The sequence below is a fragment of the Cajanus cajan genome, chromosome 2, assembly GCF_000230855.2.
Source record: "Cajanus cajan strain Asha chromosome 2, NIPB_CcT2T_4, whole genome shotgun sequence".
Classification (NCBI taxonomy): domain Eukaryota; kingdom Viridiplantae; phylum Streptophyta; class Magnoliopsida; order Fabales; family Fabaceae; genus Cajanus; species Cajanus cajan.
Window position 1 is genome coordinate 16,466,119 of NC_138518.1, and position 72,089 is coordinate 16,538,207.

General features: G+C 33.3%; 3 protein-coding genes, 1 non-coding gene and 1 pseudogene across 9 annotated transcripts in view; 4 read left to right on the forward strand and 1 right to left on the reverse strand.

Annotated features, from left to right (window-relative positions):
• The first annotated feature begins 18,910 nt into the window (after positions 1–18,910).
• Positions 18,911–36,376, forward strand: LOC109816732 (Pentatricopeptide repeat (PPR) superfamily protein). The gene is made up of 14 exons (XM_020381821.3): positions 18,911–19,068; positions 19,153–19,306; positions 19,427–19,589; positions 24,883–24,948; positions 25,058–25,155; positions 25,576–25,693; positions 25,784–25,993; positions 27,747–27,823; positions 30,661–30,754; positions 30,851–30,916; positions 31,004–31,081; positions 31,183–31,284; positions 31,911–34,554; positions 35,761–36,376. Exons 1-13 carry the CDS (start codon positions 19,044–19,046, stop codon positions 32,004–32,006), a joined length of 1,347 nt encoding a protein of 448 aa, XP_020237410.2. The 5' UTR covers positions 18,911–19,043; the 3' UTR covers positions 32,007–34,554; positions 35,761–36,376.
• LOC114917087 (U1 spliceosomal RNA) lies at positions 35,285–35,445 on the forward strand. The gene has a single exon (XR_003805825.2). It is a non-coding gene; the product is annotated as a U1 spliceosomal RNA (small nuclear RNA).
• On the forward strand, positions 36,154–43,122 carry LOC109816730 (pre-rRNA-processing protein ESF2-like; annotated as a pseudogene). The gene is made up of 9 exons (XR_014431352.1): positions 36,154–36,293; positions 37,694–37,843; positions 39,128–39,367; positions 40,189–40,252; positions 40,377–40,444; positions 40,838–40,927; positions 41,004–41,134; positions 42,789–42,914; positions 43,053–43,122. The product of XR_014431352.1 is annotated as a pre-rRNA-processing protein ESF2-like (transcript).
• Positions 43,123–47,735: 4,613 nt separating this feature from the next.
• Positions 47,736–51,526, reverse strand: GB2 (GTP-binding 2). Its single transcript, XM_020352428.3, has 6 exons — positions 51,332–51,526; positions 51,100–51,239; positions 49,632–49,714; positions 48,759–48,963; positions 48,588–48,656; positions 47,736–48,041 (listed from the first exon to the last, which is right to left on the reverse strand). The coding sequence occupies exons 1-6, from the start codon at positions 51,375–51,377 to the stop codon at positions 47,949–47,951; spliced, it is 636 nt and encodes a 211-aa protein (XP_020208017.2). The 5' UTR covers positions 51,378–51,526; the 3' UTR covers positions 47,736–47,948.
• Positions 51,527–69,399: 17,873 nt separating this feature from the next.
• LOC109792967 (pre-rRNA-processing protein ESF2) overlaps positions 69,400–72,089 on the forward strand; it is a 7,675-nt gene continuing 4,985 nt past the window's right edge. For 2 of the 5 annotated variants that reach the window (XM_083067976.1, XM_083067978.1), the window contains exons 1-3: positions 69,452–69,547; positions 69,646–69,703; positions 71,312–71,399. The gene's annotated coding sequence lies outside the window, so the exon portion shown is untranslated. Of the gene's footprint in view, positions 69,548–69,645; positions 69,704–71,311; positions 71,400–72,089 lie in introns of all 5 variants that reach the window. The other 3 variants (XM_020352423.3, XM_020352424.3, XM_020352425.3) reach the window with 2 other exon arrangements.

Below are 72,089 nucleotides of genomic sequence, written 5' to 3' on the forward strand. Positions count from 1 at the left end.
AAAAAGAGTGAGTACATGAACTTGAGATATAACAAGCTATGGGCATAGGGACCTGAGATATAAAAAGAGGACAATAACTCAAGATATAACAAGTAATGAATATAGGGACCTAAGATGTAAAAAGAGTTAACATAGGGACTCGTGATATAACAAGTAATGGGTTTAAAGACCCAATATGTGAAAAGAGTGAGCATAAGGACTCAAGAAATAACAAGCAATGAACATAGAGTTATATCTTCTTTATTTATCCTTTTTTAATCATAATATTTTTGACTACTTTAGAGTTTATAGGAAGTGAAAAATCTTCACCACCCATATTTGTAAAAATCAAAGCTCCTCTTGGAAATAAATGTGATTCTTTTGGGTTGGTAAGATCTTCTTGAGTACCAAATCTCCTTCTTGAAACTCTCAAGGTCAAACCCTTTTATCATAGGCATTCTTCACCTTTTTCTGATATAGTTGAATATGACCTAAGGCATTTATTTTTTTTTTCAATGAGGTTTAATTGATCATAATGAGTTTGAACTCATTCATTCGGCTTCCTCAAGTTTGGTTTCAACCAACACTTTTAATGAGGGTATTTCTACCTTAATTAGGAGCACAATTTCCATGCCATACACTAAAAAATATGGAGTTGCCCTAGTAGAGGTGCAAACGGAGGTGTGATAGCCATGTAGGGTAAAAGAAAGCATATCATGTCAATCCTTGGAGTCACCACCATCTTTTGCACAATTTTCTAGCTATTCTCGTTTGTTGCTTCTATTACCCCATTCATCTTAGTGCCATATAGTGAAGAATTATGATGTTGAATCTTAAAATTATCAAACAATTCTTTTATCATCTTGTTGTTTAAATTGGTCTCATTGCTAGTAATGATATGACTCGGCATATCGTATCAACAAATTAAATCTTTTTTTGATGAACTTGACTACAACATTTCTTGTGAAGTTGGCATAAGAAGTTGCTTTGACCCATTTAGTGAAGTAATCAATAGCAATGAGGAAGAAATGATGTCCATTTGATGCTTTTGGTTCAATATTGGACCAATCACATCCTTCCCCCACATCAAAAATGACCATGGTACAACCCAAACATTCATGGGTGTTAGGGTGCATGGATATTATCATCATATGTTTGACATTCATGGCATTTCCTCACATGACTAAAATAATCAGATTCCATGGTCAACCAATAATAGTTAGACCTTAAAATTTTTCTTGTGATTACATGTTCAATTACTTGTGTTCTGAATGAGCCTTCATGAACTTCTTCCACTATTTTCTTGGCTCCAGTAGCATCAACACATCTAAACAATACCATGTCATGGTTTCTTTTATAAAGTACATCACCATTTAAGAAATATCTCATTGTCAATCTCCTCAAGGTCCTTTTATTATTTTTTAAAGCACCTGGGGAATACTCTCTATCTTTTATGTAGTGCTTGATATCATAGAACCATGGTGTCCCATCTGGTCTCTCTTCCACTACTTGGTAGTATGCTGGTTGGTCTCCATTTTGTATTCTTATCAACAACGTTTCATTTTCTTATCTTAAACATTGAAGATAAACTATCCAAAGCATTTACCAATTAGTTATCCTCATAGGGGATGTGTTGGAAAGTTATTTCATCAAACTATTTCATCATACCTTGATCTACGAGTGATATGGGATTACTTTTGTATCTTGAGTCTCTCATTCACCTCTAAGCTCATGAACAACCAATGTTGAGTCTCCATATACCTCCAACACTTTAGCCTTAAACTCTAAGGTTGCTAGAATCCCCATTGCACACGCTTCATATTTTGCCACATTATTGGTGCAACCAAAACCCAACCTTGTAGTAAAAGGGATGAACTAATTCTTTAGAGAAATTTTCACTACCCCAATGCATTAGATGCTCCATCAAAAAATAATGTTCATTTCTCTTCATTTACGGATTTTTCTTCCTCAAATAATGTCACTATGTCTTCATTTTGAAATTCACACTACATTAATTGGTAATCTTCTATGGGTTGATGAACCAAATAATTTGCTAGTGTACTACCTTTAAGCAACGTTTTGAGTGACATAAATAATATCATATTCTAATAATAGCATTTGCCAATGAGCAATTCTACCAATGAGAATAGGCTTCTCAAATCTTTTGATTGGATCTAATTTGGATGCTAACCATGAATAATGACTTAACATGTATTGCCTTAATTCCTGAGCAACCCAAGCTAATGCACAACATGTTTGCTCAAATATGGAGTACCTTATTTCACAAATCTCTTGCTCAAATAATAAATTGTTTGCTCTTTCCTTCCAAAAATATCATGTTATCCCAATACACAACCCATAAATTCATCAAGGACAAACATATATAGTATGAGAGGTCTCTCCGGTACTAGTGGTACTAAGATCAATGAATCTCACAAGTGTTAGTTGATCTTTTTGAAAGCCTTTTAATAATCTTCATTCCACACCATTGGTTGAATCTTGCGCAACAATTTGAAAATTGAGTTACAAGTAGCAATTAATTGAGATATAAATCTGGTAATGTAATTTAACCTCTCCAAAAGCCCATGAGTTTTTTTTCTATACTAGGAGCTAGCATTTATAGGATTGCTCACACTTGTCAGAACCTGAAAAATTCGATCTCGCCCACAGATGGTTTATACTTCCTTTTTGAAAGTGTCATCAATTAGGAAATGCTTAAACACCAAACTAATCCCTAACTAATGGTTTTAGAAAGAAAGAAAAAAGGTTCGAAGGAGTCATCACCGATGTTTTACTCAAAACATCAAAAAAAGGAAAAATATTTTTGAAAATACCAAAATTGGCCTTCATAGCCATAATTGGGCTCGGGGTCGGTTACATGTAGGGAAGGTATTAGGCATCCTACAATGCCATAAACCAGTACCTTATGATGAAATTAGTACGATACATATAATAATAATTTAAATACTTGGTCCCTTTTTATTAAATGTTATTTACATACTTCAATTTAAATTTACACGATTTTCTCTTAAACATCTACATGATTGCTTTTAACTATAGTAACATTTATAACAAAAATAGTAGGCAATGAAGAAAAGATTTGATGAAAATACCTTTTAGAACGAGTCTTTATAAATGCTTCGAATATTGGGATCTTAAGGTGTTTTTTGGCTGCCTTTCACACTACAATGGGACTCACAACTCTCAAGAAATACAAAAGGGGAGAGAAGGGTTTTAGAATTTAAAGGGACTATTCAAAGACTAAAATTTTTGACCTCAGGAGCAATGCCTAACTTCTGTATTTATAGACATCATACTGACCAGAATGGCCCATTCTGGATCAGTTTGTTAAGGGTAAAATTTGAATATGGAATGATCTATTCTAGAATCGAAATGGCCTATTCCAGATTTGAATTTTATTCAAAACAACCTATGTTGAAACGGTCCATTTTGGTCTGAGAATAGCTTGTTTCGACATAGGGTTTTTAGGCTTTCTTAACAGTTTGGAATGGCCCATTCTAGAGTGGGAACGACCTTTTTTGGATTGGGAAAGACCCGTTCTAGATTGGGAACGACCCGTTCTAGGCTCCTAATTCACCCTATTTAGGATTTGGCCCTTCTGATGTCATGTTTGACTGCTTTGATGTCATTTTCAGGCTTTCGAGAACTCCTTTTCTTCATGCTAAAAGTCAACTTCTTTGTTTGCGTGTCCTAGATGAAATCAGGTGTCTACAGATGCCCCTCTTTACTTTCCCTTTGGATAGCTATGTGTTGCTTTTCCAAAGAAAGTAAAGACAGACATTTCGTCTAATTCTTTTCTTTGTCTCTTCATGTAGGTGCTTCCATGTTGTTTCTTTCAAATAAATGGGTTTGCCTGTATCCCTATTCTTTTAGAGTAGTTGAGTGTTAGGTTGCGTACTCTATTAGGTAACAAGAATGGCAAACTATACCACCTAATCTTTTGTCTTCATGTAGATATTCCACGTCATTTCCTTTAGTTGTTTCTCTATGGTGGTGAGGTGAAGACCCAACTCGTCTCTTTTGCTTTGATAGTAAGTGCCTCCACATTTTTTCCTTCAGGTAGATGGGTTAACTTGTATCCTTGCCCTTTGGAGTAGCTAAATATTGAGTTGCATGTTCCATTGAATGACAAGGATGGTGAACTACACCATCTAGATGTTCAGTTTGGTGTAAAAACTCCATGCTACTTTTGCTTATTTTGTAATAGTGTGATTTTATTTATTGCTCATTGAAGAGGGAGTATATTCTGAGCTCAGCCTCTCTAAGCTAGACTGATATTAAGGTTTCAGTCAGCCCAAAGTGGGGAACTCGATGATGATCCTGGTGTAGTTTCCTAATTTGAGCAAGTAGGTTGTGTCTTCAAATCGAGATGAATGTTGACACCCTTTGTGAAGGTGGACGTCAGAACCTTTGGGTGAATACTCGGCGGTGAACCTGGTTTTGACTTGAGGAACTCGAAGGTGTCTTCAAATCAAGGTGAGTGTTGACATCCTTTGTGTAGGTTGACGTCAGAACCTTTGGCGAATACTCGACGGTGATCCTTGGTTTTGACTTGAGGTACTCGATGGTGCCCTTGATGTCGCTCAATGATTTGAGGAACTCAATAGTGTCTTCAAATCAAGATGATTGTTAACGCCTTTTGTGAAGGTGGACGTTAGAACCATTGGTGAATACTCCATGGTAATATTTAGTTTTGACTTGAGTTACTTGGTGGTGCCCTCGATGTCACTCACTGATTTGAGGAACTCGACGGTGTCTTCAAATCAAGATGGGTGTTGATGCCCTTTGTGAAGGTGGATGTTGGAACCTTTGGCGGATACTCGACGGTGATCCTTAGTTTTGACTTAAGGTACTCAGTAGTGCCCTCAATGTCACTCACTGATTTGAGGAACTCGACGGTGTCTTCAAATCAAGATGGGTGTTGACGTCCTTTGTGAAGGTGGACATCAGAACCTTTAGCGAATACTCAGCAGTGGTCCTTGAACTAATGTCTATAGGTCCTGAGGTTGACTGGCAAGAGATGCCTGAAATGCCCCTATTTTAGTCTGAGATTAGCAGGATGTTGGTGATACCCTACTACACTCAAGAGAAGGTAAGAGAAAATGAAGCAACTCAAAGAGAGAAAACAAACTTTGAGAAAGAGAATTAGAGAGAAATGGTTCATCCAATTCAATATAAGTCTCAAAGTGTGTATGAAATGGGTAAAAACTCCTATATATAAAGCTAGGTAGCTTGGAGAGGAAGCTAAATACCTAGGAGACAAGGAGGAGAGACTTAGATCTAGTTCCACCGATCACAAACAAGCCAAGTGAACATGTTTGAGACATGTAGGAAACAATTAGATCTATAAGAGATAATAAGCAAGTGCCAAGTGTCCTTTCTTGTCTCTAGGTGGTTTAAAAGGGTGGATCCAAGGTTAAGAAGTAGCCAAAATGGGTGGCCATGGTGGCCTTGGCTTGTCATGGCGTAACAAAAAACTAGGGAATTGGTTTGCTTTAGTTAATCAAATGAAGGTTGAACCAATCCAAATCAATTCTTTAGGCCAAGAGAAGAAAAACAAGCTTAATATCATTTTTGACTATTTCCACATCTTTGCTACTTCTACACCACCTAGAATGATTATTGTCACACCACTAGAATGACTATTTCCACTCCAACTACTAAAATTAAAAAAACTAAAATTTGGTGACCATCTATACAAGGTCAAATGGAATACATTTCAGAAAGAAACATGCCTCTAAATCCTAGAAGCATGACCTAAAAACAAAGAAACATATACCCTTAAATAGAAGGGCAAAGACAACATATACACTTAACTACTATATACAGAGAAATAGAAAGCAAACTATACAAAGTATATACTATAAAAGACTGAGAAACTATGAGGAGAACACATACTTTATGCTTATGATAAACAAAGGTCTAAGAAGCACATCCTTTATAATAGTTTCCTTAGCCTCCTAACTATAGACTTTGTCAAAGGTCTTATGGTCTTTAAGGATTGTCTTCCATCACTTATATACCTTACCCATTATTGGTCTAACCTCAACTTAAACAACTCTAAACAACCAAACTTCTAATGATTCCATAACCCCTTATAATTCTATAAAACAACCAAAAAACACAACATAGCAACTTAAAACACTACAAATCAACATAACAATATATAATAACCATATATGAAAAACTACACTGTTGCAATTTCTTTTTGGAAATTAATTTCCATAATTTTTAATAAAAATATATTTGAATATAAATTAAAAACTTAAAATAATTAATTAATTAATTAAAACAATTTTTTCATTTACTATATTTTTTAAAAATAAATTAAATTTAAAATATAATTTTTATTCATGATGTGCATTATTTAAGACTTCAAATTTAATTTTAGGTTTAGATTTTATGATTTAAAGTTTAGGAAAAACATAATGAACAATAAAAATAAAAGTGAAGGTTTAACGATGGATGGAAAAAACTCTCCTAGGGTTTCTGAAGAGGAAAATTCGGTTCAACGATGCACTAAGAAAGTTAAAGCGAAGCTTGAAAATGGGGATCCAGGTAGCACCATGGAAGAAAATTTAAAGGTAAATCATGAGATCGGTGGGGCCAAATGCTCATATGTTGTAACTGTTTTATCATCTAGAGGAGGAAGAGTCTTCTTGGACTATAATTCTCTCCTGAACGAGATGGATGGCTTTGAGGTTATCCTTGCGAAGCAAAATGAATATATGGCTTTGAGGTTACTCAAGAAGAGTTTGAAGAGTGGTGCTCCCCTTGGAAGAATTCTCTTGTTGATAATGTCTTAGGGAAGAAGATATCATCCAAGGCTATTAAGAGTAAAATTAATTGTGACTGGGTTAAAATAGGATCTGTGAGCATCATTGACATGCCTAACAATTATTTTTGGTTAAATTCTCTAATGAAGAAGATTATCGACATGCACTATATGAAGGTCCTTGGATGATAGCTAACCATTACATTGTAGTACAACAATGGAGGCCATTTTTTACGGTTACTGCTTCCCAGGTTAGGAAGGTTGCAACCTGGATCTGTATCCCTAGCCTACCTATTTTGAAGGGTAAGAAGCAAACTAGGTACCATGATCAAGATTGACCCTCTAACCTCAATCCACTTCCAGGGGCAAATTTGCTAGAATTTGTGTTGAAATCAATCTAGGAAGGAAATTGGTTTCAATGATAAATGTGATGGATCATATTATTTAGTTGGAGTATGAGGGCCTCCATTCTATTTGCTTTATCTGTGGCAAATATGGACATCGACAAGAATCATGTTATGAGTCGTTGAAAGTGCATTCCTCCTCTAGGACTCCTACCTAGGGTAAAGATGGTGGTATATGGACGTGGATGGTGACGTTCATGGAAGACCCACGTCAAATTAGAATCCTCCAGTTAACCCGAATTTGGGAGTTGTCAATGAACAAAATCTAAACCAACTTGGATCCTCTCTAGATTCAGAGGCTCTTTATGGTCCTTGGATGTTGGTGAAAAGAGGAAGGAAATCAGGAAAATATTCTAATTTTCCTAAAAATTCGATTGGGGCTAAGCCATGTAATTAGGAAGCATATATCCGAGAAATTGATTCTGTTTTAGTTTCAAATTTGAGACTGAATCAAGAAGTCATTAGCCATGCAGATTCGGGGTTTAGGGTTTAGGGTTTAGCCAAGAAATACTTTTGATTTGCCACTTGATGAAGATGACTTAGAGCCGTACCAACTTAATGAATTCAGCAAGACACATGTAGAATTAGAAATACCATTAACATACCAAAGAGAGATTTTAAATAAAGATGATGTGAGTGGAATATGCTTAGATGAATATATTACTAACCAAGAAGAAAATTTTGAAGATTCAAATGAAGCAAGTGATTTTGATAGTGATGATTATGAAGATGAAAATTCTTTTAAGTGAAGATGACCATTCAAAAAATGTAGATTCTGACTCCGAATAAAAGGTATGTTTCGATATTTTAAAAAAATTATTTTAGACAATTTTTTTTAGTTTTTATTTGTCCAATCCAATACGCTTATGATACAGGTTGGCATAAAATTTGGCTTAAATGTAATTCAACACTAGTTCTAGCTGCACTAGAGGATGATAACATGGTCCATTGGGTCTTCTATAACAAATGGAGGTATTGTTTGAAACTATGTCGGATGATGACTTTCTATTCATCTCATATTTTTAGAGATGATAATTAATTTTGTGTTGACAAGATGGTACATTATGGGTTAATGCATACGTTATCTTTTGTATGGTGGATATTCTTCCCCTTTTGTTAAGACTGATTTTTTTTTCGCAATCGTTGTTGATTGCCTTCATTTCATTTATGTTAATGTTGCATAGGTTTTGGTCTAGTCTCCTCATGTTCTCTTTGTATTATTTTTTCTTATTTTGAATTCTATTTTGGATGTGCTACAAATGATTGGTAGGGTTTAGGGTGCCAATGTTGTTGAGATACCTTAGTTCTATAGTAATGCTTAGCACTCCTAGTTTTTACTTTAATTTAAATAATTAATTTATGACTTTGTAAATTTATATTATCCTGGAAAATCAATTAAAAAAATTAATGTAAAATGATAGAAATCAATTCAAAATAATTTTAAGTAAAATTTAAAATTTATTTTCATCGTAATTCATAATACTGGAACATTGCTTTTATCATAATTTTCATTTTCTTTTAAAATAATTTTTTTTCATTTTAGTTTAAAGCTTTATTTTGAAAATATTTTCAGAAAAAGTATTTTCTAAAAGAAAAACAAATATATTTTCATCATAAATTTTTATTTTCATTGAAAATAAAATAAAAAAATAGATTCTAAGCAATTTAATTCAATTTGAGAGAAGACATTAACATAGTGTATAGGTATAAAAAAAATACAATAATTTAAATGAAACTAATTAAAAGGGTAACATTAAACAATTTTTAAAATGTCAAATTAATATGTAAGTTTGAATAATTTTTCAAATTTTTAATTAAATTTCTATAGTTAAAAGAACTTCAAGAAAAATTTTATAGTTTTAAAGTTTTGTAATTAAATTCTTATTTAATAACAGACCAAATATTGTGATATAATACTTACATTTTTCATTAAAATAATATGCTATATTAATATATTTATTAATCTTTTCATTATAATAATATGCCTAATGTAATATACTTAGAAGCAATTTAATTCAATTGCTACATCCACGGAAAGTTTTTCGTGCAGTTAATGTTATCGAAAATTAAAAACCGTTTCAATTCTAATTTAATTTATAATAAAATTGTTTTAAATATTAATTTATTTATAAAAAAATTCATGTTGGCGCTAATTAAGTTTTAGCGGTAAAGTTTGATTTGTTTTTAAAGAAAATGTTGCCCCGTTTCTTAAAAATCTCCATTACTCATGCTGTTATGTATTATTTTGAAACTTCCTCTGACACAATAAGCTTAGAAAAAGCTAAAAATAAGTAAAGAGAATTACAATGAAAAATTATTTGGACCTCCTTTGACACACCATAGGGGGTTGCAGTTGCTTACTTTCTTTGGGTGCATTGATAATATAATTGATGAAGTATCATTTCTTTCTTCTTCTAAGTACCTCATTGTTTAAACTGCAAATTCTTAACAATTTCCTCTAATAGATATGGCAAGAGCAAGAAAGAGAAAAGAATCAGTAAGTACTCATGGTACTCTCTTTTTCTCGTGCACACAATAGGATAGAATAGCTTCGAACCCCTGACCTTATTTAAGCGTGGATCAACCCCTACCGCTGAACCACACGCTTGGGATTATAATAAAGTGTCTTTAACATTGTATAATTTATATTTTCTTGTATTTATAGGTATGGCACCATCAAATAATGATTTAAATTCAAGGGATCAAAATTCCTCAAATGCAAATAAGAGGAAGGTATTCGTAAATTGATTTCCTTTTTTTTTTAAGTTTTCTTCTTTTGTTAATATTTATTTTTAAAAAAATCTATAAATAAAAATATGTACTTTTGTTTTAAAATTTCATGTTATACTCACCATTTTTTTTTTCTCAATAAGATCCGATAGAATGTGTATACAAAAAAAAAATGGAATAGGAAGAACCATGGGTTTAAGTGTTGCAAAAAAGAAAAAGAAGAGCTCTACCGGTAAATTACATGTTGTTATTCCAGTAGATAAGATGGTAATTGTTGGATCAGGAGTTGCAAATTTTGTCACTGAAATCTCTATTATTGTCCAAAAGAATGCTCTTTTCAATGTCACTAAGTGGAAGGAAATTCCAAACTCAACAATAGATAAAATAGTATCAAAAGTTTTGGTAATTTTTTTTGCTCATATTGTTTAAGTTTTTATGCTCATAGGATATTTTTATAAACTATTTAATGATTTTTACTATAATTTGATAATTGCAGGATAGTTTTGATGTTGAAATCACATAGCATAATAGAGAAGTTATTATTTGTACTACAAAACCATTATATAGAAGTCATAGGAAAAGACTCCATGATCACTTTTTAAAATATGAAACAAATGAGGAAGCTTTGGAGTATAAACCCGAAAAAGTAAGTGAAGAAGAATGGGAATACCTAGTAAATTATTTTTCAAGCCCCAAGTTTAAGGTATGTTTCAGTTAAATTTATAAAATTCTAAATAAGTTTGTTCAAAATATTAAAATTCACAACTATATTTCTATTTGTATCATTTCAGGAAATTAGTTAGTGCAAGAAATAAAATAAATAAAGCAAAACAAGTCATGAATCATAGAAGTGGAAGAAAGTCATTTCAAGTTGTTAGTTATGATGCGGTAAAATATTATATATATATATATATAATTGATTAAGAATTAATTTTGTTACTAATTTGTTTATATATGTGGTGATTTGTGATTATGAAAAATTGTTTTCAGAGACATCCTGAAACTAAAAAGGAGCCTAATTTTCTAGAGTTATGGTGAATGACTCACATGAGCAATAATGGAGAATGGATAAATGAGGCTTCCAAGGAAGTTGATGTAATAAATTATTTTTATCTTATAATAATTATATTTCATTTGATATTTTTAATTATGAATTATATCTTATTTCACTTTTTTTTAATAGATGAAAGTTCAAGAAATGTCCATGAAGATTTTACAAGAAAAAAATGTAGAGACTGATAAAGATCTCATAATTAATACAACATTCCAAGGAGAGCGATCTGGATATTATGGTCTTGAATATGATATTAGACTGAAAAAGGAAAAATACTGATAGATTACATCAAGAATTAGTTAAAGAACGTGAAAAGAAACAAGATATGGAAATGAAATTGAAAGACGTTGAGTCTCAACTTCAAGATGAACGTCAAATGAGAGAAGATATGGCTAAACATTTTCAAGAAAGTCAAAAGGAACTTGAAGCCAAAATGGAAAAGCAATTTGAAGAAAAACTAGAAAAGCAAGTTCAAGAAAAATTGACAGTTATGTTTTTTCAAGTACAAACTTTCTCGATAAGTAGTTAAATATAGAAAATATTTAAATACTTTAAACTCTGGATGAAGCATGCTTACAATTATATAATTATGTAATTACTATGACTATTAATATTATAATTAAAGAAAAATAAAATGTTGATTTATGCATTTTGATGAATCATGTATGGAACTTTAATTAGAAAAGAATACTATAAAGTTAAATGTTTTTTGAGATATGTATATAAGAAATAAAAATGTAGAAAGAAATAAAAATAATTATACATGATTTTGAATTTTAAATGCTCAAAAACTATGTGATTGGACAAATTGATAAAGCATGCACATACACATGCATCATTGATCTTCCTTGTCATCATGCTACTTTTTGTTGTGTTGCGTTATTATAATTGTTTCTTTTTTATATTGTTGATTTGATTATGAAGCTTGTGAGTAAATGTGAAAATAAGAACAATTAAAAAAATTACATTATTGGCATGAAAATGAGGGAACCTTTAATTAAATAAAACTTGATAAATTTTTTTTAAAGTTTGGAATGGAACATCAAATTATATATTTCAAGACCAAAAAAATAAATAAATGCATTTTCACTTTGATCTTATGAATTCTTCAAAGTTCCATCCATAATATATATGCATTGCATTATAACAATATTTTTTAAAATTTATTAAGTTAGAGACTAATCTCATTATATTATCTTATCTTTTATGATAGTTGATACCTTTTATTATGTCATATTGATAATTAACTTTATTTTAATGAATAGTTTGAATAAGTTATTAGATTAAGCTTATTTGGTGAATTAAAGCATTCTCATTTTACATGTTTAAATATAAGTTTGGTTAAATTTAAGTTTAGAAAGAGTAAGGTGGTGAATGTGTCACTTTAATTAGAAAGATAGTGGGATGTGTATGTTGAAATCGATAATCCATTATTTGATAAACAAGTCATGTAATTTATATATTTGAATATCTTTGCTCATATTATATTTGATTATTATCTTATTTGTTATGATAGTTGATACTTTTATTATGTCATATTGGTCATTATCTTTGTTTTAATGAAATAGTATAAATAGGTATATATAATGCATAATTGCCCAAAAAAACAATTTAAAAAGTTATTAGATGGAGTTTATTTGGTTAATAGAAGCACTCTCCTTTACATATTTAAATATAATTTTGAGTAAATATTGAATTTAAGTTTAGAAAAAGTAGAGTAGAGAATGTGTCCCTTTATAAAGATAATGTGGTGTATGTATGATGAAATTAAGAATCTATTATTTAATAAACAAGTCATGTTTATCATAATTTATATATTTAAATATCTTTACTCATATTTATTAGTGTTATGCATAATACTCCAAAATGATTGATAATATGAAATAATTATTGTTTATGATTTTATATTAATATTGTTGACATTTATACAGACTGGACCAAAAAGCACCATGAACATGAGTATGAATAATCATAGAGTTGGATCTTCAAATAACAAAAGTAAGTTTTAATATTTAATTTTAATTTTCAATATTTATCTTAATTTTTTTCATTTATAATTTTGATGTTGATTTATAAAAGTTATCAATTTTAAATTCTAAAACTTTATTGATTTAATATTGTACATTTATTTTAATTAATTTATGTTTATATTACATAATAACTTTATGTTGGAATTTAAATTGTATTTTTTTTATTAATATAAACATATTAATTTTATATTTTCAACATTTATAAATGTTCAGTAATTGACTAATCCAATGTACTATGATACACAATAAATTTTAATATTTTTAATTTTGTTAATTTTATGTTATTGTTGATTATGTATATCTTTATACAATAATGTGATATTTTTATATGTTTAATTCGTACAGGTTGAATGATATTATATTGATAGGGTTTTTGGAAGAAATTGACAATTTAATTAGAGAATGAAGTTATTATTATAATTTAATTTTTTATGTAAATAATCATTTATGAATTCAAGACAATATTGTGTAATGATAGTTTTCTTTTAAGGAGTATAATGGTAGTTATGTTTTGTTAATATTTTCATATCAAGAACATATTTAATATATTATGACTTCCTTTTTATATTAATTGATTTATGATTTAATTTTTAACATCAAGAATATAGTTATTGTATTGACTTCTTTTTTATATTATTTGATTTATGGTTTAATTTTTGTGTATTATAAATTAATTTACATAATTAAATTTATGTTTGTGCGAATAAAAATAAATTTAAAATAATATAATAATTTAATTTTAACCAAAAAAGTTTACATTAGATTATTTATAATATTAATAATTAATAAAAAAAAATTTATATTTATTATTTTTATTATGAGAAAGGAAAATAATCACAATACAAATTGTTGCGAAAAAAAATATTTTATTGTAAAGTTTTTTTTTTTGTTGGGATATATATATATATATATATGATAACAACTTAAATTGTTGAAAAAAATTAATTTTGACAACAAAATAAATGATAAAATAACAACAATAATTATTGTTGTCAAAATATTGCCATTAACAACAATATTTAAAGTTGTTGAAAAAATTTTCACAACAACGTTTATCGGCACAACATACAATGACATTTTTTTTATTAAGAAAAATATTTTTTGCAACGACTATAATTTCTTTTATAACAATTTGTTACGGAAAAATATTTAATTTTGTAGTGGAATTAAGATTTGAATTCTAAAAAGGTGTTTGCAGGGCTGCGAAATATACAGGCTTCCTCCCATAATAACAATTTCTTGTATGGTGTGCCTACTCATATCATAACTCCAAATGAGGAGACCCAAGCAATAGTTAATGTTATGCGTAAGCATTTTGATTCCAGCCACGAAGACCATCCTTCTTTTTTCACATAGAGAGCATGCACTAAGTTTAGTGCAGTCTGAATTATCAGAGACTTCAAAGTCTCACACTTCTACAGTTTCTCAATGAATGTCCTTTGTTGGAATTGTAGGGGTGCAGGAAGCAAAGGCTTTAAGGCTTTGATAAATGATCAGATTATTTGAAACATATGCGACCCATCAGATTATGTAATGTTTCTTAAAAGATACTTACTAAGGTTTTAGCTCATCGACTACGTTAGGTGATGGACAGTAAAGATAATATTTTCATTGCTCAAGAAGTGATCCATTCTATGCGTTTTAAATCTAGCAAGAGAGGGTGGATGACTATTAAAGTGGATCTTGAAAAGGCTTATGACCATCTTAGTTGGCAATTTGTGAAAGAAACACTCTTAGCAATTGACCTTCCTTACAATTTTGTGGATCTTGTATATACATACATCTCTTCACCAACAATGCATGTTTTATGGAATGGGGAGACTCTGAGTGATTTTTCACCCACGAAGTAAGACAAGGAGATCCTATATCTCCTTATCTCTTTGTCTTATGTATGGAATGCTTGTTTCAACTGATACAAATGACTGTGGATCAGGAGCTGTGGAAACCGTTCAAGATTTCTAGAAAAGGTCCCTCTATTTCTCACTTAGCCTTTGCTAACGATCTTATTTATTTTGTTGAAGCCTCGCTTAACCAAGTCACGATAATTCAAAATTGTCTTAACCACTTTTGTGCAAGCTCTGGACAAAAAGTTAGCATTGAGAAAATCAAGATCTTTTTCTCCAATAATGTAGAGTTTCCATTGCAAGAGAGTGTTAGTGCTGCCTTTGCTTTCCAATGCATGGAAGATCTCGGTAAATACTTAGGAATTCCCATCCATCACTCTCGAGTTAGTAGATCCACGTACAATGATATTCGAGTTTGATTCAAGAACAAGTTAAGTGGCTGGAAAGCCCGAAATCTTTCTTTTGCTGGTCACTTAACCTTGACAAAATTAGTTTTATTAGCCTTGCCCTCGTATACAATGCAAATGGTCCATCTCCCCCGCAAGGTTTGTGATGATATTGATCACATTTGTAGAAGCATCCTATGGGGTGACTTTGATGATCACAAAAATATTCATGTTGTCGTATGGGATGAAATTTGTCGCCCTAAAGAAAAAAGAGGTCTCGGGCTGAGAAAAATGAGAGATGTGAACGATACCTTCACGATGAAGAACTGCTGGAGTATTCTTACACAACCTCAAAAACTTTGGGTAAAAGTGGTAAGAGAGAAGTATGGTGGTGGTAAAGAGGCTATTCCCTGCTTTGCAAAGAAACCCACCATGTCTAATTTGTGGCGTGGGGTCTATAATGTGTGGCAGCTGGTGAAACCTCATATCTCTTGGTAGAAGGGTGATGGTCGTAACATTTGCTTTTAGCTTGATTCTTGGTTACCCGGATCCTCTACTATTATCTGTCATGCATATGCCTTTGTTCCCTTTGTGGAACTATCTAAAACTTTATTGGAGTTTGTCAATGATCAAGGGGATTGGGAGGTGGACCATATCTCTCATCTGTTACCACCAAATATTTGGAGTATGGTGTTGAGTCAAATTCCTCCAAATATTGAAGCAGGGCAGGATCAGATGGTTTGGGGCTCTACTACGGATGGCTCCTTCTTAGTTAAATCTGCATATTTAGTAGTTTCTCATTACTGAGGTACTCATCCTTTAGGTAATCATCCATTTCCTTTATTTAAAGCTATATGACATTGGCGAGGCCCAGAAAGAATCAGAGTTCACCTTTGGCGTGTAGCGAGAAATAGCTTGATGACGAATGCTACACGTGCTCATAGAGGACTCTCCCTTAATGCCACATGTCCTATTTGTTTAATTGAGGTGGAGGATTCACTACATGCCCTTCACAACGTTTGCAAAATCCGTGTGGGTCCAAATGGCAAACCATGGAAGCAGGCTCTTATCTCACAACATAGACTTAAACACTTGGCTTTCTCGCAACTTATCTAATCAAAATGGACATTCTCCTAATTGGAGTATCCGTTTTGGTATTACATTGGACTCCATTTGGCATAGAAGAAACAAATTCATGTTTAATAGCACAACAATTTCAACAGATCAACTGGTGGCTGAGATTAATAACCGTGTTAATGCTTCTTGAAGTCCTACTTTGGGCGTAATTCTTGTCTTATAGATAACACGTTCGCTGGTTGCATCCTCCAATGGATTTTCTCAAACTAAATTATGATGGGTCGGTTTCTAGGAGTTGTGGAGCTTCTTGTGCTGGAATATTACATGATTCCTCTAGGGGATTTTTAGCAGCCTTTTCTAGGAAGCTTAATTGATGTTCTATCATGCATGTAGAACTTTGGGCCATTCTTCATGGTCTTCGTCTCATTCGTGATAGAAGGATTACAAATAAAATCATGATAGAATCTAACTCATCTTTGGCTATTAAAATTATAACTAAGGGACGCTTTTAATCTCATTCATGCTTCGAGCTTGTTAAAGAGATTCCTCTTCCCCAATCTCAAATTTACATTCATTCATGTACTCTTATTTTTAGGGAAGCCAACTTAGTGGTTGATGCTCTTGCTAGAAAGAGTTTAGTGTGAGAAAGTGGTTTGATTGTATTTGAATCACCTCTTCCTTTTTTAATTTCCTAGTTATATGTAGATAATTTTGCAAATTTTTCTATTAATAGTTAGTTTTTCTGGACTTTTGGCTTGTTGATTACCAAAAAATAAAAGTTTAGGAATATTTTTTGTTCAAATAACTTTTTTTTTTCTAATTTCTTTATTTTCTAAAATTTAAATCAATAACCGTGCCTTCCAAACAAAATTTAATAAAAATATTCTTTATTTTATATTATTAATAATGTTGTAAAAAAGTTTAATAAAATAATATAAAAAATTAATGTTAATGCTAGTCTTTAAATAAATTTTCAAATACTTTATACATTTTAGTTAATGAGAAATTAATTTTTATTGAATATTGAGTCTAAATATTTTATAATATTTACATGATTTATTTATATATTTTGTGAGAATTTTAATTTAAATATATAAATAATATAAAATAAATATTAGTTATTTTAAACTAATATTATTAAAGTTAATAAATAATTATTATAATAACATTATTTTTATGAGAAAGAATTGTTGCAAGCATATATATATAATATATATATATATATATATATATATATATATATATATATATATATATATATGAAAAATGTGACGGATCCATATTGTAGAAGAGAGTGAGGGCAAATGTCATCACTACCATTCTATATATATATATCCAAAATAATAATATATTTTTAAAAATAAAAATTATATTCTAATAAGATAATCATATATATTTAAATTATCATATGTATAAGATATAAATTTAAAATAGTTCTTCAATTATTTGATATTTATCAAATTTTGAAAGAGATTAGTTCTCACATGTGATAAAGAATATTTTTTAATAACAAGTTAATTTTTGATAAAATAAAATTTATAGCATATATATTTATCTTTTATACTTTCTATTTATGTGTACATTGATTAAAAACACCAAAATAATAAAAATTATAAGATTGTATGCGCTGATTAGAAAAATCAAAATGAGAAAGATTGAAAGATTTATGTCCTATTTAGATTTTTTTATTATAAAATATGTTTTGAAATAAAGTATCATCTAAAATATTATATTATATATTTAAAAACATGTTTATATTATAAATAAATTAAACTTGATTTCTATATAATTTAATATATTTATTTTTGTTTTTATTAGTATTAAATTATTATAAAGTATATTTTTAGGACTGTAGTTCTAACCAAACATTTAAAAAATTTATATGATAGATAAATAAATTATATTTAGGACATGTATTTTAAAAAAAAAATTTGGTCTAAACCTACTAAATTATAATATAATATAGTCTGATCTCACTTATTTTCATCCTTAATCGTAATCATATATATATAAACTTATAAAAAATAATTATGATATATATTTATACTTTTTAAAGTTATATGTAAGATTTTTAATATTATATATATAAATAAATATTGTTCCTACTATTTAAAATTTCTGAGTCTGTCACTAATTACATATACAATTTATAACGAAATTGTCCACTTTTAAGATAAGATAAATTTATTTTATTTGACATAAAAATATAAATATAATTATAAGTCAAGAGAGTAAAACTCATCTATTAATCAGAATATTAATAAGATGAGAGTATTAAAGAAAGTAAATTCAATAATAATATATAAAAGAAATATTTATTTTTGATGTCCACTTTTTAAAAGGTATGTAATTATATTTTCATGATATATTTTATTTAATTTTCACTAATTTATATTTAAAGATAAAATAAAAAAATATATATATATAAAATAGTTGCCCTCTTTAGAAAATAATAACTATTACTTTTAAAAAAAAACACTAATTTTTTTTACAGGTATGAATTGTCTTTTTCTCTGCTGGTGTCTGTAAATATATTAGAAAAAAGTTATGAGGAAATATTACAAAAGATTGTGGGGGTGTGAATAACATAAACGGGACGGGCAAAAAGCAATTAATTCTGCGTGATATCGATGAACAAATGAAAGCCCAAGTAAGCAGAAGAAAGGAACAAACAAAATCCAAGGGTTTTAGGAGTGAAGAACAGTTGTGTTCCAAAGTGAAGTGATTCATCACAAGCACTGCTATGAAGTTCCTTCAATCTCTCATTGGTATTCTTCTTCAACTCCTTCTTCATTCTAACTCACAAACACTGATATCACAATCTCACGTTCTCGTTTTTCTTTGTTTTATAGGTAAAACCCGTTATGCAGCGCGTGTCGGGTCACTCAATCGGGTCTCGGGGCTCCGATTATTCTCCGTTTCAACGGAAGAGTATTCCAAGAGAAACTATGCCAACAATGTTTCTGAGTACAACACTGTTTTGGGTTCTCTCACTGCTCAAAGAAGGTCTCTCACTACTCTCTTTTTTTTGTTGTTTTTTTTTGGTTAATTAGTTAATGTGAGACACCCCATTTTTTTTCAATTTTGCAAAGGTTGAATTTTTTCTATTTGGGGTGTGTTTGGTAGGATGTTCTTGCTGAGGGATGCGTACGATGATATGATGCTTGATGGGGTGAAGCCTACGCGCGACACTTTCCATTCACTTGTTGTTGGAACCATGAAGGGAGCTAGAATGCAAGATGCTTTCTTCTTCGTGGACCAAATGAAAATCATGGGTTTGGTCCCTGATGTATGCACCTTTTTTTTTTTTTTTAATTCATAACTTTGCTTGTATAACTTTCTGTTTTGGGAAAGCTTGGATGTTATACACTTATGCTTGAAGTTGAATGCTTGAAAATGCTTACTTTTGGGGGGGGGGGGGGGGGGCGGGAGGTGTTGGAATGATGCTATTGATACTTGAATTTGTTTGCTGATAAAGGTTACTTGGTGGATTACATTGGTTGCTAGCGGAAACTAATTTTATTTCTCGATAAATCAAATAGGTGTTGACATGTAATGTGATTTGAAGTTAAGATTTTGAGCTTGTTCTGCTGCATTTTCCCTGTTTCTTTCCAATGGGAATGGGTGAAAAATGAAATGATTTTACCAGAATGCATTTTAGCTCAATATCTTGAGCATGCTGACTTTGCTTTTTCTTTGGGGGTTCTCTTCCAACTGTTATAGCTTGTAAAATATTGTTAGGAACCAAGAATTCTGAAGAGAAAGAAAAGAAATATTTATTGAATAGGATGAAAAAAACACAAAATAGGAGAGAAATATCTCCTCCAAAGTTTTCCCCTTCACAAAGGATTTCTCCTTTCATGGAGAGCTAAAGCTCAATTTACAAATGAAAAGATCTGAATCCTTTTCTCCCCTTCAGTCCTCCTATTTATTTATGTCACTGATTCACTAACAAACTAGTATTCAAATTTAAACTAACTCTCCTTCACTGTAGTCTTAACATGGCTTTAAGTCAGAAAAATGTGACTTGAATGGGTTGAAACTTGAAACTAGAGGCAGGCCAGTTTGTAAATAAAAATTTATTGTTTTGTATGTATTTGTGCATGGAAAGGTGATTGGGGTTATGCATGGTTGCATCACAGTGTCTATTGGTTTTTTCCTCCTTTATGAAGTTAATCCTACTTTAAGTTGAGCAGAATCATTGTTCTGACTCTGGATGATTTCTTATATAGAACACATGCTAGAAGGCCACAACATTTTGATGTGTAATTCGTATTTCTACTTTGTAGTTTACTTGAATATTAGGGTTTGAGAAAAATAGTGTGTGTGTTACACACTTCTTTCCTTTTTCATTATTTATATAACATTGAGTACATAAAGTATGTAAAACCCTAGGAGTCTAAGACACACATCAGACATATATCAAAAGAAGAAATAACAGAATACAAAGGCTACTCTAATAAGCTATTCTAACACTCCCCCTCAAGCTGGAGCATATAGATTGTATGCACCAAGCTTGGAACATAAAAACTGAATGCGAGGCCCCCTCAATGACTTAGTCATAACATCTGCAAGTTGTTCATTGGATGTGACAAATTCAGTGACAATTTCCTTAGACAGCAACTTTTCTCTAACAAAATGACAGTTAACTTCTATATGTTTGGTTCTCTCATGAAATACTGGATTGGAAGCAATGTGGAGCGCAGCCTGATTATCACAATACAATTTCATTGGATGGCCTTCACAAAAATTTAACTCTTGAAGAAGTTGCTTAATCCACATAAGCTCACAAGTAATTAAGGCCATAGCACGATATTCAGCCTCAGCACTAGATCGGGCAACAACATTTTGCTTTTTACTCTTCCAAGATATGAGATTTCCACCTAGGAATACACAGTAACCAGTAGTGGAACGTCGGTCTATGGGACATCCTGCCCAATCAGCATCACAGTATCCAGAAATCCTACTGTCTCCTTTATCCTCATACAGTAATCCTTGTCTTGGAGCCTTTTTGATATATCTAAGAATACGCAAAACAGCATTCCAATGATCGATATGAGGAGCATGCATAAACTGACTAACAATCCCCACTGCAAAAGAGAGATCAGGTCTTGTAATTGTAAGGTAAATGAGTTTTCCAACCAATCTCCTATACCTTTCTGGATCTGCAAACGGTTCACCTTGATTAGTCATTAGTTTTTGGTTAGGATCCATAGGACTATCAATGGGTCTGCAATCAGTCATGCCTGTTTCCTCTAAAATGTCCAAAGCATACTTCCTTTGAGAGATCACAATGCCTTCCTTTGATTGGGCAACCTCGATACCAAGAAAATATTTTAGAGGTCCCAAATCTTTGGTCTGAAAATGGTTAAACAAATGTTTCTTCAATTGAGAGATTGTAGATACATCGTTTCCTGTAATCACTATGTCATCGACATAAACAATCAAATAAACACATCTCCCAAGTGAAGTATGACAGTAGAAAACTGAGTGGTCTGCTTCACTTCTTTTAAGCCCAAAGTCTTGTACAACATGACTAAATTTTCCAAACCAAGCTCGAGGAGATTGTTTGAGGCCATAAAGAGATCTTCGCAATTTACAAACTAAACCAGACTCCCCCTGAGCAACAAATCCAGGAGGTTGCTCCATGTAAATTTCCTCCTCCAACTCACCATGAAGGAAGGCATTTTTAATGTCTAATTGGTGGAGAGGCCAATGACGAATAGCTGCCATAGCCAGAAAGAGACGAACAGTAGGAAGCTTGGCCACAGGAGAGAAAGTGTCACTATAGTCGAGGCCGTAAACCTGAGTATATCCCTTTGCCACCAATCGGGCTTTGAGCCGATCAACTGTACCATCAGGGCCAACCTTAATAGCATAGACCCATCTGCATCCAACTGGTTGTTTCCCAGGAGGAAGTGGAACTAGCTCCCATGTACCACTATGCTCAAGAGCTTGCATTTCATCAATCATGGCTTGTCTCCATCCAGGATGACCAAGAGCCTCATGAACATTTTTAGGAATGGTAAGAGGAGATATAGAAGAGACAAAGGAGAAATACAAGGGGGATAAGCGATGATAACTCAGAAAATTATAAATAGGATGAGGGTTTCGAGTAGACCGAATACCTTTTCGAAGAGCAATGGGCCATCCTGAGTTATCCTCACTAGGATCCGTAGCAGGGACATCTGATGGTGAAGGACATGAAACAGGTGACTCTTCAGGTAATGTTGGATCAATTTGTCGTGCTCGACGTTGATATGTGACAAGAGGAGGTGGAGTAGCTTGAATAGGAGTAGTTTCGGGAATAATAGACTGAGTAACCTCTTGGTATGAAGTGAAACTTGAGGTGGAATGGGAACATGAGAACAAACTGGTAGCACCTGTTGTACTGAAAGAGAATCATGAGTGGTGCGTGAGAAAAATGGAGTTTGTTCAAAGAAGGTGACATCTGCAGACATGTAGTATTTTCTGGTCTCTGGAGAGTAACACTTATACCCTTTCTGAAGACGGGAATAGCCTAAGAAAACACACTTAATGGCTCTAGCAGATAGTTTATCCAAACCAGGAGAGACATTATGGACAAAACAAGTACACCCAAAGACCCGAGGTGAGACATGAAACAAGGGTTCTTTAGGATAGATAATGGAGTAAGGGATTTTATTTTCAAGGGAAGAAGAAGGCATTCTGTTTATTAAAAAACAAGAAGTGAGGATTGCTTCACCCAAATGATGTACCGGAACATTTGCATTGAGCATTAGGGTGCGTGCAGTCTCCACAAGGTGCCTATTTTTCCTTTCTGCTATTCCATTTTGCTGGGGTGTATGTGGACATGTAGACTGATGTAAGATACCCTGTGAGGATAGGAAAGAAGACAATTCAGAAGAGAAATATTCTTTAGCATTGTCACTTCTAAAGATTTTAATTGTTCTCCCAAATTGGTTTTTGATCTCATTGAAGAAAGACATGAAAATAGACAACAGTTCAGAACGATCTTTCATTAGATATACCCAAGTACATCGAGAAAATTCATCAATAAATGTTATGAAATATCTGAAACCAAAAGATGTTACACGACTTGGACCCCAAATATCAGAATGAATGGTAGTGAAAATTGAGTTACATCTTTTATCGGTTCGCTTGGGAAAAGATGATCTAACATGTTTGCCTAATTGACATGATTCACAACCTAACTCTTCTAAATTTTTAAGATTAGGAACCAAAAGTTTCAGCTTGGATAGACTTGGGTGACCCAAACGGTCATGCAGGAGCTTGGGTGACAAAGCAGCAACACAAGACACAAGAGGTTGTGTTTCAAAATAATAGAGACCACTAGATTCATGTCCTTCATCAATCTTCCGACCCGTACCACGTTCCTGAATAACAAAAGATTCAGCATTAAAGGTTACCGAACAATTTAAAGACTTGGTTAACTGACTTAAAGAGATTAAGTTGAAAGAACAATTAGGGACAAATAACACAGAGTTTAAATTTAATGAGGGAGACAGAGAGACTTGACCAATTCCTTTGGGAGCAATTTTGGATCCATCTGCTAAGGTAATTAGTTGAGGGGATTTAAGTGGAGACATGGTAGAAAACATAGACCTATTACCAGTCATGTGATCAGAGGCTCCTGAATCAATGATCCATGGACTTTGATTTGCAGTTGAATGAGAAATACAAGCTGTAGAAACAGTAGTGGTAGAGAAAGATTGAGCTTGATTCATAGATTTCCATTGAAGAAATTTCTGATAGTCATCTTTAGGGACCATTCTATCAGTTTTTCTCAATTTCTTAGACTTGGACAGATTTGGAAAACCATGAAAAGAATAACAATTCTCTTGGATATGACCTATCCTCTTGTAGTATGAGCATTGAGGACGAACGTTTCTCCCTGGACTAGAAACCATTGCAGAAGCTTCAACCTGACCTGGAGATGCCATACGAAGAAGAAGGAACAACTGGAGAAGATGAACAGTAACCGCAACTCAAAGAGAAGATGAACAGTGACCAAGACCCAAACGACCAACTGGAACACTAAACTGAGGTCTGAAACAGACCCAGAAGGCTCAGGCGAGCACAACGGTGGCGGCGTGGCGGACATCCGGCGACCAGGAGGCGGCGCGTGAGACACACGCGCTTGACGGACAGACACTTGGGGCAGCGCGTGGGAGCGCGTGGAGGCTTGGATGAGCTTGAAACCAGCAGGGTTGGGTTGCGCTCAACGAGGCGCACAAAACCCTAAGTTCGCCGAAGAATTTGGTCGCCGGAGGCGGCGGCGGATGCCGGCGAACAGCGGCGGCGGACAGCGGCGGCGGACGAACGACAGAGCGGGATCGGACCCGCTCTGATACCAACTTGAATATTAGGGTTTGAGAAAAATAGTGTGTGTTACACACTTCTTTCCTTTTTCATTATTTATATAACATTGAGTACATAAAGTATGTAAAACCCTAGGAGTCTAAGACACACATCAGACATATATCAAAAGAAGAAATAACAGAATACAAAGGCTACTCTAATAAGCTATTCTAACAAGTTTTTCTAGATCAATGATTTGTTGTCTCTTGTTGATGCAATAGGTTACTTTATACAACTTTCTGATTTCTACTTGCGGGAAATGCAAGAACTCTGATAAGGCTATTCAGGTACTCATCACTATCTCTTGTAGTCATGCATTTAAAATACTATATTAGAAGTGTTTATTGCTTCCTTCTCCTTAGATGTATGATTTATTTGTTTTCCTTTGAAATGAAGATTTTGGAGGAGATGAAATGCATGGAAGTAAAGCCAAATGTACAAACCTACATCTGCTTGGTAAATGCTTGTGCTGCCGATGGACGTGTAGACCGAGTGTATGTTATAATGCTACTTCTTTTACTATCTAATACATTCTTTACAATGACTTTTGCTATTGTTCCTCCCTTCAAGAACACCATTGTCTGTTTTCACAATGCTGTTTTTTGTTGTCATTCGATACCCAAGTATTGGTGTTTTATTTTTCACATTTGTTATGGACATTAAGAGTAGCATTAACATCTCATAAGTTATGAGATGCTATTCTTACTGGCCTAATAAGTAAAACCTGGATGCCTACAATTTATATCCTTTTCTTTTTTGCATTGAGTAAGGTAGGGGATTTGCTACTTCTAGTTGTCTATTTTTTTTGGTATCCAAGTGTATATCAGCATTCAGCATCATCAAGTTGCCTTTTAAATGCACGTTTTATTTACTTTTTAATATTTAATTATAATTATTGAAACATATTGATCCAGGTATGCAATTGTCCGTGACATGACTGCAGCTGGTCTTGGATTAAACAAGTTCTGTTATGCTGGGCTTATAGTTGCACACAAGAATAAAACTCCTCTTGTTGATGATTTTGCTGCAAAAGTAGTTACCATATCTAATTTTTTTTTTTGGCATGCATCTATGCTGTAATTGTCCAGTGATGGTTAAACTTTTTCTTCTGTGGAAAAAAAGGTTATTGAGTTTGTGGAGAGGTCAAAGATGTGGTCTTCAGTCGAAACCAATAGTGCCAATGCTGAGAATGTGATGATGGGTGTTACAGATGAGGAGTTATACAACTTACCAACTGCAGAATATGTTAATAGACGTGCAGGATTTTTTAATAGACCATTTACAGCATATCACGCAGCATTTCATGCTGCTGCAGACCTGAAAAATGTTGAGGTATGAGATCTCATGTCTATTGGAACTTTGATGCTATTCTTGAATGATTCTTCGTATTGTGCTTCTGTTAGGAACCAAGGATAAGGAATGAGAAATAAAAGACAGATTTTATTGGATAGGATGAAAAGAACACAAAATAGGAGAGAATTATCACCTCCAAGGCTTTCCCCTTTTTCAACCGAGTTACTGCTCTATTACCACAAAGGCTTAGTAAACTGAATGCCTCCCCACTACCTAGTATCCACCTATTTATAGATATGATGAGTTTGACCCATGATATCTTTTTAATTAATAACTACTCTAATTTTCTTTATATCCTGACAGCTTCTGATTTCTTCTGATACTGTCTGTTTTTGTGTGATGTGAAATCATTCAACCATTTGACTTTTAGATGGATTAAATTATCAGCATAAATCTTGTAGAAATTGGTTGCACGTGATATTTGAATCTGGGCATTATTTTGGAGTTTAAGGTAGATCATGATATCCACTTTTCTAGTTAATATTGTATATTTCTTGCAAATAATATTTAGCCAAATTAATCTTCCTTTCTTATGGCCATTATTCTGAAAGTTATCGTATAATGGTTAGTCGGTTACAGTCTACTAAGCAGAAAATAGAGACTAAATGAACAATAGTAATATGACTCAAGATAACCAACAGATATGATTTCTAGTTGCCACTTTGGACCAATAAACTCAGTTAGAAACTTAAAATATTGCCACCATCCACAATTATTGTAGTTTACTATCAGGAGCTAGGTGGGGAGGGGGGAAACAGTTAATTATCTATTAAATTTGAAATAGACCTAATGACCTATCATAAGTAGCAAGTGTGCATTAGGCCAAATTTTCTGGTCTGCTTTGTAAAGGAATTATTGTGGTTTAGATTACTTGAATGAACTTACCTGCCCAAAACAGTGTCTCCTCGTTTTTGGGGGCAGGGAGATGGATAGAGACATTTTGGTAAAATAAATTGCATTCAAGATGAGGTTAGTAGTTTTATATTCTACATATCAACGATGAAAGTCTAAGTCTTTATGGAGCTGCATGTATACTACAAACTACTACACATTGGCTTGGAATTTGTTTAGCCTTTTTAGTTTATAGTATACGTGATGGTTAAGCATTGTTAAAGAGAAAGTTGCAATTTGCTATAATTTATATTTTATTTAGATAATATATTGTACAATGTCAACATTTGATTTTGATTATGATACTTCCTTTTGCTTTTTAGAGATTTCTATTTCTAGATGCAAGAAAGAAAAAAAAAAACAATTTCTGGTTTGCTGTTAAAGCATTTTTTTTCTCCCAATTTAGTTGTCAATGAAGGGCTTGTATCATAGCTGAATATATTATTTGAAAATTTCTTTTTGTAACAGTAACATGTCCCCTACCACCCTATGTTATTAAACTTGGATCAGATTTTGGCCTATGAATTGCCGGTCTGTTTATATGTCAGAATGTGCTATTTTATTATAGTGATCGAACCAAGTAGAGTCCAGCTTGAAAATAAGGGCTTATGAAATCTTCAATAATTGAACTTGATCAGCTCTTGTCAATTAGATGTTTTCTTCACTTTGGGTTTGGGATGCCATCACACATGGATTCTTTCTTTCTCTCTGTCTACCTAAACTACATGACATCTCTGGTTTTCATTTCCTATTCAAATTTGATTTTATTTTCACATTTGTTAATTTCTATTGTTTTAAATTATGTTTTAATATATGCATGTTTGGTATCTAATCATGGCAGTTAACGGACACACTTTTGGAAATGCTGAACAAGGAGGGGAAAACTCCTGATATCTTTATTATGATGCAAGTAATTAGGTAATCAATTGTTGGCTATTAATCTCTATAGTTTGTCTTGTTTAGATAACTTGATAAACATGTAAACTAGTATACAATGTTGTCAAACTTGAGAGTTTACGTAAACTCTTTGAGGTTCAATAAACTCGAATTGTAAACTCAAATCATAAACTTGTAAGCGTTTACTTATATAAAAAAAAATATTAAAATCCTATAAATAACATAATAACTCAACATTTCAACTCCATATTAAATTTGTACCTTCTCGGATATATTCCAACATGTATCATTCGAGATGGAGGAGACAAAGTTACGTGATAAATTGACCTATCTTAAATCGGTTTGGATTGAAACCAACCTCTTCGTTTGATGGATAGTCGACTAGGCTAGGAACAAGGAGGGTTGACAGAATTAATCCAATCCCTCATACTTAAGGGAAGTCAGAATAATTCCGATCCTAGAAAATCTAGTCTAGAATCTTATCTTTAATAATCAAGATCACGCATCAAGATATGATACCCAATGATAAATAACTACCTTATCAAATCCCAAAATTCTCGAGGCTCATAAACCCATGACAGCCAAGTATAAAATCCCTAATCCTAGAGCAAGGATGACAAATTACACTTTTAAATGCTCTGACTTTGGTTGAGCGGCTAGATTAATCCCTAGAACGTTCTCCAGATCAGAACAAAAGCAAAATAGCAAATTACAATAATAAAGTAGCAAATCATGCATAATTTCATATAGAACTAGGGACAAGTGGAGCCAATATTAGTACCAAATAGCAAATGAGTAACTCAAACCCAAACCACTAGAAGCCCTAAAACACGATACCACGAGAACGACCTTGGAACCTTGCAATAGAGGATGTGACCCAGACAAACAAAACCATCAACGTGCAAATTGCACTTGATGCACTATGTTTTGGGTTCAGCAATCAAGATTGTATGAGAAACAACCAAATCATGGGAGAAAATGAAAACCTAATTCAAAACATGGTTTTTGGTGTAGTTTTGGGCATTTTTTAAGTGATCCACGTAGACACATAGAATCACGTCAAACTCGCAAATTTGTACGAGCTTGTGTGATTTTGGTTGAGTTTGCACAAGTCTAGTTGAAAACGATTCTGCAAACAAGTTAAACAGGTTGGGGTACACACACTCATAAACTCAGAAGTTTTAACAAGCTAAAACTCGATTTTGACAACTATGCTAGTATACTACCAATTAGTAGCTTTGTATTGGTAAGTATATTCAGCAAACGAGTTAAACAGGTTGGGGGTATTTATGCTGCTTCAATTTAGAATTTATGCTTGCCTTTAGTGCATGCCATCATCTATAATTTTATTATCTTAAATCTTAATGCTGCCAGTGGTCTATGGTGCCATGCTGCACATCTGCCACTATTTTTGTAGTGGATGATGTGGTGGCACTGTGCTGAAGCAAGTACCCATTTAATAAAGTCACCTATAGAAAGTAAACAAAATTACTTCTTAAATCTTCAAGATCACTTCCAAAATCTGCAAGATCAGCGGCAGTAGGAGCAGTTCCTTTCTCTTCGCCTTCCAAAATCTTTGACCAGTGGAAAGTACTTCTATTTTTTTTAATATATTTTTTTGCGTAAATAATTTCTTTGAATCTATTGCTTCTTTTGAAGGTTGCCTTCGGTCATATGAAGGGTTGCTTTTGCAATATAATTTAGTACTTTAAAACTAAAAAATCTGTTGCATTTATAATATTTTACTAGTTAGGAAACATTTAGCATTCTATGTTTTGTTCAATTTCCAATGTTCAAAACACTTTTATTGAATTGTTATAAAAACACCTTGTCTTCTGATGGTATTTCTTGACATGAATTTAACAAACCCAAATGCATTATTATACATACCTTAGTCATTTTAACGCTTTCTAGTGTATGGACTATGGCATGTAATTTAAGTGTAAGCCATGGTAGATTTTGGTCTTAAAATTTTTGTTGGCATTCTTCTATAGGAGGTTAATTAATGAGATGCCTTTATACATTAGAGTATAAAGGAGAGTTTCATTAAGAACAGAAGCAATATGTTTTAAGAAATGAAATGTCTCAAAAAAAGAGGAAGACTTGTAGATTTAAATAATTATAATTATTCAAATACATATACATACTAATGAATGATAGATAAGATAAGGTTACCAAATTGAATACTATGTTTTGCCAAGCCTGTGATTTTAATATGACTTGTGTAGCAACCCACAAAGTTATTGCAATCACTCGGTAAGCAACAATGCTAAATTGCTAATTACAAATAAGTCACTGTCACTCCCTAGGGCCTAATGTCAGCCAAGAAGACGAGATGCTTTAAATTCTCGGGATTCGCTAAACATTTGATATCATTACCCAATGCTAAATATGAAACTGTTAAGGGTGCATGTTGTTTTTAAAGTCTTCTTATGTTTGTAATCTTATCAGGCTATGTTTGTAAAGTCTTATTACTAGATATACTACATTAATACTGGACCTAGATTATTATTACTGTAATAAAAGCACAAGGTTAATTTAGAAAATTCTTCGAAACCCGTTCTCTCTTTCCCACCTTTTTCCCTTAAGTTTCAACAAAACTACATGACTGAACCTATCCAATTAAAGGATGCTGCTAATAGTGGTCGTGAAGTAAGAAAAAGGCATTCATGTAACCATCGATTTTGCTCAACTTGAATGAATTACAGTTGTTGAAGAAAGTGAATATGGTTTCAATTTGAACTTTTTTTTTTGGCTCTATGCTGGATCCTTCTCCCTTCTGTTTTATTCTACTGGTATTTGTTATCCAATTGCATTGTTAAAAAAAATCAGTTTATCTCTGTTTTACCATTATGCAGATGCTATTGTCAAGCGGGAGATATTGAACGTGGTCTTCAAACTTTCGAGAAACACATAAATGCGGGAGGGGCTATTGCTGCAGAACTTTATGTGGTGAGTTTGGTCATGCAGTTTCTAGGATTTTCAATGCCAAATTTTGTAGCTTAATGCTTGCTTTAACAATCAAAGTTATACAAACCATGATTGCAGACACTTGCAGAAGGAGCAATGGTTGGTTACACTGAAAAAGGAATGCAAATTGCTCAAGATATTCTGGTTGGTCGTCATTGTTTTGTCATCAACTTTGTTACAATGTGATTTTTTTGATCTGTTTAAAGACAAAATTTATTTTTATAAATGTAGGTAAGGATGAATGAAAGAAACTTTTTCATGAATAACAAGTTGGGAAGTGAGCTCCTGCTTTTAGCTGCCAGAGAAAAGGTATGCAAACTCTATCTCATTACATGCTTGATACAAGATAGTTTATATTTGTTGCCCAGGATTTTAAAGTGTGCATTTTATTCTTATTTCTTAAATGGCAGACTGGGGGATATTCCGCTGCTAACTACATATGGGACATGATGCGAGCTCGTAATATTACCCCTACGTATCCTGCAGTAGAAGCATATTACCGTGGCTTAAAAGTGAGTTATTCACCTCAGTAATGTATCATGTTTTTATTTGCTTTGAAATATTTTCTCTTGATAATTTTTATATTCATATTTGTGGTAAAGAGTTATGACTGGTACGTTGCAGAGGTTGAAATTCTCTAATCTCAATCGGGGACAATAATTAGTAATTTAGTATCAGTTTAATTTTGATCCACTATCACTGAAAATCCTTTTGTAACATCGCTTAGAGTTTAACTTCTGATTTAATTACATTACGTTATTGTCATTGATAAACTCCTTTAATAGTGTGATATAATTCAAGGTTAGATGGTGTAATTACACTAACCGTAGATCACAGTTGAACTCATTTATACTAGGTTGGGAAAGTAACTCATATTTTCTGCCTGGAAAGGAGCACAATGAGTTTTCTTTTCTATGTTCTCTGAATGATTCCTTGTACAGATATACTTTGAAATGCTTGTATATTATGTTTAAAATTTTGAACAAATGAAAGACTACACTTGAAGGATGTGAAAAATGTTGGGATATAAGTGATTCACTTTTTAAAATTGTTTTCTAATGGTCACATGTCATCTAGTCAAGCTATTTTACCATTAACTCGACTCTTGATGTTTACTGTCCTCTGTGCGGAATTGCAGGATCGTGAGATCCCTGAAGATGATCCAAGACTTCTATTGGTTTCTCGAACTTATGACAACCTTAGCGCAAGATTCGGGAACAGGGTGAACTTTTGATAGAGATTTAGGCTCTTCCCTTATTGTTAAGAAATCTTTTGGGTGCTGATGAGTTTTCTATTTGAAGAGAATCCATGAGTTTCCAGAATTATTTGTTTGATACATGTATGACATGGTACGTAGATCCCATGTATTCATTAACACAGGATTTTGATCCCATGTAACTAAGTGATGGTATTTTAGGAGATTATGTAGAGAATTTTTACCTATTCCAACCATTTACGTTTTTCTTTTTTGAAATAATTCTGGGTGTGAATATATGTGGTAGCATTGATGTTAAGTTATTTCAATGTCAATGTTGTCATTTCAGACTCTAAAGTTGGCTATAAATTGTAATATACACTAATCTCTTTTAATTGTTGAGTGATGACTTGACACGATTATTATTACCTCAAGAAGGAAGAAAAAGTCACTAATTAGTGAACTCTAATACAATAATGGTTTTTTAAGCTTGATCTTGTATGGTTTTTTGTCTGTCCTGATGGAAGTTGATTTTTCAGTATTATGATGTATTCTGTCGTTTATATGCAAAAGATTGTACTCTATTTTCTTGTGCTTTTTATTTCTTGATTTTGGTCTTGATGGAAATAAATCTTGCTTCCAGCATATTGCTAAGCTACGTCCTAAATTGGGTAGAGTACAAGTAATCAAATTGTAAATGTAATTAAGCAGGATAATTTGTAAATATTCAAATGATGGAATTGTTTAATTTTTTACGTATTGATAATAAAATCATGATGTAGATATACAGAATATAGTGATACATTTTGATTAAATGATGCAGATTGTGTAGGCTTAATTAACATTTTTGTCTTTACAGTATATGGTTACTTTGTCAGAAAAATTCTATTTTGTTTCATATATTCATATAATTTATTTCATTTTTGAGTGGTGATAGATGAATTTTTATTTTAGATTTTACTATTTCATTAATTCACACTAAGGGTGAGCATGAAATCGAGACCTGAACTGAACTCGAAAAATCCGATAAAAAATATTATTTTTAAGTGGGTTCAGACATGTTTTATAGGTAAATCGGGTTAAAATTTTGATTGTATACATATTATATTGGGCGGGTTTGATTTTGAATTTTTAAACTTGCTAAAAAACAAACTCAATCGAAAATGAGATAAACTTAGATTTTTATTACTTTTGTATAATTAAACAATAGTCCAAATTTAAAATTTTTTATTTCAAGTATAATATAGTCATCAATTTGTAACTTTTTTTTCTTCTTCTTTTTCTCATAAGCTAGATGTTTCTTTTGTCTTCTTCCTCATTCAACTTCACAATACACTAGTCCACTTTTAGAGTTTTCTTTTTATTTCTTTCTTTGTCTTTCTTTTCCATCTTCTTATCTTCATTTTGAGTACAACTTGTGCAACTGTGATTTCTTATGGATTTTATAATCTAACTTTAGATTTCTTTTGCATGTAACAATTATGAATTTTGTTATCTTTTGTTTTTGTTTCTTTAGTTTGTAAATGTTTCATATACGAATGTACTTACACTATCTATTATTACCTTCATTTTATTTTTGTACACTATTTTAAATTTTTTTTTTATCGTTTTAAGCTTCCTCTTCGTTAAGATAACTTAGTCTACAAAAAAACTTAAACCCGATTGTACTCACTCGCTCAAATCCGAATCCGTTTCAACCCGAACTGCCTCAAATCAAAAGCTCAGTCGATCAGATATGAGTTACATTTTTCCAAAGTCAGTTTACAATGGGTTGAACACTTTTCACCCGAATCTGATCGAATTTGCACGTTACCCACCCCTAATCCACACACTCTTTATATATATATAGAATGATCGATTAAACTAACACGTCAAATTTAAAAGATTATTGTTATGGACAACATTAACTCAAACTCAGAAAATGAAAAGATAAAGATAAAGTTCTTAAGAAATAAAAGACAATAAATTTTAACAATTATAAATAACTAAAAATACATTTTAACTTAAAAAAAAAAAAAAAAAAAAAAAACAACAACAACAACAACACTTCCATTAGAGAGTGAGGCCAACTGCTCCCATTAAATTTTTTTTATTATTTGTAATTATAGTATATTATAAATATTGTTTCCTCTAATTTATTTTAATTCAATTATTTTTATTCTCTCAATTAGATATTCTTAATATTATTTCTATTTTTTAATATGAATTTTACATATACTTTTGTAACTAAAAAAATTCTTTCAATTATGTCAAATTATATTCTTTTTATCTTTACATAATGGGCTACGTAAATTACATCATTGCCCATTTATGATCCACGACCCCAACCCAAGGCCTGAATACATAACATACAAAATCCCTATCTTAAAAACTAAAGCAGTATTCGAACTTGAATCGAAGTAGGCAAAGTTTTAAAAATCTTTATTTTTAATCTTAATTTTAATTGAGGATTATTTTTTTTTAACTAACACATCTCTTACCTTGCCTGTTTCTAGTGATGTGGATTCGGCATGTTGTCCTGATACTCGAAGGTTTTGGGTGATGTATCGTTCTTGGTCGTGCTCTAATTTCATGGAAGAGTAAGAAAGTAAGTCCGAAATTTCAAATCATTCACTGCATTCTGAATATCAAGCTATGTCTACGACTTATTCTGAGATTACTTGATTTTGTGATTTGTTCGCAGAACTTGAAATTCCTCAAACCACTACAACACTCCTATATGCCAATTTAGATTGTTACAAATTTAATGTTTTATGATGAACCAAACATATTATGATGAATTGGAAGATGATCATGTTATCACTATTTTTCATGTCATTTACTTTAACTCACTAATATTGTTTACAAAGTTGTTCCTTGTACTACCATAAATTTTTACATAACAAATTAATGTTTCTCGATCAACTGCATCAATTTGAGGGAATGTTAAATAAAAAATATATCATTATTCTATTTTTTATTATATGGAGTGAATATTAAAAATAATATCAATAATTATTATTCTTTCCAAATAATTAAATTGTAAATTTAAGAATCAACTTATAATAATTATAGACCAGAATATAATGAGAGAGCCAAAAACTCATGACAAAATTAAAGCTATAATCTTGATTCTACTTGTGGTACATTAATGGAGTTCTTAATCATGGAGGCAATCCTTTTGTACCTTTAAAGTATTTCTTTTCTTTAGATGAAGCACGCAGACCATTTTGTTTGAGCCTTCAAGGCACTATGCACAAATAAATCCCACATCGAAAGGTGAGCTGATGTAACAAAGAGGATGGGTTATAAAACTAAAATATATGACCCATTACAACATACTTACCTGGATGGGGTCAATGGGTGATCAAGAATGTCTATGGCCTAGGGGAGTGACCTCCATTGCACTTAGGAGGGGTGTTTCTCTAAGGTCTGCCCAAGTGGTAGAGTCTACATCATAATTTGTGGTAGTAGGGGCTTGCGTTCGCGCAGTCCCTTCCAATAGAGTTTCTAATTTTTATTTTTTTACCTTTGTGTTTATTACATTCTCTTGTTCACTTTGAATGACATTCTAGTGATCTCAAGTATGTTACTCTCCATATCGGTTTCTTTTGTTATGCTCACTCTCTATATCGATTTCTTCAAACTCTGAATTATAACTTTCTATGGGATTGCTAGCCTTTGCTCACTCTCTATATCGATTTCTTCAAACTCTGAATTATAACTTTCTATGGGATTGCTAGCCTTTAATTATAATCTGAAATATGACCACAAATTTTGCTGTTTTAATTTTGTTAGCTTATTGTGATAACAGTGTTGTTAACGGTATGGCGATGGCGGCCTCGATCCGTTATGGCCGTTTAGACTATGTATGGGGGTCACCATTTTGAAGATGGCGGCCGTTATGGCAGTTTAGGCATGGAGTGGCGGCATGGTGCTCTTTTGGGCCATTTTTTTTTTTCTGATTTGGGCCATTTTTTTTCTTTTTCGGTTTGGGCCTAGTTTCTTTCCCGGGTTGGGCACTCAACACATAAAATAGGGTTGCAGAAACCCTAATACATAATAGCCTCTCTTCCGTGCAACCCGCGTCCGACAAGACCCCCTGCCACCGTCGATTCCGCCTGCCACCATCGCCTCTGACGCGGCCGCCACCATCACGTACGACGTGACTTTCTTCTCCCCCTCCGCGTGCACCATTGTCGTGCCACCCTAACCTCCGCGCACGCCACCCTAACCTCCCCGCGAGCCACCGTCACCTCCGCGCGCGCCACCGTCACCTCCAAGCGCGCCACCGCTACCTCCGACGAGACTTTCTTCCATCGCCGTTGCCATTTAATCTTTTTGTTGGTTAGGAATTTATGTTTCTTTATGATGCCTGTTATTACATTATGAATGCCATGAATTTTAGATTATTATATTGTTGGTTTTAATATGTATTTGTTATTTTTCTGTTTTTGCATCATATTATATATATATATATTTATTTTTTTTTTTACTTTTGTTTTTTATTTATCCGCTATGGCATCTTCCATGTCGATATTATATATAACCTTATTGATAACCTTGTGTGATAATGGGTGAATTTGTTGAAACTTATTAGTGATGCTTTATTTACTGTTTCTGCATAAGTCTCAGACAATTTTGCAGGAATCTGTTCAGTTTTTCATTTTCCTATTTCCTCTTTGATGGAGGATGAATAAGTTTGATTTTGGAAGCAATTGATAAACCTTATTATAATGATGCTTCATATGTGGATTTCGAAAATAAATGAACACAATATGCTTGAATCATGACTAACTCATATTTGTGATAATTATTAATTACTAACTGGACAAACAGAAATAAAAAAAAACATAGATCCATGTAGTTTCTGCAGGAGAAAAGGATGTGGGAGAGTTTAACTGATGCAGACGACATTTTTTTTAATATAGTATTTTTTTCTTTTAATATTCGATGACCAAAATTCGGACTTGAGAGAGTTATAGATACACTTGAGTTTGTGCAACCCAAATTAAAACTACACTATATAATAGACACAACTAACCAAAATAAAATCAACCACAGTTTTCCATGTCTACAAAGAACTAACCTTACTAAACTACCTAGACTCCAATCGTATTTGTGTCAGTTAAGACACCCAAATGTAACATGACCTTAGTAAAAAGTCAATGCAAGAGATTCTCCTACTTTTTCCTGTTCTGTCACATGAATTCTATCTGGTCCAAATTATATTGATTAGAGTCTCAAATGCATGGCAATGACTATAATATCATCAACTTATTCCAATTACACATAAAGATGTCATGCACTTGGTATGGATTTCTGAAGGTGGCTGTCAGGTTGAGTACTTGTGAATTAAGATTCTTCCAACCTAAGAAAATGTCGAGTCTGTGCACCTCAGTCAAGATTTTGCTTTGTCCTTGTAACAACAAAGAAAAGCAAGCATAAACATATCTCTTGTGACAATCAACCCAAGAGAGATGACTGAATTTTCTCCTTTAAAAATAATGCAGAAGAATTTGTCAAATTTAAAAAAGAAATAAAGTTAATAGGTTATCAATCATCAAACTTTAAAAAAATATATTTGAAAAATGCTATGTTCTTATTCTTTGATGGAGATGATCCTTCATATTTCAACACTAATAAAAAAATTATAATTATAAATCATGCAGAAATTCTATAATAATCTTTGCCACAGGCTACTAGAAGAATAATAATGGAGCCTCAGCTAAATCATTGTGTTTCAGATGTATTTCCACTGATTGCTTTTCCCTTGGGCAGAGCAAGGTGCAACTTGAGATCACTTCTCTGAAGGTCTACAATTTGTATAGTGCAGAGAACGAGTTACAAATAAGAAATGATTCACATTTACTCATACCATACTATAAACAAGCAAGGTAAGAGATTGTTGGAAGTAATAATCTTCTATTCATTTGGTATATTTTTATAATTTACTTTTTAAAAATAATGTATTTAATATAGGATAGAAGAAATAATCTTCTATTCATTTGGTATATTTTTATAATTTACTTTTTTTTAAAAATGTATTTAATATTGAATAGGAAAATAGGATAATAGGCTATCATAGAATCATCAATTAAGTGTGATTAAAATAAGATTAAAAATATTTTTATAATTTACTTTTTTTAAAAATGTATTTAATATTGAATAGAAAAATAGGATAAGAGACTATCAGATTAAAATTAAATTAAGATTAAGAATTAAAATTTAGATATATCATTTTTATATCATGTTAATATCATTGTATACATATAATATAAATAAGTAATTTGGTATTTTTTTATAATTTAATATTTTCTTTTTAAAGAGTATCTTCAATTGGACGAAAAAATAATGGATTTAAAGAAAAGGTATATAAATAAATAAGTAATTTGGCCTATTTTTTATATACTTTTTTTAAAAAAAATGTATTTAAGATTAAGTGAAAAAGCATAATAAATAGATTTAGTATTATTAAGATAATATATATAAATAAATATGTAATTTGACCTATTATAATATATATATATATATATATATATATATGAAAAATGTGTTTAAGATTAAGTAAAAAAAAAATACAATAAAAGCTTATACTAAATTTAGTATTATTAAATTAAAAATTTTCTATTATAACATCTTCTCACTCGACTAGAGTTTTACTAATTTTTTTTAAGAAACATAATTTTTTACCTAACTAAATTCTATTTAATTTGACGACAAAAATTATGGCTTAAAATTAAGATTATATGTATATATAGCTCTAAGAAAATATATAAATAATAATATATTTACAAAAATAATATTTGGAGAAATATATGTTTGTATAAATTAAAATGATATAAGACATGTGAATATAAAATTATTTCTATATATATTTAAATATATATTCTAGTATATTATATAAAATCAAAATATATTAAAATCAAAATAATATAAAAAAATTAACATTATAACTTAACACAATTTAAAACACATGTTATAACATTAACATTTATAATGGTAGAGAAAGAAAATAATATATATAAGATTCTAAATTTAAACATTAACATTTATAGTGGTGTCACTAACCCTAGTGCGAGATTGGTGCAACAAAAACCCTTCTCTGTTCAAAACTGTTATGTAAATTTATTTTGTTTTTTCAGTTCTTTAAGGCACGGTGTAAATTTTATTGAACGAAGGTGTTGCTACGATGAATGCTTCGGAGAAAGAAGACACTGAGATTGATGCAACGAAAATCCTATCCAACAGTGAGAATGCTAAGTTGAAGAAGAAGAAGAAGAAGAAAGTGGCGTTGAATGATGCAGATAAGCGCAGTGTGTGCTATTTGAGTCGAATCCCCCCTCACATGGACCATGTCAAGCTTCGCCACATTCTCTCTCAGTTCGGAGACATTCAGAGAATTTTTCTCGCTCTTCAAGGTCTCCCCCTCTCTCTTTCTCAAATCTTCGTACTACTCTTTTATTTTCAGGCAAGCTTGATTTTAGTGTGTTTAGACAAATGTTTTTTTAATTTATTTTTATTAAATTTTAACATTTATTTTGACACTAATATTTAAAATTTTAATAGGTAGAATTGCTTGGCATCTCCGCATGTTTGAAGTCAATGTTTATTTTTTATTAAGAAATTTACGGTCAACAGGTTAGAAATCAATTTAGACTTGAAAGTTTAGGGTATGTTGAGCTCTCAACAAAAAAAATAATAAGGAAAAATGAAATATGATTCTTTGAGTTAAAACTAGCTTATACTGGGGAAGCTAATGTAATATGAGAATTTTTACAAATTTACTTATGTATAAGTTAATTTTAGCTTTTGGGGAAGCTTATTCTAGTTTTTTTTCTTCAAATTTTCTTCTACTATAAGTGTTTTTAGAGATGTAGGTTATGCAAACTGAATCTTAATATATCACCTTAGATGTGACTTTGGAGGAGATAAGTTTAATTTTAGTACGAAGATTTTTAAAATGTCATCTAATTAGAAATTATCGTCAGCATGACAATCTAATATATTAGTGGATGATATTGTTAAAAAAAGAAAAATCTTAACACTTTTAATGTGTTTAATTAAATTCTAAAAATTTAAAGTTTTATCATATATGACATAATGACAATGGTGATTGTATGAGTGTAAAAAAAAACTCTATACTATCATAGCATTGTAATTAAGGTTTTAAAGGTATATACTATTTGCTTATTTTGAGTTTTGTTATGGTTGAGATTTTTTTATTATTTGAATTTATCAGATCCTAATGCCCAAGTGCGTGCTAAGCGGTCCCGTGGATCACGTGACCAAGCATACTCAGAATGGTATTGATTTAATTTTATTTGTTTTTGACTTTTGATTGAAGTTTTTCAAATGGTTACTGAATTTTTTTGTTGTTGGTAGTATTTGAATTTTTTTATAATTGGATTTTTCTGTGTGACTGTGTAGATGGGTTGAATTTGGTAATAAAAGTGTTGCTAAGAGGGTTGCCAATATGCTAAATGGTGAACAAATAGGTATGTGTTTGAACCTTGTATTATTGTATGATGTCCATTGCTCTTTGTTCTTCATTTTTAAATGAAAATTGTCATGTTCTCTCCTAGATTCTAGAATATTAGTATATCTCGTGCATTGTCCATTTCTATTCTTGTATGAATTTTGTGAAAAAGTATGATAAGGTGTTTACTTGTAGTAGCAAGATTATATATTTGTAGTGGCAACATCTGTTGCTGTTTCTTATCCAATATTTTAATGGGAATTGTAATGTTGTCCTGTAAACTCCAGGATTTTGTTTTTATTCTTTAGATATGGTGTTCATATTGATTTCTGCTTGATGTAGCAGGGTATTCATGTTTTCTGCCTGTATTGAATTGGTTTTCAAGTTTCTGATTTGTATCATTTGTCTCCAGGTGGAAAGAAGAGATCATCTTTCTACTATGATCTATGGAATATTAAGTACTTAAGTAAGTTCAAGTGGGATGATCTGACTGAAGAACTAGGTAAATGATGTATGATCAGTGTCTTATTTTTATTGGGGGAACTTAAACAGATTATGCTAAAATAATTATGTTACAGCCTTAAAGAAAGCTACACGGGAGCAAAAGCTGGCTGTAGAACTTTCTGCTGCCAAGAGAGAAAGGGATTTCTATCTGTCCAAAGTTGATCAGTCACGTGCTTTGAATGCAATAGAGGAGCGATTAAAGAAGGTATGTAACATTGCTATGTCTACTCATGTTAACTATTTGAAAGTAAATTAGGTGTACCATGCCATTATTATATTCAGTTTAGATATTTTGGAGGTATCTACTCTATGTGTTTAAAAAATACTTCTTGGTTTGAATGAACAAGAAATGGGTAGTTCTCTCTTATCTTCATTTATAGATCAACATTTTCTGTATTTTTCTTGGTTGGTTCAAGATTTTGTAACATGCTTTTTTCTGGTATTTGGTGGTATCATATCATATAAGCAGAATAGTAAGAGTGTATTTCCATTAAGCAAACAACTAAGAGGTAGTTTTTTTTTTTTCCTGATTGAACTTGTCAACTTTCAAATATCATGTGTCAATTGGTTTGTCAGAAAATGGGAAAGCATTTTTTGTAGAAGAATTTAAAAATATCTCCATTAATTGGGGCATGAAATTGAGCAAGTGATAAAGCTTACTGTCTGAATTGGGTTTTTTAATTTCAAATATCTTGTTTATTTTACTTTTTGGCTTAGAATTGAAATTTCTTACTACAGTTTTAAATTTCAAAGATTTGTAAAAAAAATAATATTATGCGATTCACAACTTGAACCAGAAGGATTAGAGTTTTAAACCACAAATTTAGCAAAAATTCCTTGAGTCCTTATATTGTGTTTCCTTTTGGCTTTCATATAACTGTTGTGAGTGACAATTCTGGCAGACCTTAGTATTGCATTTTTACTGCTTTCTCTGCACTTATTGTCTAATCTGATCCATATGGAAATGGAAGACCTTTCTTTTTATATAATTTGTAAATGTTAACCCAAATTACCTCTAAAATGGTAGTGAGGAAGATGTATTGGATCTTTCTTTTCAAGTCCAACAGTGCATTGCAACTGATACTTATTTTTGACTAATACTTGGGACTATAAGACAATATTTTTTGTTGTGAGACTTTGAATCAAGCCTTCTATTGGGAGACAACCTAAGAATGAAAATGGTGGATAAATTAAATAAATCTAATTTTGAGAACAAGAGTAATTAAATCATTAACATTAGCTTTGGAATCTGGTGCAAGTTTTAAATGTTAGTTTTTGACTTGTAAGATAACAACACACTTTTGTGTTTTAAGAAACTCTACCGCTACCGGTTTTTAATAATTTCAGTTTTACTCCTTATTTGCCAGATTAAAACTTAAATGCTTACTCCTTGATAACATTTGATATCATAATTGCCAGATCTGTCTCATCTTCACAATTCCCAGAAAATTGTGTATTATGAATTTCTGATCCTTTTTTATTTTGTGGTCCACTATACTTTCTTAATCATTGACCTGTATAACTTGTTCTTATTTGAATTATTATAACTACTTAAAACTAAGGTAGATTGACAAGCTATGTAGCTACGATTGTCTTCTGTAATGGGAGAACTTATTTTAACTCCTTGAAGCCACAACATATTCTTTAATTATAATGCATTTGTTGATGGTTATGTGGTGTTTTTTGCTTATGATTTTTATACTGTCTTATATAATTAGCTTCACACATATGGTAATGGAAAGTTGGTTAATGATGTCTACAGTGGTTTCTTTTCATATATAGTTTTACAAATTTCAATGAATAATATGTATATTGAGGAATCAGTTCATACTGACATCATTTCATTCTGGCTTGCGCAGAAGCCAAAGGTTCAACAAGAATCATTCCAAGTGGCAAAAGTGGTTCGTCATTTCCCTCAGACAAAGCCAATAGCTGCTGATAACAAACAAAATAAAACCGAGCTCTCTGATGATATACTGGATGCTGTATGTATCAATATCATTATTTGAAAATTATTGGGGTCTCATTTTGTTTTCTCATTTTTCTCCTTTCCTTTTGTAACATAATGTTTGAAGTCATTAGTTTTTATTTTTAATTCACGGTTTTCATTATGTCTCTTGCAGGTATTTGGGGGCTCGTAATCCATATATCGATGATACCTTCGACATCCGGAGTCAAAGAGTACGTTATAGTCAAAGAGTACGTTATATGATAAAATCTTTGTTGACATGGTCATATGAGGACTATTTGTGTGCCTTGTTGGTATGTTGAGGTGACAGGTTCAATGATTGAATTACTCATTTGGTCTTGTGTCTAAATTTTGACCTTTTATCTAGAATTTTTATGTAGTAGTCTTTGTTGATGTTTGTAAGTAACTTCAATAACTTTAGGTATTCTAATACCACCATAAAATTGATTAATTGAGAGTGAAGTGATAATGTGAAAACCGTCAAGAAATTCCTAGCACTTAAATTGCTTGAAATTTAAGAATAAAGATGCTTTCGGCATGCACCTTTACTAAAGTAGTGTCTGACAAAATGCATAAAGTATTGATATATGTTAAAATATGTTTGATTATCTCTTTTATCATATATGAAATATAATATGAATTTATATCCAAACTATGTGAGTACGATATGAATTAATATCTAAATCTTTCAACATCAATTTCCACGAGTACCTTTAGACACGCAGGGTGTTATACAAAATGGAGTTTAGAAATTTGTAAAGTTGTCCCCCTCTCTCTCTCTTTAAAAAAATGTATTATGATAAAATATATTTATTATTTTAAATATATAATTATTGAATAAATATTTAACTTATTGTTTAATTGATTCTGCTTGTTATAATTGAGAAATTACTTTTAGTTATGTAGATGGTAAAACAATAAACATAAAAACAAGATAAAAGATAAATTTTTCATTAAATGTTCAATTTTATATTGAGATTGATTAAAAGTTGATATATATTTTATGTTGATAAATTTTATGATTTAAAAAAATATAAATTTATAAGTTACATATTTAACAGGTTGTTTAATATTTATTAAATTTATCATTTAAAATAAATTGTCCCTTTTACATAGTTGTGGATCCGTCTTTTTCTGGGTTACATAGCAATTAACGGTATTGACTAAGGGATAAAAATTCTGTTCATATAGAAACTAATATGTAGAGTTTCTTCATATTTATATATGGAATAAAACGAAAAGTGTGCATAATTTCAAAAATCAAATAATTAATTAAAATATTTTATTTTTATGCTATAACGATTTTTAAGTGGCGAGTTGATAAACTACATACATTTTTCTCATTGTGTAATGTAACATTGGTCTGGCGTCACATTTCAATTAATCCAATGTTTCCCTTCTTCAAATTGATTACATAATATGGTTACGGTAATTTGTAAATATTGCACTTTTTTTGGGGATGGTTATTGTTCCGGCCAAAGGATGGACTAGGGTTTTTTCCTAGGTTCAGCCTTCCAGCCAGAGCATTCAAAAGTGTAATCTGCCTTCTCAACTCTAGGGTTTTGGGTTTTATGGTACGTCGTTCATGGGCCTCTTGGGCCCCGAGAATCAAGGGATTTTCCTATCCGTTTTTATCATGATGGCGCGGGGTTAGCGGGGACGAGCTCGGTCGGATTCCGATCTACTGGGCCCATACCAAGGGTCCAGTAAGGTAAATGCCGAGTAGTTCCCTTGCCGTCTTAGCTTAGCTGGTCGAGTCGGGCTATGACCGACTAGGACCGTACTGAAACTTCAATCGGGTTAATGCCGAGAAGGAGATCATGCTCGCCTTATTGCCGAATGCAAGATTAGGTCGGATTATGACCTGGACGGTACACTTGCCTTCCAGCCCTGAGCCTATAAGGCGAGAGGGCTTAAGGTATGGCAACCTGGTCGGGTATTGGTCGAGTGAAGGGTCGCGATCGCCCTATCACCGATAAAGAACTCAAGTCGGATTACGACCAGGACGGTATAGTTATTGAATAAATGATGTATTATCATGAAGCTGAAATAATCTTAAGGCATGCATGTTGATATTATTTGACGAAGGAAATATTAAGTGTAGTTTTTTATTGTAATATGTAGTATGCTGTCAGATGACATACGGCACTAGACCCATGCAACTTTCTAGAATGATTTTACTTTAGAAAAAAAAATGCAAATTTTAAATCAAAATAAAGTATAAAAAAGTTAAATAATAGTCTGCTGTGCTGAAGTTCATCAAGTGCATATTTAGTTAAATGTGTGTTTCAACAAGGAGTTTTAGAAATTCAAAAAAAATAAAATTCTTAAAATTTGAATCATTTTGATTTTTAATTTTCATTATTTTTTAAACATTTTGTTTGGATAAATCTTAAATTTTTAATTTTTAATTTAGATATGATAATTTGATTTTCATCATGGTTAAAATTAATTAATTATATATATATATATATATATTTTGAGAATTTAAGATTAAATTATATAAAATAAATATTATTTATTTTTTAAAATATTTAATAGTTTTAAAAATTAATAGATAATATTTAATAATTTTAAAAAAAAATATTTTTAAATATTTAATAATTAAGAGATAGGAGAGAGATAAAAGATATATAAATAAGATAAGTAAAAAAAAATATGAAAAATTTTAAATTATTACTTTTTTGAGAAAATTTAAAATTCTACTATTTTAAATAATTTTACAAATATTTGAATTTTAAATTCTTTGTAAATTCTATATTCAAATAAAACATTTCCTTCCAAAGCATTTGAAATTTCTAAAAAAAATTACTTCATTTAAATTTTTCATCCAAATACATTTTAATAAGTGTATTTTAATATAATTATTTATTGTATTAACTTCTTTAAAATGACTTTTTTACAAGCATTAAAGTAACTTTTAAAAAATATTATTTCTAAGAAAAATGATACAGCGTCGGAAGAAAACACATTTCTAATAATTATAAAATATTAATTTAAATTATAAAATATTAAATTAAATAATTATTTTATAATAAATTTATTAAAAAATATTAATATTTTAACGTTTAGAGGGTGATTCGAGTCAAGAGATATATTATTACTTTATTTCTAAGAAAAATGATAGTGTCTGAAGAAACGTTCCAAAAAAACATTCTAAATGATTAAAATATTAATTTAAATTATAAAATATTAAATTAAATAATTATTTTATAATAAATTTATTAAAAAATATTAATATTTTAGCGAGGGTATATCATTATTTTATTTCTAAGTAAAATGATACAGTGTCCAAAGAAACACTCTGAATCATTAAAATATTAATTTAAATTATAAAATAATAAATTAAATAATTATTTTATAATAAATTTATTAAAAAATATTTATATTTTAACGTTAGGAGAGTAATTTGGAAGACAAATCAGAAAATATATCATTACTCTATTTCTAAACATCGAGTTTTTAAATATATAAGTTTTCAAATTGGGTAATGGTAAAATATGCAGGATTAATATTTCAGCCTTGTCCCTACATAAGATAAATGTTTGTTTATGTATAATTAATTTATAATAAATAAATACTTTTAAATATACGAGCCTAAAAATAAACATGTTATGCATCTGCGTAGTTTTTTTAATAAATAAATAAGTTGCTTAAACTGATCTCAGTTCTTTCTATAATTCCTCATGGTTGCTTCCATTTTTTTCTGAAAAAAATAAAAATAATAGAAGTTACAAGGTAATGAGTGGTTTATAATAGAAAATAAGTAATTTATGTCTTAAATAATGTGTATAACAAAAGGAATTATAATTATATTATCATGAAATTCATTTTTGGTTCGTCCCTAGATTATCCAGGGCCGAAAGGCGTGACTAATCTCTGACCCCTTACCGATGAACCACGCGCTTGAGATTATATTATCATTAAATTTTATCATGAATAAACATTTTAAAATATGAAAAATTTTAAAAATATAAATTATATTTATTTATAATAAATAATTTAAATTATGATAAACAATATTTTAACTATTTACAATTTTTTAAAATATTAAAATTCAATTTAGATATCAGGTTTAATTATTCATATAATCTTTGTATTTGTAGTATTTTTACTATTTGATCCTTATATCTAGAAATTATACATTTTAGTTCTTACACGTACTTTTATTTACATTTTGATCTGTATTGTTAAATCCCCTCTGACGTTATTAATAGTAGGGTGACATGGCAATGATATATCTGAGGTTGATGTTTTAATCTCTATACTTACACTAATTCCTATAGCTAGAAACTTTATATTTTAGTCTTGTACGAGCAATTTTTTATGTTTCAGTCCTTTTCATCAATTCTCAAGTTAATTTTAGATTTTTTAACACTTACAAAATTGAAACTATTGGTGTAAAATTGTCAAGAATTTGAAAACATGTTTCCACCATGTGCTATCGTCAAAAGCGATTATCAACAAGTCCCTCTCTTCAAAATATATTTCATTAGGGTTAAACATGTTAGTTAGAAAACGGTGCATACTAATTGGCGTATGTACCCAAAATTAATACTAATGCGCATTCCATATCATAAATTTGGTAGCATAGTTTTTTCTTCTTTTTTTCATCTGCGATCACTCAGCTTGTATAATTCGTATGCAATCACAATCTATTGCATCATCTCTTGATGCTCCATTCAACTGTTGACATGTATGAAGACATTCTTCAAAGATTGATAAATTCTAAATGAGTCACACAACATCATGCACGTTTAACATTGAATGAAGTGTATTAGATAGTACCTACTAAAATGTTACTCCATGTAAATATTATGGCAAGTAACAACTGGGATTGAACACAACAGCCAACCATTAAACATTTAGATCTGAACAACTATGCAGTCAAATCTGTCCCACGAACACCTTTGAGATTAGATATATACATTAAATTGTAGTGTTATCCGAAAGTTCCATGTCAAGTCTAAGAGTATACATTCCGTTGAGACAGGGAATGCAGAAATAGATGCACAAAAGGATTAGATTCAGAGTTGTTTTTTCCTCCAAATCAGCTGCAACACCCACCTCTTGCAGAAACAGATCCATCTCTGGCACCTGATTGACCTTGGGGACGTCCATAGCCAATTTTTATACCAAATGACTGCAATAATAGGTTCATTGGGGTAATCTTAGCCAAGAGGGCACATAAGGAAGCAAGAACATTTACTTTTTATTTATTTATTTTTTACAAAAAAAAAGAAAAAAAAGAAAAACATTCATGCTTCATTTTCATTTAACTCATTTTAGTGAAACCAGATATCACTAACACAACCTAAATCTCAGATGATATTACAAAGACAAGTGAAAATACCCAAAAAAAAATTTACAGTGACCTAGAGCTTGTTTGAATACAAGCTTCTAGGAGCTTTGAGAGTTCATCTACTAGAAAAAGCTTTGTTTTCAAAAAAGAAATTCTCAAAAGTTCTTCCAAATTTATATTCAAACAAATTCTTATTATGACAATAAAAAGGTGAAAAAATCCATTCTCAGGACGCAATCTAAAGAATTAACACTAATCACATGATTTTTGTTCTTGATAATTTGATTTATAAATATGATGTCATATTGGAGTAGGACCAATAATGATCAGAATCCAAGATATTGTCACAACAGAACCACCACTTTTTGCATAACAGGATATAATTACCTCATTGGACACATCAAAGACACCTTCCTGAATATTCTGAAGAATCTTAGCAGCAGTCTTTATAAAAGCCTGCACAATAAGAATCAAGTTACTTTTGATGGTAGTGAAATTCACAATATGAGGAAGCAAACATATATGCTGAGAATCTGGCTATAGATTGAGATATATCACCTCTTCCACATTTTGAGCTGTCCTAGCAGAAGCCTCCAAGAACAGAAGTCCATTTTCCTTAGCAAATTGTTCCCCCTCCTCTTTGCTCACTGCCCTTCGATGAGACAGATCACACTTGTTCCCTATCAGCATGATTGACATGTTAGGATTGGCATGCTGCCGGGCATCTTCCAGCCAACTTGCTAAATGATTAAATGTGTCTCTCCTGGTCAATAAAATAATCTTTTGGTTTTCAGTTGAAGGGACTTTGAAAAATGAACAAATCTCAGAGATTTAAACCTCCCACCCACCGCCCGCCCCACCACAATCACATACAGAAAAGCAAAAAATGAAATGGGGGACAGGATCTTGGAAATAATATTTATTTGTTTATATGGAACAAAATTGTACACTGTTCAGGAGCCCACAGTACAAAAAAAAGGGATACATACCAGCACAGCACATGTACTCATAAACTTGAGACAGACAAAAAAAATTGTAACACAACATATTGCTTGCAATCAGCTGTATTAGAGCTTCCCAGATGAGGTATTGGAAAACCAAAAACTATATAAGGTGGTTCAAACATCAAAATTTGAAAGCAAACTAAGCCACAGATGCCTAATTGAAACTTTCAAATAGGCCAAACAACAAAAGCAAGAGAAGGCAATAACAAAGGCTGAGGTCAAACACCAAAACTTCAAAAGTTTGTAGACTCACAACTGCACAATATTATAGCATTTCACTTCTATTGCATTGGTAGCAATCATGAAAGTAGCAAATACCACGCAACATAGATAGGTGCATGTTAGAATGGTGATGCAAAGTTTGGTATTACTCTTGAGCTGCATACTATGATTTCTATGTCAAATAATAGACAATAGCACCACCCACCTTGTAATGTCATAAACTAGAAGTGCTCCTGCTGCTCCTCTGTAGTAAGACCTAGTGATGGATCTAAAAGACTCTTGCCCAGCCTACAGTTAAACAGCAAGTTCTTCATCAGTATCTAAATATTATTAAAAACTATATCTTTTGACATGACAAAATATATTTAAACAAAGAGTTCCATATTCAAAATTATTAAAACTGTTTAATTTCATTCAGATTCTATAGGTACACCATCTCATTGACCAATGAAAGCATTCTACAGGTACATCATGCATGACCAAGCACTGCAATCCAGACTTGGCCTTTCGAAGCTAGAAAGCACAGTCATGTGGGTCAACATTACCTACTAAAAGTGCCTCAGACAGCCATAATTTCAGAAACCAGTTTTGCTAGGTTGAATGAGTACAAATTTCTGGGACTACCTTATCTAAATGGATGATAAATATAAACAAAGTTAAGCAGCATCCCTGAAAAAGAAGCAACAAGTAACCTGAGGCATAACTAATGGGCTCTGTGTATGTCATATATCTGCTTGAACAAGTTCAGCTAGAGATTTCCCATCCTAAAACAGGTTTTCAGCATTTTCACAATAAGGTTCATATTCCTTTCTCTCAATCACAAATCCAATATACTATTGTTTTAATATCTATATACAGAAAACAGAACCTGCAAGAGTAAAAGAGGAGCAAATTTCAACTATATATTTCAAATGAATAGTTAAAATTAAAATAATCTTAATTGTATGATCAAAACTAACTTCTCTCACATCACTAGATGTGCCTTGTATAGAAACTTGTTCCTCTTATTTTTTGTGTAAAAAGGGTTTAAGTGAGTTGGGCCCAGAGGCTCAATATATAGTCAGGTCATGGAGGAATTATTAGGTAGTCCAAGACTAGAAAGTGTCCATGGTCTCCCCTAATAACTATATACACATTTAAAATTTTCGATTTACAAGAAATCAATAACACTTGATTACATGTCATGTAAAAACTAGTTAGGGACCTTCTGATGAAATACCACCTAATAATTTCTCTAGTGCACGCCTCCCCACCCCAAGCGAGCCAGTAGAACAACTTACAAATTATCCACCAATGAAGCCCTCACATCAATGGTAGTGGATTTGAACTTGCATCCTAATTTCCTTGGGAGATATGAGTTTTATCCTAACCAACTGAACCAACTTTCATTAACTATAGAACTTTATTCCTAATTATGTCCTAACACTATTATTATTTTCCGTGATTCAATTAAAAAATTAAAACAAACTTACGAAAACATTTCAAACCAATCAATCATTAAAAAAAAAAATCCTGTAGTGTTTTAGTACATACACATACCCTTGTGAATCCTCACCTAAATTGAAATGCCCTACCAAAAACTAATCAAGTTATAGAAATTAAAACACACACACAAAAAAAAAGTATATATATATATATATATATAGAGAGAGAGAGAGAGAGAGTAAACTTACGGTATCCCATATCTGAAGCTTGATGGGTCGAGAATCGATGGTGACCATGCGAGCGCCAAACTCGACACCAATGGTGAGATCATGAACGGGTTGGAACCTCTTGTCGGTGAATTGGAGGAGCAGGCACGATTTCCCTACACCTGCGTGGCAGAGGAGAAAAACCCGAACTTGGAGTCAGATTCGGAGACCCAATTGCGAGAAGAAAAGAGGGTAGGCGAGAGAAATCCCAAACCTGTGTCGCCGATGATGATGTACTTGAAGAGGTAGTCGTACGACATGGCTGGCCGAGTCCAAACGACGTCGTTTAGCGAAAGCGAAACAGAAAGAAGAAGAAGAAGAAGACGGTTTAGTTGAATAGGACGAGAAAGGAAGAAGAAGAAGAAGAAGAAGAAGAAAGGAATGCTTTGCTTTGTTTGAATCCCAACCAAATGAAGGAGGTGACGTATCCGTATCACTTATTCTACATCTACAACATTCATTCGATATTACTTCTTTTTTCTTTTTTTTATGACAATACACATCGGTTGATTATGATGTAAAAAAAAAAAAAAATTATACGTGCATGATTATTAAACTTTTTTTTAATATTCAATTTTATTATGTTCTTTGTGGTAGAGTGTAGGAAAGAGTTAATTGATTTGTCTTGCACTCTTACTTGACCCACTAAAAGATCTTCTTAATATTATATTGTATTTCAATATTAAAATGGTAGAGTTTAAGTATAATAAAGTGGATTATCTCACCCAATATGAGAAATAAGATAGATGTAAGTTGATGTAAAAAAAAAGGGATGAGAGAGGTTGGCACTATAAAAAGATTGAAAAATATAACTTATTTTATTTAAAAAATTCGATTAACATATTTTAATATAAGAAAATTTGATGTGATAAATTGAATGGATTTTTTTATACAGCCTTACTTACTAAAAATAGATAATTTGATAAATTAATCCATCAAATTTATTCTACATTGTTATCCCTATCAAAGTTCTAAATTTTTTTGTATGTTAAATTATGATCAAGCTTTATAAATAAGTTAAAATGAGATTTATGTTTGCACGTATAAATAAGAAAAAAAATAAACAAACAAATCATATATATGTCATTGCATAAACAATTAAAAGATATTATATGATTTTAAAAATTAAAAAAATCATTATTAAAAAATTTAAAATTTGAAAAATAACTAAATAACTAACATAATTACGTTGTATTTATCATAAAAGTATTATAAATAAAAATATATGCTTACTGTTTATTTATTTTTAGTTTTAAAAAAGCAAAAAATTAAGTATCATACAAAAATATTATGTGATACACATACTAAAATAAATCATCATGCACCTAACAATGATTGTACAAATTAAAATATTTAATAATCAAACATGATTGAAATATAAGATAAAATTAAAATCATGTATATTTTAAAACTTAATATAAACCAGAAAATTTACCATTCATACGATTAAATAAATATATGTAAATAGACATAGTATATGAAGACTTAGCATTGTTTCTTAATATGGTTCCAATTCTTTAACCTGCCTTCAAAAACTTTTGGCGGATCTATATCAAGTAATTAGACCTTTGGGATTGCTTTTGCAGGAAAAAATGGATTTTGGAGTGTACCAGTCTTTCATATAGCAACTAGCATATAAACATGGTATTCGAACAAAAAAGTCAGAATTTCATTAAAGGGCTCTATCGACCCAAATTACAACAAAGGGGCACGAAGGCCCAAACGAGCAAAACTAACATTAAAGCAAAAATTCATGAGGCCACCTCGGGCTCCTCATTGATCGGGACACCCCCCTCAGCGGCTTCCTCTTCATACACCGTTTCCTCTTCATCGACCGGCCTGCCTGGTGAGGAACGGGTGCCTCAGCATCCAGATGCTCATTAGGAGGGATTTGGGCCAAATCCACCAACTTCCCCCGAAAGAAGTCCTGGGTCATATGTCAAATTGGAAGTCGCGGGGAAAGCTTCCGAAGAAGCGGGCTTGCCGAGCCGCTTGCGCGAAACCGGCCTCATGCTGGGAGAGAACCTTGTTGTGAGCCTTCTCTTTATAAGCCCCGTAAGCAATCTTCTCGGCCTCCAGCTCTTTACCCACCAGATTCACCTTCTCCGTTTAGCCTTCAAGGAGTTCTCAAGTTGTTGGACCTTCAAACTCAGATCGTCGGCTAATCGGCCTCAGCGGTCCATCTCTGCCTGAAACTTGGCGCTGGCCATTTGTGCATCGGTTAGGGCGACCAAAGTTTCCTGCATGGACTTTTCGGAGTCAGAGAATTGCCAACATAACTCGTCGGCCTCCGGATTTGGCTCCATCACAATGCTCTGGGCCAAGGCCAAAGCTCGCACTTGGAGCTTGCAAAAAAAGTTCCATTTTTACGCGGGACTTATTCGGCCCACGCATGACTGACCCACTTTGGACGTCAAGTCTTGGCTCAGAAAATCCTGAGCGTTGACGTTCGAAGCCAAGAAACTTGGCCCCACCAAGCCTTGAGGAACGGCAAGGCTGGCCAACCTCTACTACTTGGCCTGTCGGCCCCCATCATCGGCCCTCTCTTCCTCGGGCCTTCTTTTTCCAGCTAGGGGCTGAGATGCCCCCTTGGCACCCTTGCCCTTCCCCTTTGTAGTCGGCCCGCCTGCGCTACCATGGGGGGAATCGGATTCCCACCCAAGCGACCTTCGGCTGTTGCCTCCACCGTCACCGGAACGGCCACTCGGCTATTGATCAAATTACGAATGTCAGGGTCGTCACTCCTGCAGCTTGCCATAATACATGCACACCATTAGTCAAAATCAATAATAACATAATAATTTAAATAAGTGGGAAAGTTACTATACCGATTAGCTCATCAGCTATGTTGGACGACTCAAACAGCAGAACTAAAGGTCGGCACGACATAGGTCGTGGTAGTTTCTCTAAAAAGTTAAGGTTGGCTCGCTCCTCTAGGGACATTCGCGACTTCGAAACTACGTCATACTTTCGCGGCGCCCGGGTCCAATACAAGGGGAATAATGACTTCCCTTCAGCATCAAAAAAGTACTTATTCCCCATACTTGGCCGAATCATGACCTTTATAAATCCTACTTTGAACTTCTTGTAGAAGGTGGTGCAAGGTTGCAATAAACAGTTGGCCTTCCGAAGCAAAGAAAGCCACTTGGCCTTCCTCGTCGGCCGAGACAAGTAGTAATAAAGAAAGAGAAGCGGCGTTGGTTAAATGCCGAGAGCTAAACACAGCCGTTGGAATCCTTGCATGGCCGCCCAGTTGTTGGGATGAAGTTGGGTTGGCGCCACGTTAAGAAGCCGGAGGACACCCACAAAAAACTCGTCAAACAGAAGTGTCACCTTCAAATCCTGGAACAAGTAGTCGTATACGTAAAAGTATTGATATTTATAATTCTCTTGATCCAGATAGACGAAGTCAGGATTCGGCCCCCCGTCACTCTAGCCGAGAAGGTTAGGAACTTCTCGACCGAGACGAACAACGCTATCGAATTCCTATCGGTGTAGAGTGAATACACACTACCGACCTCCCCATTCACCCACTTGTAGCTCGGGGTCTCTATCAGATGGTAGCGGCGAGAAGCCGACCCGACTTTGTGCGTAGTAGGACGGTCATCGGAGATTGACACAAATGAAGACTCGTCTCCACTTTGGGAGCACTCAAATCTCGGAACGACCTCAACGCTATCTGAACCATTAGAAGCTAACGCGCGATGTCGATTAGATCCCGCATGCGATCTAGTGCCGGTAGAGCCACTTGTGTCCCCAGAGGAATTGACCCAAACAACATCTATATCATCCATAGAAACGTACCTAAATTGAAGCTTGATCTGTCTCGATCGATGAAAATCGCTTAGAACTGTAGACCCCTAAAATTGTCCGGGTCGGAAATAAGACTCGAAGACCCTCGAAGACCGAAGGAAATTCAGCCAGAAGGACTCCTGGAAGACCCTAGGATGATTATCTGTAGGTTTAGAGGTCTTAGAGTAGCTTAAAATAAGGATGTGGGAGGATTGAAGCTCAATACGGCCTCTTTGGAGTTTAGTACGGCCGTACTGAACAATTTGAACTACAATACGGCCGTACTGAAACCAATACGGCCGTACTGAAGTTTTTTGAAACTTCAGTACGGCCGTACTGAATTCAATACGGCCGTACTGTAGTTCAAATCTTCAGTACGGGCCGTATTGATGTCAGAGGCCGTACTGCGCCTCACTCCTATATATAGGACGTCATTTGGACGTCATTCCACACTTTTCCACACAGTTTTGACTCTCTCCTTGAGTATTCTGGGGTTTTTGAGCAGTGTTCTGCCCTAGAAATCGCTCTGAGAGTCAATCCGACGAAGTTCTTGAGTCACGAGCCATTTGCTTGAGTCTCGAACTTAGTCGAAGGGAAATCTTTTGGATTTCCATAGTCAAAAATTATTTTTTAGGAAGGAGCGAGCGAGCTTGTAGAGGGAGGGAGCGCCAAAAAGCCTCCTAAACTTCATTGATATATAAAAAGCACGCTTCAAGAGGTTTCTTCTCTAAAAATCCCTTCTTTTACCGCTTTCTGATTGTTGCATATTTAAATTCGTCATCATGTAGATATTTAATATATAATCGCTTATAATAAATAGGGGTAATTTAGTAATTTTACACTGTTATTTATGAAATAATCCGTCATAGGGAACCCGAAAGGGGCGTTGTGGGGTGCTAACACCTTCCCCGCACGTAACTGACTCCCTTACCCAACTCTGGTTGTAATGGCCAAGGTTGATTTATAAAATCAATTGCCTTAAATCTTTTTCCAATGTTTTGAGTAAAACATTGGTGGCGACTCCAAGAACCCTACCTTTTGCGAAAACCATTAATCCATGGAGGGTCCTGCTTGGGATTAACATGGATTGGTGAATCATTTAATAAAATTGTTAGTTCGATGAGGTCTCAGTTTGAGAATAAGTCGTTCTAACAATCCACCATTTTTCAAAACCTTAAAAAAGAGTCCGACCATCGTCGCGAATGCCAAGGTCCGTTTCGGCGGGTGGCGACAGATGGCGACTCCACTGGGGAAGCCTCGAGAGTCAGTCCCATTTAGTGATGGATTATTTCTAAAATGATAGTCTAAAATTACTTCATTACCCCTCGCTTGTATGATAATATGTTTTATCTATTTGGCTTTAATAATTGTTGTATGTTTAAATTTCTGCAATTGTTTGAAATAAAAACTGCACACAAACCTTTGCACACAACAGTTCCCTCTATACCCGGGGGCATGAGTGGAAAGCCATAGGGAGTGGATGTTAGTACGGCCGGTTGACGAATGGGCCTAGGTGCCCGTAGACCGTTGTCGGAAAACATCACTCAAGGTGATAACCATGAACTCAAGTCCGACAGTGCGTTGGAACTTTCCATCGACTTACGACGAGAGGAATTGGGTCCCTATAATGGGGGCACCTTGGGGGCCTCAGACCAGTGAGAACAGTTAGAACCTCCTTGAATATGCACTTTTCTGCAGGATACCCCTACCTCGTGATTCGCTCGTGACTGTTCGTGGATGAGTGAATTGTTTGTGCATTGTTTATGTGACATTGTTTGAGCATACATTGCATTATTTAAACATACAACATTCTTTTTTTTTTAGAATAAAATAAATAGGAATAAGAATCTTCCATTACATGGTGTTAACATCTACCTTCATCACATTCATATAGGTAGTTTCCCTTTTCACCCAAAAAAATACAAAAAACAAAATATCCAAAAAAAGATATTTATCCAAACCAAGCAATATCATGCATCATCTTAGGGACATCCCGAAAACATGATAATGCTTAGTTCAATAAAACACAATGCATGCATATTCAACCTCATCATCTCATATCATGCATTTTTTTCGTAGATCATGGAGGGATCTAGGGAGATGCAAGGGCAGTTGAAGAAAGTAGATTTCTTATTATACCGTGCTGAGAGGTTGGATCACCTCTGTACTTTGATGCCACGCGAGGCTCGTGTTGAATTTGAGAAATCTTATGGACGAGTCCTCGACTTAATGAAGATATGTGTGGATCCATCTTTTCTGAGAGCATTGGTTCACTTCTGGAGTCTCGATCTGCATTGTTTCGAGTTCCCCCAGTTTGACTTGGTTCCTACTCTCGAGGAGTACGAACTCATGCTACGATGGCCCAAATCAGCAGGGGTCTATATCTTTCATGGCAATCATGTGGCCGTGGAGAGGGTCGCTACCCAAGTCAAACTGCCATCACGATTATCTGCCTTAGTGGGGAACGGCAGTATCAAGGGTTGGAAGCTCGCCATGATTGAAGACCACCTTTCTTCCTTAGCTGGTGAGGGAGATTGGTTAGCTTTCAACAAGACTCTAGCGTTAGCCGTGTTTGGGATGATCCTATTCCCCTTTCACGCTAACACAGTGGACCACGCTGTCATGGACGCTTTCTTCGCTTGGGACGTACACATGAAGAGTCCCGTGCCTGCCATTCTTGCTGACACCTTGCTTTCTGTCAACCTATCTCAGCAGAAGCAAGGGAAGACTATTCGATGCTGCACCTCTTTGTTGTATGTGTGGGGCATCACACACTTTTATGCCTCTAGTCACCTGGGGACCTTGCCCGATCCTTTGAGAAGTTTCTCGAAGATCCCCGTACGCCGCCGATATGCTTCCGAATGGAAGGAAGAGATGGAACAGTGGAGTATTGAGCACTTCACGTGGGTTTGCCCTTGGTTCCGTCCGAGCAATGTATTGACAAGATGCGGTAGTTATCCAAGCATACCATTGATGGGCCTCAGAGGTTGCATAGCCTACTCACCTAGATTGGTTATGAGACAACTTATGAGGACTCAGATTGTTCCTGTTCAAGAGGAGCTTGGAGGGTTGTGTTTCTCCTTTGATTCCGAGCATCAGAGGGATATGCACGCTGTCATTAGAGCGTGGGAGAAACCAATCTATGAGGGAGATCGAGAGCTTGGAAAGCCTCGGGTATCCGCCTCCACCGACTACGAGATATGGAGGAGCGAGAGAGGGGTGTCCCAACCATCCACCTCTTGCGCAACCGCAACTACAAGGAGAATAATGCAAGAACAAGTCGACGCCTTGACCAAGAAGCTGGAAATTATGGGAGCTCAAATGAGAGTTCTTGAAGAGAAAAATGAAGAATCCAGTTTCGTCATCGATGGTCTACAAAGGCAATGCAAGAAGAAAGACCACGAGATAGAGCGGCTCAAGGATGAGTGTGCTAACCTCAATGAGGAGGCTACTCGGGCATCCAAAATGCCAAAGGTTGAACCGAGTAGTCAACTCCAAGAAGTCAACGCAAAGATAGCACACCTTGAAGCCGAACATGCAAGGCAGGTACAGTTGATCAAGGACATGCAAGACAATCTGCTCTTGACTCGATCCGATGCACAGCGATGGCGGGAAGTTGCTCAACAACAAACCGCAAGCCTTTCCGATTTCCGCAAGAGAGAAAGGGAAGGACTAGCACAGATGGCTAGACTCCGAGAGGAGAAGGATCGAGCCGAAGACGAGCTTAACGAACTGCAGGCCATGATCAACTATCACACTCAAAAGGCGAAGGACGCTCAGAAGATCAGTGATGATATGAGCCAAGCCGTCCATATGCAAGTTGAAGCAATGGCACGTCATGTGGAGGAAGCCGAAGACGAATGGAGAAGAAAAATGAACCCGCCTGTGGGTTTTTATCGGCTTTTCTCATATTGTAAAAAATTGCTTCAAAGCATTGTATGATAAGTTGTACACTTTCTATGATCAATGAAATCAAGTTTTTGATTTATGAAATCTCTCAATTGCCTTTGCATTTCATAGTCATTCATTTGCATACATCTCTCCAAGTAATTTAATAATAAACATTAATAAAAAGAAAGAATTAATCGATGCGTATAATCAAAGAGTGGATCGCACGCCATTTGTTATCAAATGCAAACCAACAACTGCGCCAAGCGAGCGCACGACAACTTCGTTGTTGGTAATCAAGACGAACAAAGGGGAAGGTCCGACACCGTTAAGGATCACTACTCCAAGGCCTTTTCCCTACGAATCAAATAAGGTTGTGCCATGGATATACGACATCCATTTTTCTGCCGACAGCGATTTCTCTAACATCGCTGGACTTGGGGGCATGACTAGGAGTGGCAGGATTTACACTCCCAATGATCTTCATGATAAAAGCTCCCAAGAATAAAGGAAAGGAAAATAAAGAATCCGAGGAGGAAAATCTAGAGACCGCCTTCCAAGCATTGGAAATTGCCAATGTCGAAACGTTTCCCCGAGAAATGAAGAAGGTAGCCCATATGCTCACCAAGAATGGATACTTGCCGGGACAAGGACTTGGCAAGGACTCCCAAGGAATTCCTGAGCTACCCGTTATCAGAGATAATCCGGGGAAACAAGGGTTAGGATATGACCCTAATAAAGATCAAAGAACGAAGAGGAACAAAGATCCTTCTCGACGTTCTTTAAGCCAGATCTTTAGGAAGGCCGGTTCACAAGCGTCAAGGCCGGTTGTCGTCATCAAGTGCTTTTCTCCTTCTGATAGGGATGTATAGACCTGATGACTATTAGAGATTACTCCTCGGGGACAGCCCGACCCCCGAGCCTCGATAGGGCACATGTTTCCATTATGATTATAATAAAATCATTCTTTATTCATTTCTTATTGCTTATTTTCTTGCTTACAATAAATCTCTAAGCCACATTATTTTTTAACCCTGTTTGAATAAACATGAATGAGGTTAAAATCGTCTTAAATAAACCCGCATCATTTTTATGTGGAAGTGTGTGTGACAACTTGGAGCACCTTTCCTTGGCCTCGACAAGTGCCATCATGGATAAAAAGAAATCCTTTAAAATAAAAGAAGCTCGGCAGGAAACCCAAAAAGGGGGCTGCGCAAAAATAAGAGCAAAAGACCCGCTAGGAATCCCACGAAAGGGTGACCTAGGCAAAAATTAGGGTTGCAAAAATAAACAAAAACAAAAGTCCGCTAAAACGCCACAAAAGGGTGTTTTAAGCAAAAATAAGGACTATCAAAAAGCAAAAAAAATCCATGATGGTACCATGAGCTGAATTCAAAAATAAAGGTTCAAGGGAAGCTATCCACGTTGTCAAATCACAACGTCAATAAACAAAGATTTTCTTAACTTCATAAGTGTTTAAACAAACAAGCCTAAACACATAAGCCTACCATTGGCCAGCCATTCTTACAAAAACCATTTTCGAAAAAAAAATCCCCTCTAAAACACAAACTTTCGAAAAAATATATCTTTCCTTTCTTTTCTCTCTTGTCCCAAACGATTTTAGGATAATCTAGTGGAAACATGGAGATATAGTGGTCAATAGGAGGGTTGACACGTCTTCTAAAGGAGGAGAAGGATTACTTGGTTGATGACACCAATCTCGATATAACACGCATTATTCCTCGGTTACATAAATCGGCAGCGCACAGCCCGTCTAGAGGAATGGCAAAATCCAAGCAAAGAAACGCATCGTTTAATTCTTTTGAAAAAATAAATCAAATAGAATTAGGTGCATCATACCGCATACATGCATACAGATGATAGGTGTACTGGAAGATCACTTATTCTCTATTTATTGAACAAACAAAAAAACAAAAACAAAAACAAAAAAACAAAAAAACCAAAAAAACCAAAAAATCAAACTTCAGAAAAAACAAATGCGCCCGTATCATGTTCAGTACACCCGTACTAAAAATAGGGTTATGAACAAATTTTCAACTCAATACGGGCGTACTGAAATGGATATGGCCGTATTAGCCACAAAGAAATTTTCAAAGACCTCTTCATGAGGCAATTGCATAAAATAGAAAAAATAGGAAAAATTGCTTGTGTATGGCAACGGTCAACAGAAAAAGCCGCAAATTGACAAAAAAGGCAAAAATACAGAAAAAGTCAAAAAACGACAAAAAAGGCGAAAATTCAGAAAATCCAACAAATATACAAAATAACTGAGCCTGGAGAGGCTTGCCGAAATAATACTCGTACAGAATAACTGAGCCTGGAGAGGCTTGCCGAAATAATACTCCCACAGAATAATTGAGCCTGGAGAGGCTTGCCGAAATAATACTCCCTCATCACACAGAATAATTGAGCCTGGAGAGGCTTGTCGAAATAATACTCCCCAGAGACTTCTCAGCTCACTCTCGTGGATCAAAATCCCCAGTGAAAGCTATCAAAGCAAGATCAGTAAGATCCCCCAATGGAAGCAATGATCATCCAAACGAAATATCCGAGTCAAAGGACTCAGACTTCCTCAGTGGAGGATAGCTTTCCAACTCAAGCGACGAGTGAAGCTAAGCCTGAAGAGGCTTTCTAAATAATACTCTGGGATACATAAGATCCTCAATCCCCATTCGCCTACTCAGAGGCACCCCTTCAAAAAGCAAAAAATCAAAAACATCAATAACCATTCCCCAAGAGGAATCCGGCACCCAGCCGAACACTGAACATCAAGATCATTCGCCTACTCAGAGGCACTCCTTCAAAAAAAAAAAAAAAAAAAAAAAAAAAAAAGAGATCAATAATCATTCCCACAAGCAGAATTCGGCATTGAGCCAATCATTGAACGTCAAGATGATCCGCCTAACAGAAGAGGCTAATCAAAATTAACGACAGAATCCCCCAGCGGATAACAGCCTACGCAGAGGCAACAAAATCAGAAAATCAAAAGAGTCACCCGAATAAGGATAACCGGGATACTCCACCATCGTCGAAAGGACGTCAGCCAATCATAAGGCATCGCTCACATCAGAAAGAGCATCTTCGTGTCTACACCCCAAGGAATCAGAAATTCCCCAGTGGGTACCAACTACGCAATGGAAAGTTGGGACACAAGAACTTATGAAATAACTGCACATCCCCTAGACGGATCCCTGCGTTATCCAGCCCTCAGCGGCATCAAAATCAAAAAACAATCGTCGAAGCAGCATCGTGGACTGTGGAGACAAAACCATCACTAATCCCTGGAGAGGGTAAACTCACACTGCCACCGTCGTCAGAAACAACGGAGGTATGCAACTGCCAATGTCATCAGAAACACAGAGGCAGAGCCCGGAGAGGCGTTACTCAGCTACCCCATTGTCAGAAACAACGGAGGTATGCAACTGCCAATGTCGTCAGAAACACAAAGGCAGGGCCTGGAGAGGCGGTACTCAGCCACCAACGTCGTCAGAAACACGGAGGTGTGCAACTGCTAACGTCGTCAGAAACATGGAGGCAGAGCCTACCCCGTCGTCAGAAACACGGAGGTATGCAGCGGCCAATGTCGTCAGAAACACGATAACCGCAGACCCTGGAGAGGGCAAACTCAGCTGCCAAGGTTGTCAGAAACACCGAGGCAGAGCCTGGAGGGGCGTTACTCAGCTACCCCGTCGTCAGAAACAACGGAGGTGTGCAACTGCTAACGTCGTCAGAAACACAGAGGCAGAGCCCGGAGAGGCGATACTCAGCTACCCCGTCGTCAGAAACACGGAGGTATGCAGCGGCCAACGTCGTCAGAAACACGGTAACCGCAGAGCCTGGAGAGGCAGTACTCAGCCACCAACGTCGTCAGAAACACGGAGGTGTGCAACTGCTAACGTCGTCAGAAACACGGAGGCAGAGCCTACCCCGTCGTCAGAAACACGGAGGTATGCAGCGGCCAACGTCGTCAGAAACACGGTAACCGCAGACCCTGGAGAGGGCAAACTCAGCTGCCAAGGTTGTCAGAAACACCGAGGCAGGGCCTGGAGAGGCGGTACTCAGCCACCAACGTCGTCAGAAACACGGAGGTGTGCAACTGCTAACGTCGTCAGAAACACGGAGGCAGAGCCTGGAGAGGCGGGTACTCAGCTATCGAGGTTGTCAGAAACACCGAGGTATGCACGAGCCTGGAGAGGCGACGACTAATACTCAACCTGGAGAGGCTACTCAACAATTTTCCACCGGAAGACACTACAAGTCGGAAGGATGGCTTATTCCCCGGACAATTGGGTCAACTCCTTTACTTGTCAACCGGTACACCAAAAAACCGTTTGACTAAGTAAAGGGGGGGCAGCTGTAGACCCCTAAAATTGTCCGGGTCGGAAATAAGACTCGAAGACCCTCGAAGACCGAAGGAAAGTCAGCCAGAAGGACTCCTGGAAGACCCTAGGATGATTATCTGTAGGTTTAGAGGTCTTAGAGTAGCTTAAAATAAGGATGTGGGAGGATTGAAGCTCAATACGGCCTCTTTGGAGTTCAGTACGGCCGTACTGAACAATTTGAACTACAATACGGCCGTACTGAAACCAATACGGCCGTACTGAAGTTTTTTGAAACTTCAGTACGGCCGTACTGAATTCAATACGGCCGTACTGTAGTTCAAATCTTCAGTACGGGCCGTATTGATGTCAGAGGCCGTACTGCGCCTCACTCCTATATATAGGACGTCATTTGGACGTCATTCCACACTTTTCCACACAGTTTTGACTCTCTCCTTGAGTATTCTGGGGTTTTTGAGCAGTGTTCTGCCCTAGAAATCGCTCTGGGAGTCAATCCGACGAAGTTCTTGAGTCACGAGCCATTTGCTTGAGTCTCGAACTTAGTCGAAGGGAAATCTTTTGGATTTCCATAGTCAAAAATTATTTTTTAGGAAGGAGCGAGCGAGCTTGTAGAGGGAGGGAGCGCCAAAAAGCCTCCTAAACTTCATTGATATATAAAAAGCACGCTTCAAGAGGTTTCTTCTCTAAAAATCCCTTCTTTTACCGCTTTCTGATTGTTGCATATTTAAATTCGTCATCATGTAGATATTTAATATATAATCGCTTATAATAAATAGGGGTAATTTAGTAATTTTACACTGTTATTTATGAAATAATCCGTCATAGGGAACCCGAAAGGGGCGTTGTGGGGTGCTAACACCTTCCCCGCACGTAACCGACTCCCTTACCCAACTCTGGTTGTAATGGCCAAGGTTGATTTATAAAATCAATTGCCTTAAATCTTTTTCCAATGTTTTGAGTAAAACATTGGTGGCGACTCCAAGAACCCTACCTTTTGCGAAAACCACTAATCCATGGAGGGTCCTGCTTGGGATTAACATGGATTGGTGAATCATTTAATAAAATTGTTAGTTCGATGAGGTCTCAGTTTGAGAATAAGTCGTTCTAACAATCCACCATTTTTCAAAACCTTAAAAAAGAGTCCGACCATCGTCGCGAATGCCAAGGTCCGTTTCGGCGGGTGGCGACAGGAACCACTAAAACTTGAACTTGATGTCGACTTGGAGCAAGCAAGTGAAATACGTATGTATTGGTCCCACCACACGCCTATTTATAGGCCTTTCTTGGGACAAGATCTCAAACGACGCATCCTTGAGCACCGTTGGATCAACTTAATCCAACGATCCACAAAAGACAACTCTTCGCGTCCCTCATCATTAATGACCAATGGTTACAACCCTTCACATTCTAACACCCAACTACCATGTGTGCAACGCCACAACTACCCTTTACGTTGTTTCACTCCTTAAGGCTGGGGGGCTTGTGTAGCAAAAGGATCATATCGGCCATGTGGGTCGACACGTGGCATCCTATCAGCCACCGAGATGGCTCTCAGATACGATAATGGTCGTAATAACAAACCTGCAAGACCATTAATGGCTCAACTGGGACAGTTATTAGTTAACCTTCTTACCAACGTCTTGTCGGGCCCGAGACCAATAGGTAACCCCAATTGTACACCCCTCGGCACGGTCAGCGGCTGATAAAACCGAACACCAGGACCATAATTGGCTATACTCCTTAGCAGCTCTTTGGCTCGGCAAAAGGTTGAGAACAAAGGGCAACCCCAATCTTTTAGCTCTCGGCTCGGCCAACGGCCGATAGGACCAAGCAGTTATTAAGACGATGATCACGATTAACAAGGACAAACACGCGATTAAGATACAATCAACCGATTAGCACCGTATTACCTAATTTGGCATGTGTCAGAGGAGACCCACCATGTTTAGGGCCCATTACAAGTAGTATAAATAGGTCATGTAAAACGAGGTATGCACTGTTCATTTATTACTATTGAGATTCGTGTTTGTCCTGACTTGAGCGTCATAGTGCTTTTACAGGTACCTCCCCCCTTTGAAACATCCGCTCAGAGTTCTTGTTTGGTCCTCCAACTACTAGAAGATTACGAATGTGCCCTTAGACATGTACAAATCCTCTTTAATAACAATGTGTATGGTTTTAATGTTTTAGTATATGTAATATATTGTATATAGTAATGTGTTATTTGTAAAATATGTGTTGGCCTTATTTGATTGGTTCAATTACATATCCAATTTAAAAATATCTTTTTTTTCATAGACATGATTATTCTAAATTAATATATAATATGTATTTATATATAGAGATTTTTTTTTTCTTTCAATTTCTTATCTCTTCTTATATAAATTTATTTATTCTTATTTTTAAATCAAAGTTCAATATTTATTTATTGAAAAAATTATTAATAGTTAAAAATAAATTTGTCACAATTCTTTTAATCATAAATGTACAATATAATTGATATGTTAAAAAGATTTATTTATTATGGATTTTAACTATAATATAATTTATATATTTATACTTTTTTACTATAAATTTAGATTATGTTAAATAAATATTTATTATGCGTTTTATATAAGTTTTTTTTTCGTAGAAATGCAACAAAATACCAGGTAAGATTTACGACAATCACAAACCATATTTAACCAATTGAGTTTATCGGTTTTAATCATATTATCCATACTTTATTTATGCATATATCGCTAGAGATGGCAAAGTGGGCCATGGCCCGCGGGCTGGCCCGTTGGCCCGCCAAAAATTGGCGGGCCGGGCCAAGCATTTTAACCCGCCAAGCCCGCCCCGCCAAGCCCGCCAACCCGCCGGGCCAAATAGCGGGCCGGCCCGCCACAACCCGCCGGCCCGCATATATATATATTTTTTAATTTAATTATTTTTATGTTTATTTTATTTTGATGTAGAAGATGAGGATGAAGATGATTAAGAAAAAAAGTAGAGACATCTTCTTTCAAGAGAGCTTCTAATATTCTTAAAATAAAAATTTAAAGTTAATTAATTGTATTTAAACTTGTTTGTGGACTATCAAAAAATTTAGTGTATAAATAATTTGTAAGTTTATAATTTAGTTTTGATTTTGGTGTAAATGGACTAATTTCTATTTGATTTTGTTTTAAGTTTGTAATTTGTTTTTGTTGAACATATATTAAGTACAATATGTATGCATTTTTTATTTCATATGATTATATTTATTTATTTGTAGCAAAAAAAATTTTATTTAACCATAAAATAAAATTTTTTTTCCATTTTTTTTATTTTTTATTTTTGTAAGCGGGCTGGCCCGCCAGCCCGCCAGCCCACCCTTAGGCGGGGCGGGCCAGCATCTCCAGCCCATTTTACATTGGCGGGCCGGGCCGGCCCGCCCCATTTTTGGCGGGCCAGTGGCGGGCCGGGCCAAAACGGGCCGGGCTGGCCCGTTTTGCCATCCCTATATATCGCATGAGTTCATAACCTAGTTATCCTCACTCATAAAAATAAATATATTATCCAACTTTATTATTTTTTTAACTCAATTTTTTCTTAAGATAAAAAATACTAACTAAAGTACAAAAATAAAATAATTAATTGAATAAAATAATCACATCTCAACAGTATATCCAACAATTAATTATTAAAAGATAGAATAATTATTTTATCTTACCATCTAATAATAATAATTAATCTTTGAAACTAAACTCGTCTAATTAAATTAATCATATATTAAACTTATTCAATTATTCTTTGAAATAAAAATACGCAAACTAAAATAAGAAAATAAAATAATTAAATAATATATTTGTATTTTAACCTTACATCCAATAACTAATTATTAAAAAAATAGAAGAATTATCTTATCTAATATATTATAACAGTTAATCTGAAGAATTAAATTTATCTAATTAATCATATATCAATGTTACCCATTTTTTCACACGATAAAAGTGGAACGATATCATAATAATTAATCTCAAACTAAATTTATATCTAAAAGTTACTCAAGATAAAATATACATTAATTAAAATAAAAAAATAAAAAATTAACAGAATAAGATAATCATATCTCAACATTACCTTTAATAAAAGATTATTAAAAAATAGAATAATTATTGAATCTTAACATATCATAATAATTAATCTCAAACTACACTTATCTAAAAATTACTCAAAAATAAAATACGCATTAATTAAAATTAAAAATAAAAAATTAACAGAATAAGTTAATCATATCTCAACATTACCTTCAATAAAAAATTATTAAAAAATAGAATAATTTATTCAATCTCAATATTTCATAACAATTAATCTCTCATTCTAACACTATCTAATTTATAATTATCTAAGATATGTTCATTTGAATCATTGTTATTGTTAATGAACATATTTTTCTTTAAAAATCTATTTTGGTCCCTTATAATAATTATTTACTTCAATTTAGTCTCATTTTTATTTTTGGTCTCAATTTGGTCCCTCATAAGTTAATTGGTTTCAATTTGGGACTTTCATCTAAATTATTTAAATGGAATTAATTATTGGTCACGTGGATCCCACGTAGATGCATACGTAGATTCCACGTGGACGCCAAATTTTGTGAAAACACCTAGAACTAGAACGACCCGTTCTGGATGCACTCTTGGTGTGTTAATTTTGCATCTGAAACGGGCCATTCTAGAATTAACACACCATTAGTACATCAGAACGGGACGTTCTGGTATCAGAATGAGCCGTTCTGGATTCAGAATAGCCCGTTCCAAGACTGATAATAGAATATTCTTTATTAATTTTATTAAAAAATATAATAATTTTAAAAAATATTTTTTTTATGGTAAAAATTCTAAAATTATTTACTTTTATAAAATACAATTAAATAGAGTAATAACTTTTTTTTTCTCTTTCTGTCTGAAGAAATATTTAAGTGTCACTTTATAATTTTTTACAACTTATTTAAAATTAGAGGAATAAAATGATAAAAATTAATAGGATAAACATAATAAAATTATTAATTTATTTTCTTTTAGTGTCCTCTAAATTTTTACATTCATTTAAAAAAAAAATATTTTATATGTTAATTTGAATTAATTTAACGAAGTATCATATGATTTTTAATTTTTTAAATTTTTTTTATAAATTTGATCTATACACGAAAAACTTTTTAATTTAACAATTAAATTCTTAAAAATTTGATATAGAACATTAATTATTAAATAGAATAAATCTATCAAGACTTACTCTTGAAGTAAATAATTTTTTTCTTCATTAAAAATGAAGATAATTTTACCACAAAATAAAAAACAATTAAACAATAAAATAAAATTAATTATTAATATATTTATTATATTAGATATAACAACATAATTAAAATATAATTAATAATATATATTTTATAAAATTATTAATATTTTATATATAAAAAAGAATGAAAAAAATTTTAGTGGGGGCACTATGATTAACTTGAATCTGTCCCTGCACATGCTTGTGGTGAAATGTTAGTTTTGTGTATCCTCTTCCTTTACTTCAGGTTCTACTTTTTCAAGAACAGGTTGTTGTTGTTGAGGTACATCGTTAATGACTTCAAAGAAAAATATTATGTCATTTCATCCTTTACTGTATAGTGTCAATTTGGTAGTAAGTGATTCACTCTAGTTTGAAATGAAATAAAATCTGCTATCATTGTCTTTAGTGATACATTGCATTGACCTTAATAATACAATGTATAGTCTAACTGTTTAGCAATTGAAGTTATCAATTTCCATGGATAATATTACCAAATTCAGTGTTTGAAATGTTTTGTACCTCAGGTCTTTTTCCTTCCATGACTGTAAACTATAATCATTGATCGTTTATGCTTAGCAGTCTGGAACCAGAACGACCCGTTCTGAAACTAGAACGGGTCGTTCTAGTTGCATTATTAGTGTGTAAATTTTGCACCTAGAACGGGCTGTTCCGAATGCAAAATTAACACATCAAAAGTGTAAGCAGAACGACCCGTTTTGGTTCTGGGTGTTTTCAAAAAAATTGGCATCCACATGGCATCCACCTATGCATCTACATGGCATCCATGTGGCCACACAATTAACTTCGTTTAAGTAATTTGAACGGAAGTCCCAAATTGAAACTAATTAATTTATTAGAGACCAAATTGGGACTAATTAATTTATTAGAGACCAAATTGAGACAAAAAATAAAACTAGGACTAAATTAAAACAAATAATTATTATAAGGGACCAAAACATGTTTTTAACCGTATAAAAATCTACGAACCCTAGTCTTCAATATCACTCCGCATTCTCGCTCTATCGCTCAGTCTGTTTAGTTGCGGCTGAGGATTTCTGAACGAGCGACCTTCGTTCCTCGCAAAGGTAGCATCCTATGCTCTTGTCTCGTTGATTCGATCCATGCATGGTTTTTCTTTGCGATGATGTTTCTTCCGTTTGTGTTTTTCTGATTCGAATGTTAGGTTGTTTGGTATGCGGTTCGGTTTTTGAGCCTTTGCTTTGCTTTTGTGCCGATTAATTGTAAGGGGTTTTCAAATTTTCGTGTTTTCTGTCGTTGAATCTTGTTCATGTGTTCACAGATCTGTTGGATTTGTGTTATGAGTATGGGATTCTGTTTATTCTTTATGAGCTTATGATGTTTTTGGCTCGTTTATTATGGATCTGTTATGACGTTTTTTTTATAGTTTGTTTACATGATGAAGCTGTTCTTTTGTGTTGTTGATTTGTTTATGTATTCGTCTATGGTTCTCTTTTTTCTTAAGGTTTGATATCATTTAGCTTGTTTGCTTTGTCTTTATAAATGATACATGCGTAATATTTTATTATGTATGCTAACGTTTTTTTTGACGAAATATTTTAACGTATTTGGATTTAGTTGATGTGTTGTTTATTTATTTCAAATTTTTATGGATCCTTTGAATTGTGTTGTTGATTTTTTAAGAGTTTGTTTTTGTTTCTTCTTTATTGTAAACATTGTGGATAGGATTCTGTATGTTGCTAGAGATTGATTCGTCTGTTAGATATGATTTTGCTTGGCTGGTTTTCTTTTTTTGGTTATTTTTAATGTTTATTGAGTTGTAATTTGTTTTTATATGTTTGTCTATGTTTTTGCTAAGTAGAAAATGCTGTAGCTAGAATTCAGTATGCTGTGATGGGTATGCTGTTATTGTTACAAATTGATTTATCTTTTGGATATGATTCATATGATTCTTCTTGGTTTATATAAATACAATAAATTAATAAGTAATTTGATATATTTTTTTTATAATTTATTATTTTAAAAAAAAGAGTATCTTTGATTAGAAAAAAATAATGGATTTAATATTATTAAGATAAGATATATAAATAAATAAGTAATTTAGTTTATATATATATATATATATATATATATATATATATTGAAAAATGTATTTAAGATTGAATGAAAAATACAATAAGAGATTATTTTGAATTAAGATTAAGATTAAAAAAGTTTTATTATAACATCTTCTCACTCAACTAGAGTTTTACTATTTTTTTTAAGTAAAATAATCTTTTATCTAATTAATTTCTATTTAATTTGATAACAAAAATTATGGCTTAAAATTAAGATTATATGTGTATATAGCTCTAAGAAAATATATAAATAATAATATATTTACAAAAATAATATTTGGGATAATATATTTGTTTGTATAAATTAGAATAATATAAGACACATGTGAATATAAAATTATTACTATATATACTTTTAAATAAATATTCTAACATATTATGTAAAATAAAAATATACTAAAATTAAAATAATATAAAAAAATAATATTATAACATATGCAATCATATATAGTGATAAAAAAAAGAAAATAATATATACAAGATTTTGGAATATCTTTTTTATCATTATAATCTTTTTTTATTGATTAAAAAGAAATACAATTATTTATAACATTTAAAATGTCAGGTTATAAAAAAAATAATATTTAATTATGGTTAAAACATATTTGGTCTCTTATAATATTTTTTTGTTTTAATTTAGTCTCACTTCAATTTTTAGTTTTAATTTGGTCCCCAATAATTTAAATTATTACAATTTGGTACTTCCGTCCAAATTATTTAAATAGAGTTAACGGTTGGCCACGTGGATGCCAGGTGGATGCTAAATTTTTCGAATTCTGGTTCTAGAATGGTCTATGACCATAGCTCACGGTTGTGAATTGTGCAAGGAAAAAAATCCAAGGTACAAAGCATTTCAAACACTAGATTTGGTAATATTGTCAATGGGGATTGATAATTTCAATTGCTAAACATTTAGATTATACAGTGTATTATTAAGGACGATGGAGTGTATTACTAAGGACAATGGTAGCAGGTTTATTTCACTGTTAGTCAAACTGGAGTGAACCACTTACTACCAAATTAACACTATACAGTCAAGGATGAAACGAAACGATGTTTTCTCTTAAAGTCATTAACGATGTACCCCAACAATAATATCCTGTTCTTGTGGGCGTACAACCTGAATTTTTGTGGTTTAGGGTTTATTTTCAGCATTACCCAGATGATTTCCTTTCTCAATAATTTCTTTGAACTTTTTTAGTATATGTTATGTTCTGAACTTTTATTTCCAGTTTCTGAACCATGTTTCTGTCTTTAAATATATGATATGTTATGAATTTTTATTTTTAATTTTTGAATCACATTGCGGTATTTTGGTCAACGAATGCATGAAGTTGGCGTTCTGGAACGGGTCGTTCTGGAGAACGGCCCATTCTGGAGAACGACCCGTTCTAACACCAGAACGGGCCGTTCTGGTTTCAGAATGGCCCGTTCTGATGCACTCATGATGTGTTAAATTTGCATTTGGAACGACCCATTTCAGTTGCAAAATTAACACATAACATGTGCAAGCAAAACGGGTCGTTCTGGT

Excerpts from the sequence above, each read along its gene's own strand:
- GB2 (XM_020352428.3), bottom strand. The coding sequence starts at position 51,377 with ATGTCGTACGACTACCTCTTCAAGTACATCATCATCGGCGACACAG. Across the intron at positions 49,715-51,099 it reads AGCTTCAGATATGGGATACC|GCTGGGCAAGAGTCTTTTAG; the intron begins GTAAGTTTACTC and ends GTTTAACTGTAG. Across the intron at positions 48,042-48,587 it reads TCTTTGATGTGTCCAATGAG|TCATTTGGTATAAAAATTGG; the intron begins GTAATTATATCC and ends CTATTATTGCAG.
- LOC109816732 (XM_020381821.3), top strand. The coding sequence starts at position 19,044 with ATGAAGTTCCTTCAATCTCTCATTG. Across the intron at positions 25,694-25,783 it reads TTGATGATTTTGCTGCAAAA|GTTATTGAGTTTGTGGAGAG; the intron begins GTAGTTACCATA and ends GTGGAAAAAAAG. Across the intron at positions 31,082-31,182 it reads TTTTAGCTGCCAGAGAAAAG|ACTGGGGGATATTCCGCTGC; the intron begins GTATGCAAACTC and ends CTTAAATGGCAG.